Below are 70937 nucleotides of genomic sequence, written 5' to 3'. Positions count from 1 at the left end.
CCCCTCCCTGCGACCCTGTGCCTGGGGGACTGGGACACTACTCCAGCTCCTGTGTGACCTGTGGGGACAGAAGTGGGGTCAGTCAGGTAGAGCATATTTGTAATCATCACACAAACACACACACACACTGGACCTGCTTGGTTTTCTGAGGACTCACCCACCCCCAGGAGACAGAGGGTCGCCCAGCAGAGGAGCCTGGAGCCCATGGCAGGGACAGAGCAGCAATGGGAGGTTCACCAGCTCAGGGTCCTTGCGAGCATGAGCAGAGGAGGAGCAGTGTCACCTGTCCCCACAGGGCACTTCCCACGGTGACATCACTGCCTCTGCCAATGCCATGACTTCAGTTCAGTTTCAGTTCAGTCGCTCAGTCGTGTCCGACTCTTTGCGACCCCATGAATCACAGCACGCCAGGCCTCCCTGTCCATCACCAACTCCCGGAGTTCACTCAAACTCATGTCCATCAAGTCGGTGATGCTATCCAGCCATCTCATTCTCTGTCGTCCCCGTCTCCTCCCACCCCCAATCCCTCCTAGCATCAGACTCTTTTCCAGTGAGTCAACTCTTTGCATGAGGTGGCCAAAGTATTGGAGTTTCAGCTTTAGCATCAGTCCTTCCAATGAACACCCAGGATTGATCTCCTTTAGAATGGACTGGTTGGATCTCCTTGCAGTCCAAGGGACTCTCAAGAGTCTTCTCCAGCACCACAGTTCAAAAGCATCAATTCTTCGGCGATCAGCTTTCTTCACAGTCATGCGTGGATTTTAGGGCTGCCTTCCCTCAGGGCTCACATGTTATTGCATCTCTACCTTAATCTTCTCATCCTCCATCTCCCCTTGCCTGCAGGCACTTTCACTCAAAGGGTCAACAGCACCTTCAGTTGTGTCTGACTTTTTGCGACCCTATTCTCCCAGACTCCTCTGTCCATGGGATTTCCCAGGCACGAATACTGGAGTGGGCTGCCATTCCCTTCTCCAGGGTATCTTCTCTACACAGGGATCGAACTTGCGTCTCAAGTCTCCTGCATTGTCAGGTGGGTTCTTTACCATTAGTCCCACCTGGGAAGCCCCCAATGCCAGACACCAGGTGGTGAATTCTTTTTCTTACTTGCCCATCATGGTCTCCCATGAGTACCCCTATTTCTGACCCAGTCCAGCACCCCCGCCACAAGGTCCCATGGAGTCATACAGGCTCCATGGTATTCACTTCTTAGGCAAGGGTGGGCAATGGAGGGGTTGACTTGATTTGGCCCAAGAAGCCTGATGAAGTCACTGACATATTCAGAGAAACAAGGGATGAAATGATGCCCCGGGAAGAGACCTGGGCTGGAAGCTTCTATTCCCTTCTGCGGGTCAAAGACCAATTGTCCTGTCCCTGTCTTCCTCAATCTCCATGCACCTTCATGTCTCCACAGCCCTCAGCAGAGCCTCACATTCATCTAAGTCACCACTCATTAAAACACAGGTTCCTCAGAGCTTCTTTACAGAAGACCCAATTTCACTGACCTTTAAAACACTGGTGTGTAATATATCAATACAATAATAACTCTGTTTTTCTGGAAACCTAAGAGGCTATGTTGCAAAAGTAATGTAGTTCTCACTTTCACTGCTATCAGAGCATCTGCTTGTTCAAAAGTCATTTGTTCACAGGCTAATGGTCATTACAAACATCCTCTCTTTCAGGGGGAGGAGGGAGCAGGGCCAGCGGTGAGTGAGGGGTGGAGAGTAAGGCTGTAGAGTCCAGGAGGGGGACGCTCTGTAGCTCTGTGTCTTTACTGACCTGGATCCAGGAGGGTACTCAGAGGCGAGGTTACATCCCACTTGTCTCCACTGGTCTTGTCACACGGATCAGCTGTCCCAGTGCCCATGCAGCTCCATCATCACGGGAGCTCAAGGAGGAGACACACACGGAGGACAGAGCCCTGCTTCTGAGTAGTTGGAGACCACATTCAGGAGACAAAAGTTCATCATCTAGGACTCAAAAGTCAAAAGAAAGACATCCCACTTGTACTCACACTTCATCTAGGAAACAGGTGTACCTGGACGTGCCCGACCACACAGTGGGACCTTGAATGGGATCACAGGTAGGACTTAATCACTAGGAAAGGCAGGATCCCTCCGCAGGGCACAGGATGCGTTTTTGGTGTCTCTGAGAAGGGAAGGGACATGATCCAGGTGAGCGAGGAGCAGCATGACTGGAGAAGAGAGGACAGGGGAGCTGAGGCCAGAGAGATGAAGGGTGGAAACACCCTGCCCTCCAGGCCAAGATGGGCCAGATCTGGAACCTCATGAAAGCCAGGTTGATGAAGAAGTTTCAGAAAGACAGCAATGAAGTGCCCAGGGAGAGACAAGAGGGTCTAGATGGATTTGACTTCCCACAACCTTCCCTCCTGGAGGCCTCAGGCTCAGGTGATGACCCGGAGTCGGATCTAGAGAAGCATCTTCCTGGCTCCGAGGGAGGATGCAGAGAAAGACAGAGATGGATGGTGGACACATGTCCACAAGGTCTGGAGTGAGGTCTGGACCAGCACAGACCACACACCCAGGGTCACACTGCAGGCACATGGCAGCAGAGCCCTGAGGCTCCTGGTGCTAGGCGCCTACAAGGGCCTCCCCCGTCTTTCTGCACAGAGAGGAGGTGACCCTGCAGCGCTGTGGAGTAACTGCTGGCACAGAAGTACACAGATGTCTGGGAGTGGTTGGCGGACTGCAGCGTGAGGGGGAAGTTCTCTGTGCTTGATCTGGAGACGCTGTAGCCGTCAGGCACGTCTCCTTTGTAAGTGGTGTCAGTGGCGGAAGAATAATGGAGCAGCCTCAGCCCGTGTCCCGGGTCTTGTCGGTACCAGTACATACTGTCACGGTGCATATACTGAGTGCATCTCAGTGTCACGCTCTGCCCTGTCCTCACGACCTGGAATCTGGGGTCCTGAGTGACACCAGCATGGACCGCCCCTGTGGAGAAGGAGGACCGATGCTGCAGTCACAGCGGACAGGCTTAGTGCTGGCACCCCCCAGGGGACCCTGCCCCCAGGACTCACCTGCCTGCAGGAGACAGAAGACCACACAGCCCAGGAGGCAGGGGCTCATGGCGGGGGCGGGGCAGGCCGACGGCCCTCTGGCCTGAGTGTGGATGAGAGGGGAGAGGGGCTTTCCAGGGAGTCCTTCTAAGATGTCACTGTCCCTGCCAGGCCCCAGAGCCAACCTGTCACTCAGGGGGCCACGCCTGTTCCCCCAGAGGCTCAAATCAGAAATGAACCTGAGAGAACTGTTCACAACAGGGAGACCCATGCGGCTCAGTGGGCATAAGCCTTACAAGTTGTTGTAATATTTCTGCAAACAGTTGGCAACTTTATGTACTTTTTCTAGAGCTAATCCTTCATTCATACGTGTATTACTTTTACCTGCATATTTCTGTGATGGTGAATCTCAGGGGGGTCTTTTGGGCTTCCTGCTGCCCTTTATGACTCATGAATCCCAAATATGTCTTCAAGTGTCTAAGTAAGTGTTAGTTGCTCAGTCACGTCTGACTCTCTGTGACCCCATGGACTGTAGCCCACCAGGCCCCGCTGTTCATGGGATTCTCCACACAAGAATACTGCAATGGGTTGCCATTTTCTCCTCCAGGGGATATTCCAAACTCAGGGATCGAACCCAAGTCTCTTACATCTCCCGCATTGGCAGGCAGAATCTTTACCACTAGCACCACCTGGGAAATTGTCCCTTTCTACTTTCACTAATTAACCACAGTCCTGTTGGTGTCTTGCTACCTGCAATGATTCTTTTGGCATCTGGTTCCCCAACCGCAGGTCACACTTATCCACACTTGAGGAATCCTTTGGCTCTATTTCTTATCAATTCACCAACAGACGGGTCACCTGCCGGATGCATCTACATTCCCATCCTGTTCACTGGACACAGGGCTTGCAGTTTCTGAAGTGGGAGGGGGAGCAGCAAGCAGAACCGCCTCAAGCTTGGGACTCGCCTTTCTTTGTGGAGAGAAGGCAGTTGCCCAGCACCACAGATGACATGGGCTTCTCTCAGATTGTGAGAGTGGTAAGGAACCTGCCTGCCAATGCAGGAGACACAAGACACGCAGTTTTGCTCCCTGGGTTGGGAAAATCTCCTGGAGGAGGACATGGCTACCCACTCCACTATTCTTGCCTGGCTACAGTCCGTGGGGTCACAGTGAGTTAAACACGACTGAAGCGACTGAGCACGCACACACACACACACACAAGTGGATGACATATTGGCACAAAGGAACTTATACGTGGGAGGGATGCAGGGAGAGGTGGCAGACTCCAGGTTAAATGAAAACTGCTCTGATTTTGCGTGAGACATCCATCCCATGGGAACGCTTCCTTGTGAAGCGGGGATTGCTTTAATTGAGTAACAAATATCATAGAGCTCCTCAAACTGTTATGTTGTTGTGCATCATTCCACACATAGCAGGGCCCCACACGAGCTACAGTGCTCTGCTCTCTGCAGATTCTCAATGGTAGTTGAAACCTGCTGCTGCTGCTGAGTCGCTTCAGTCGTGTCCGACTCTGTGCGACCCCATAGACGGAAGCCCACCAGGCTCCCCCGTCCCTGGGATTCTCCCGGCAAGAACACAGGAGTGGGTTGCCATTTCCTTCTCCAATGTGTGAAAGTGAAGTTGCTCAGTCATGTCTGACTCGTAGTGACCCCATGGATTGCAGCCTACCAGGCTCCTCCGTCCATGGGATTTTCTAGGCAAGAGTCCTGGAGTGGCTTGCCATTGCCAGGGACCCCAGAAATCATGTAGCTATTCCTGGTGAAATGACTGTGGACCTGTGGTGACCTCTGATATGCTGGTTTCTCCAGAGCACGACCACATGTCACAGGCCTGGGTGACGCATCATTACTGCAGGGGTCGGTTGGGGGCGTGGTGAGGAAAACAAGTGATCAGGTCAGACTCGAGTAGGATTCCTCACTCTATCAGTTAAGAAATATGAGATCTGGGCAGGTCACTTCCCCTTAGATAAATTAGCAGATAAAATAAGACTTATCTTACAATATATTTGTGAGCATTAAAAAATTACAGGAAAGAATGTCTAGGAAAGGCTGTCCACTCTACCAGTGCCTGGGTCTCATTGGCTGGCAATCCACGCCCTACCACCACTTCCTGAGCTGGGGCAGGAGTGTTTTTGTACCAGAGGCAGCTGATCATGCAGGGCTGTGTCTTGGCTGCTGGCACAGAGATACACAGCTGAGTCTGTCAGCTCCAAGGAGCTCAGGTTCATCTGAGAGCGAGAATCACTGAACTGTTCCCCTGAGAATCGATCTGGCTTGTTTCCTTTCGTACGCACTTTCCTATCATAATACTGAACAAGGAACTGTGGGCCCTGGCCCAGGGTCTGTTGGTACCAGGATACATAGCGGTGTCCAGATTCTGGGGAGCATCTCAGAGTCACTTGCTGCTTTCTTGATTTAATCAGGTATTTGGGGGTCTGGGTGACTTCAGAATCCACCAGGCCTGTTGTGGAGGAGACAGAAGGAAGTTGAGGGCAGAGCACAGGGGAAGCCTCCAGCTGCAGCCCTCATCGCCAGGCTCTATCTCAGGGAATCAAAGACATCTCAGAAGCTCCAAGACTGTGTCCAGGACTCACCTGCTCCCAGGAGACAGAGAGTCACACAGCAGAGGAGCCTGGAGTCCATGGCAGCATCAGGAACCCAAGACTGCTGCTGGCTGGGGGCTGGGCTCCTGGGGTGAGTGGTGTAAAGTGCTGACCCTCCTGCTTCTCTGATTGGGGCATTTCCCTATGACGTCACTGCTCTGTGTCTCTGCAGGCTGCCCTTGTCCACTGGACCCCTTGAGTGAACCCAGGGCTGCCTCCTTTATGCCCTTCAATGCCCTGCACATCCCCTCAGCAAGGATGGGTGTGAGGTGAGTTTCATCCCCTGGTCCCATGTGTCCACAACTCTCTTGTCCTGCTCTGTCTGACCCTGCCTGACACTCATCACCCAGCCCTCACCAGATACCCAACCTCTCACCCTCCCCTTGCCATGCTGCTCCAGAACACAGCCCCCTGGGCACATCCTGAAGCTCCAGGTAGGTACCCACTCCCCTAGGCAGTGAGGAATCTGTGCTGGCTCCATGTGTCCCAGGACCACTCAGGGAACTCAAACCAGCTCCCAGATGCAGGCAAGTAGCCAAGTTTCCCTTAAGCTGCCCTGCCCAGGGTGACTCTCAAGCCCTCCCAAAACACCATGCTTACCATGGAAACACAGTGCCTCCAAGTGGCCAAAGGTCAAGGGTCTCATGGATTAGCAGCATTTGTTTAAAGCAAGGGTACAAAAATCCCACACCTTGAACACACACACACACACACACACACCTGTTCTACTGTCTTCCTAACCTGGCTGATTAGGGTTGGTTTTCAAATTCACTCGTAGCCTCTGGAGGTAGAATACTGCATGATCTGACTGTATTACTAAGAAGGAAATAATTGCTGCACCAGTAAAATGATGGTAGTTAGCTAAAGATGGAAATATATGATCATAAAATAAACGCTCAGAGGATCTCAAGTGAATTCTCCTGCAAACATGTCTTCATAACTACTTCTGATTAATCAGAGGCATATATATTGAGATTTCCTATTTAAATTAAGCATTATCAAATTCCATGTAACACTTTTTATAAAGAAGTTTTATAAATGTGGACCCAATTATTTCTGCACTTATAAAATTATGATATAATGGGGGCAATGCAGGATGTATTTTGACTTTCAGAAGGTTTTGATGAGGGCGCCAGGTGGTGCCAACCTGGCCTAGGTTGAGTGAGATTCTAAGGATGTTGTGGTGTAGGGGGTGCGTGGCGAGAACACACCAAGGCAATCTGTCCTCCTTCAGATGGACTCATGTGAGTCTTTGGATGATTTATAATTAACTAAAGTTTGTTTCTTTTTCATGACTCCATGCATCTTGCTCAAAGCAGAGCACATGGAGAGGCCACTTTAGAAGCCTCCCTGTGACATGGGAAGGGACCTGACCCAGGTGAGGGAGGAGCTTGTGGCTGTGGTAGAGAGGGCCAGGGAGCTGATGCAGGGAGGTGGGGAGAGGAATGTCCTGCCCACCTGGGAAAGGTGGACAAGAGCAGAGACCCGGTGAGAGCCAGCCTGCGGGAGAACCTTCCAGAAAGACAGCAATGAGCTGCCTGAGGTGAGACAAGAGTGACTAGATGTATCTGATTTACCAATAACCTTCCTCCTGGGTCTCAGGCTCAGGTGATGACTAGGGGTCAGAGCTGGGGAAGCATCTTCCTGGTTCACAGGGAGGATGCAGGGGAAAGACAGAGACGGACGGTGGACACAAGTTCCCAAGGCCCGGGAGTGAGGTTCGGGCCAGCCTCCTGCGCACACGCAGGGTCACACCGCAGGTGCGTGTCTGCAAAGCCCTGAGGCTCCTGGTGCGAGGAGCCTGCACGTGGACCCCTCCCTGCCTTTTTGCACAGAGAGGAGGTGGCCGTGCAGCACTGTGGAGTAACTGGTGGGTCAGAAATACACAGATGTCTGGAAGCGGTTGGCAGACTCCAGCGCGAGAGGGAAGTTCTCTCTGCTTGGTCTGGAGACGCTGTATGGGTCGGGCACATCCCCCTTCTCCGTGGTGGGAGGGCCAGCTGAGTAATGGATCAGCCTCAGGCCGTGTCCCGGGTCTTGTCAGTACCAGTACATGTGGTCATGACCCAGATCCTGAGTACATTTCAGTGTCGCGCTCTGCCCTGTCCTCACGACCTGGAATCGGGGTCCTGAGTGACCCCAGCATGGCCCGCCCCTGTGAAGAAGGAGGACCGATGCTGCAGTCACAGCGGACAGGCTTAGTGCTGGCACCCCCAGGGAACCCTGCCCCCCAGGACTCACCTGCCTGCAGGAGACAGAAGACCACACAGCCCAGGAGGCAGGGGCTCATGGCGGGGGGGGGGGGGGGGCAGGTAGAGGGCCCTCTGGTGTAGTGTGGATGAGAGGGGAGAGGGGCTCTCCAGGGAGTCCTTCTGAGATGTCACTGTCCCTGCCAGGCCCCAGAGCCAACCTGTCACTCAGGGGGCCACGCCCCTTCCCCCGGAGACTCAAATCAGAAATGAACCTGAGAGAACTGTTCACAACAGGGAGACCCATCCAGATCAATGGACACAAGCCTCACACATTGCTGTAACTTTTCTGTATGTTAAAGATTTTTTCCATAAATGTTTAAGTGATTAAATGATTTGTATGTTCTAGTCCAAAGATAAGTCTTCATTAACATGCATATTACTTGTATTTATCTACATATTTCTGCAGTTTTGAACCCTGAAACCCTTCTGGCGTTCTCCTACCCTTTATAATATGTGTCCCAATAGCACTTCAAGGCTTCATTTCCGCAACATTGACCACAGCCCTGAGAATGTCCCCCCACCCACCGTGTTTCTCCAGGTTTCTGCTCCCAGCCTCATTGCAGGCTCATCAACATTTGAGGAACTTTTTGGTCTATTTCTAAGCAATTCACTGACAGACGGTCCACCAGTCAAATGCATGTACAGCTCCTTCATGTTCACACGAACCCGTTTCCCGTGTTGAGCGAAAGGGAGGAAGCAGAGCCCCCTCAGGCCTGTGACCCCCAACATCCTGTGAACCAGGATGACGTTTTGGCACAAAGGAATTCAGATGTAGGAGGGACATCGAGGGAGGTGCAGATGCCAAGGTAATGAAAAATGCTCTGTTTTTAGTTGAGACATTTCTCCCATGGGAATACCTCCTTGTGAAGTGTGGCTGCCATTCACTGAGTAGCAATTCATACCATAGAGCCCCAAATTGTATCGTGTTGCACATAACACAACATGTATATGTAATTTGCTTGTACAGAGATTTCCATGAGCAAAGGGACCACAGGTATAGAGAAGAGCCTTGAGCTGGAATGCTAGCTGTAACACTTTAATGAGCGTATAAACATACCAAGGGGTAAATGTCTGGGAAAGTCTATCACTCTGCCAGAGACTGGGCTTGGCAGGCTGGCAGCTGACACTCTGGGCACCACTTCCTGAGCTGGGGCAGGAGTGTTTTTGTCCCAGAGGCACCTGATCATGCAGGGCTGTGTCTTGGCTGCTGGCACAGAGATACACAGCGGAGTCCGTCAGCTCCAAGGAGCTCAAGTTCAGCTCAGAGCGAGCGTCACTGAACTGTTTTCCTGAGAATCGATCTGGCATGTTTCCTTTCTCATTCACTCCCCCATCATAATACTGAACAAGGAACTGGGGGCCCTGGCCCGGGGCCTGTTGGTACCAGGATACATAGAGGTGTCCAGATTCTGGGGAGCATCTCAGAGTCACTTGCTGCTTTCTTGATTTGATAAAGTATTTGGGGGTCTGGGTGACTCCAGAATCCACCAGGCCTGTTGGGAAGGAGACAGAAGGAAGCTGAGGGCAGAGCACAGGGAAGCCTCCTGCTGCAGCCCTCATCACCAAGCTTCTATCTCAGGGAGGCAAAGACATCTCAGAAGCTCCCAGACTGTATCTAGGACTCACCTGCTCCCAGGAGGCAGAGAGTCACAGAGCAGAGGAGCCTGGAGCCCATGGCAGCATCAGGAACCCAGGACTGCTGCTGGCTGGGGGCGGGGCTCCTGGGGTGAGTGGTGTAAAGTGCTGACCCTCCTGCTTCCCTGATTGGAGCATTTGCCTGTGACGTCACTGCTCTATGTCTCTACAGGCTGTTTCTTGATCCACTGGACTCCTTGCCAGGATCCATGGTGGGCTCCTCTATGCCCTTCCTTGTCCCCATCAGCCCTCAGCAAATGGTGGGTGTGAGGTTAGCACTGACCCCATGTCCCCATTTGCCCATCACATGGCTTTTTCTTCTCTTCCTGTCCCTGCCTGACACTCATCACCCAGCCCTCACCAGCCACACTAATCCCCTCTCCCTCCCCTTCCCATGCTGCTCCTGGACACATCCTGGACACATCCTGAAGCTCCAGGCACGTCCCCACTCCCCTGGGCAGTGAGGAGTCTGTGCTGCGTCCATGTGTCTGGACCACTCAGGGAACTCAAACCTGCTTTCTGATGCAGGCATGTAGCCAAGGTTCCCCAAAGTTGCCCTCTCCAGGGTGACTGTCAACCCCTCCCAGCACACCCTGCTTACAATGGGCCCACAGTGCCTCCTAGTGGACAAAGATCTCATGGCTGTGTGCCTTTCACCTAAAACAAGAATACAAATTCCCCACACTCCACACTTCCAACCCCTACACACACACACACACACACACACACACACACACACACACACCCCTCATCTGCTGCCTTCCCAGCCTGGCTGAATCAGGGTTGATCTTCAAGTCTAGTCTTAGCTTGCAGAGGTGAAACACGGTATGATCAGACACTTACACTAAGAAGGAAATAATTGCTGCACCACTACAATGACAGTAGTCAGCTAAACTGCAGTAATGCTGGCAACAGAAATCAGCGCTCTCACGATCTCAGATGAAGCCAGCCTGGACACCTGGATTCCAGACCTCCTTCTGGTTTATCAGATCCATATATTGCCAGATTTCATATTTAAATTAAGCATTACCAAAATCTAGCCAGTGCATTTTATGAAGAGGCTTTATGTGTTTTAACCTATTTATTTCCTATGAACTTGTAAAATCTTGATATAATAAGATACCATGGAGGAAATATTTTGACTTTGAGAAGATTTCTCTGAGGGAAATGGTGGAAACCTGGTCCAGGTTAATTGAGATGATAAGAAAGAGGGGCAAGAAGGGAGAACACACACACCCAGTCTGTCTCTCCTCCAGGGAATGGACTCCCAAGGGAATTTGGCTGTTTTCCAATTAACTGAGGTTGTTTTCTCTTTGATAACTCCAAGAGCTTGCTGAAACAGGACCGCTTAGTCATGGTTTCAATGTTCCTTGTGTCATAGAAGGGACTTGACCCAGATGAGGGGAGAGCAGTGTGTCTGGAACAGAGAGGGCAGGGGAGCTGAGGCCAAGGCAGTAAAGGAGGAAAGACCCGCCCCTCTGGTGGGGAAGAGCAGGGAGCACTTGAGAGCTTGGCTGGGGGAGAAATTTCCAGACAGACAGCAATGAGGAGCTGGGAGAGACAAGAGGGTCTAGATATATCTGATTTACTAATATTCCTCCCTTCTGGACATCTTAAGCTGATGAGGAAGAGTCAGAGCTAGTGAGAACTGGATGCATTCCGAACTGCATCCAGGGAGGCTGCAGAGGAAAGATAGAAACTGATGGTGGACACGTGTCTCGGAGTCCCTGGGGTCAGTTCCAGGCCTGTCCAGGTCACACATTCAGGGTTACAGTGCTGGCACATGGTCCCCAGGGCTCTGAGGGTCCTGATGCTAGGAGCCTGCACGTGGGCCCCCCGTCTTTTTGCACAGAGAGCAGGTGGCCGTGCAGCGCCGTGGAGTAACTGCTGGCGCAGAAGTACACAGATGTCTGGGAGCGGTTGGCTGACACCAGTGTGAGAGGAAAGTTCTCTTTTCTTGATCTGGAGACGCTGTACCCATCGGGCACGTCTCCTTTCTCCGCTGTGGGAGGCCCATTTGAGTAATGGAGCAGCCTCAGCCCATGTCCCAGGTCTTGTCGGTACCAGGACATATAGTTATGATCCAGATCCTGAGTGCATTTCAGTGTTGCGCCCTGTCCTGTCCTCACGACCTGGAATCTGGGGTCCTGAGTGACACCAGCATGGACTGCCCCTGTGGAGAAGAACTGATGCTGCAATCCTAGGTGACTTCTGTAATGCTGGGATCCCGAAGTGACCCTGCTCCCAGGACTCACCTGCCTGCAGGAGACAAAAGACCACACAGCCCAGGAGACAGGGGTTCATGGTGGGGGTGGGGCAGGCAGAGGGCTCTCTGGTCTGTGTGTGGATGAGAGGGGAGAGGGGCTCTCCAGGGAGTCCTTCTGAGATGTCCGTGTCCCTGCCAGGCCCCAGAGCCAATCTGTCACTCAGGGGGCCACGCCCCTTCCCCCAGAGGCTCAAATCAGAAATGATCCTAAGTGAACAGTTCACATATGACCAACCTAGACAGCATATTAAAAAGCAGAGACATTACTTTGCCAGCAAAAGTCCATCTAGTCAAAGCTATGGTTTCTCCAGTAGTCATGTATGGATGTGAGAGTTGGCCTATACAAAGAATTGATGGTTTTGAACTGTGGTGTTCGAGAACACTCTTGAGAGTCAGATCCAGGCAGTCCATCCTAAAGGAAATCAATCCTGAATATTCACTGGAAGGGCAGATGCTGAAGCTGAAACTCCAATACTTTGGCCACCTGATGGGAAGAACTGACTCATCTGAAAAGACTCTGATGCTGAGCAGGATTGAAGGCAGAAGGAGAAGGGGACGGCAGAGGATGAGATGGTTAGATGGTATCACCATCTCAATGGATATGCTTTTGGGTAAACTCTGGGAGTGGTGATGGACAGGGAGGCCTGGAGTGCTACAGTCCAAGCGGTTGCAGAAGGTCAGACACGACTGACTGTCAATTTGACTTTGCCATGGATATTTAGCTTTATTTTTCTGGGTGCTCCTAAGGGGGAATTTTTGGAAAAGTTAGCATGCTAATAGGTATACTTTGATAGTAGATTAGATTAACATTTTATTTCATAATGCAGATGACCCTCCAAAATGCAGGTGGGCTTCATGAAACCAGGTGAAGAGAGGAATAGACGAAAACACTGATCCTCCCCGAAGTGAGAGAGAATTGTCAGCTAACGGCCTTCACACTGGACCGTCAGTTCTTCTGCTTTTGAATTTAAACATCAGTTCCCCTCAGTCTCCAGTAGCACCAGACCAGCTTACAGCTTTTGGACTTATCAGCCTTAAAAATTATGTGAGCCAATTGCTTTTACACTGTATGTGTATATGTATGTGTGTGTGTGTTATTTATTCTTTGTAGGGGACAGTTTTATGGGGGAAAAGACCACAAGTGATGAGGACAGACTTGAATCAAATTCCTTGCTCTGAAAGTAATAAATATAAGATGTGGGCAAGTCAGTTCCCCTCAGATGTATAAACAGGTAAAATAATACTTCCCTAGGATGACGTTTGGGAACATTAAAACACAGCAGAGGAAGAATGTCTGGTGGAGTCTATCAGATCTATGTAGGCCTGGAAGGGATGCAATCACCCTCACAGCCACTTCCTGAGCTGGGGTAGGAAGTTTTTGTACCAGAGGCACCTGATCATGCAGGGCTGTGTCTTGGCTGCTGGCACAGAGATACACGGCGGAGTCCGTCAGCTCCAAGGAGCTCAAATTCAGCTCAGAGCGAGAGTCACTGAACTGTTTTCCTGAGAATCGATCCGGGAGCTGGGCTTCTCCCCTCACTTCCTGGCGGTAATACTCAACGAGGAACTGGGGGCCCTGGCCTGGGGCCTGTTGGTACCAGTACACAGAGAGGTGTCCAGACTCAGGGGAGCATCTCAGGGTCCCCCGCTGTCCTCTTGCTTTAATCAGGTATCTTGGGGTTTGGGTGACTCCAGAATCCACAAGGCCTGTTGGGGAAGAAGACTGGGGCTGAGAAAGAATGCGGGAGAGAACCCGAAGGTGCCTTGGTTTCAGGCAAAGTCAGGCTTAGAACATGGATTCTATCCTGTGCCAAGGACCCACCTGCTGCCAGGAGACAAAGAGCCACACAGCAGACGGGGCTGCAGCCCATGGCAGGAGGGGCAGAGCTGGGCAGGCGTCTCCTTGCTCAGAGCTCTGCTTCTCTGAGAGCTGGAGTTCTGAGCCTCCTTCCTCTGACTGGAGGTGAGGCAGTGAAGTCACTGCTCTGATGTCATTGCCTCTGCTGGGTCCCAGGAATCTGATCTCTCATTCAGGTCAGCTGATCCAGGAACCCTGCTCTGTCCTGCAAAGTCTCTTAGACGACATGTGGGCTGGACTGCTGGTCCAGGCGAGGCTGCGTTTATGCCCGAGGCCCTTCCCCATGGCTCCTTCGCTTTTCTCTTCAGACAAGTGTTTCTCTGTTTCTCTTGCCTTCCCTCTCCCAGCTCCATACCCTTCACTTTTTCTGCAACCTCAGAGAATCCCTCAGCACTGCATAGTTGAACTTCATGGCTCCCACTGGCACAGCAAGCCTGCAAATTAGTGCCTATGCTACTAAGGCTTCTAGAGATAAAAACACCAAATAAAGCTTCTTCTGAACCCGCCTGGTCCCAGGCACCAGCTCTATCTACTTGCTCTGCCCCAGAAACTTCTGGAGTTTGGCTGTTCCACAGTGCCCCCATGTGGTCTATGCGTGGAAACCAAGATTGTCTGCCCAGATTTAATAGTCAGGCGATGTGTTTATATTAGAAAACATTTCACTGTTTGCCGATTGCACGGTGTTTTTGTTTGCTTTGTTCTTTTAAATGATACACATACAATTAGAAACACAAACACACACACCAGTCAGCCATAGCTGATTCATGATTTTGTATTATAAGAGAAAAGAAATGTGCTCATGCAGGAAATATTTAATACTTTGACTTTTAGAAGATTGTGATGAGGGAGATGCAACAAACTTGGGTTAGATTTTGTTGGTGATGTTGCTGTTCAGTTGCTAACTCGAGTCCGACTCTTTGAGACCCCACGCATTGCAGCGCACCAGGCTCCCCTGTTCTTCAGTATCTCCCGGAGTTTGCTCAAATTCACGTCTATTGAGTCGTGATGCTATCTATCTATCCACCTCTTTCTCGGCCACCCCCTTCTGCTTTTGCTCTCAGTCTTTCCCAGCATCAGGGTCTAGGCTATTTAGATGCTAAACACAGGCAGTGGTGGAGAATACATACACACACAGCTTGTCTCTCCTTCTCCTGAGGGACTACCAAAGAATTTACGATGATTAATAATTAACAGAGGTTGCATTCTCTTTGAGGACCCCAGAGAGCCCGCTCAAACACCCCCACTTAGGGGTCATTACAAGGTTCCCTGGGTGATGGGCAAGGACATGACCCAGCTGAGGGAGGAGCAGCAAGGCTGAAGTAGAGAAGGGTGGGAACAAGGGCCAGGAAGGTGGAGAAGAAAGACCCACATCTGGGGAAGTTGGACAAGCGCAGAGACCACCCAAGGGCCAGCCTGGGGAGAACCTCCCATAGCGACAGGAACGTGGTGCCCGGGGAGACAAGAGGGTCTAGATGTATCTGATTTCCCAACAACCTTCCCTCCTGGAGGCCTCATGTTCAGACTGATGACTAGGAGTCAGAGCTGGGTAGCATCTTTATGCTCACGTGGCAGCTAGAGTGACAAGACAGAGAATGAGGGTGGACACATGTCCATGAGGCCCTGTTGTCAGGTCTGTGCCAGCCAAGATCAAAAACCGCTGGCTATACTGCCAGCATGTGTCTGTGGGCTCCGAGTCTCTGGGTTCTAGGAGCCTGCAGGGGCTCTCCAAGTTCCAGAATGCAGGGCCCTCATCTGCATTTTTGCACAGAGAGAAGGTGGCTGTGCAGAGCTGTGGAGTAACTACTGGTGTAGAAGTACACAGGTGTCTGGGAGCGGTTGACAAAATCCAGCGTGAGAGGGAAGTTCTCTGTGTTTGATCTGGAGATGTCGTATCTGTCGGGCACATCTCCTTTCTCTGCGGTGGGAGGGCCATCTGAATAATGGATCAGCCTCAGCCCATGTCCCAGGTCTTGTCCCAGTACATATAGATATGACCCAGAGTGAAGTCACTCAGTAGTGTCCAACTCTTTGTGACCCCATGGACTGTAGCCTACCATGCTCCTCCATTCATGGGATTTTCCAGGCAAGAGTACTGGAGTGGGTTGCCATTTCCTTCTCCAGAGGATATTCCTGACCCAGGGATTTAACCCAGGTCTCTTGCATTGTAGGCAGATGCTTTACTATCTGAGCCACCCAGGAAGTCCTGAGTACATTTCAGTGTCGTGCTCTGCTCTGTCCTCACGGCCTGGAATCTGGGGTCCTGAGTGACCCCAGCATGGCCCGCCCCTGTGGAGAAGGAGGACGGATGCTGCAGTCACAGCGGACAGGCTTAGTGCTGGCACCCCCAGGGGACCCTGCCCCCCAGGACTCCTCTGCCTGCAGGAGACAAAAGACCACACAGCCCAGGAGGCAGGGGCTCATGGCGGGGGCGGGACAGGCGGAGGGCCCTCTGGTGTGAGTGTGGATGAGAGGGGAGAGGGGCTCTCCAGGGAGTCCTTCTGAGATGTCACTGTCCCTGCCAGGCCCCAGAGCCAACCTGTCACTCAGAGGGCCATGCCTCTCCCCCAGAGGTTCAAATCACGAATGAACCACAGTGAGTAGTTCACAACAGGGAGACCCATGCGGCTCAGTGGGCATAAGCCTTACAAGTTGTTGTTATATTTCTGTAAACATTTGGCAACTTTATGTACTTTTTCTAGAGGTAATCCTTCATTCATACGTGTATTACTTTTACCTGCATATTTCTGTGACGGTGAATCTCAGGGGGGTCATTTGGGCTTCCTGCTGCCCTTTATGACGCATGAATCCCAAATATGTCTTCAGGTGTCTAAGTATTAGTGATAGTTGCTCAGTCACGTCTGACTCTCTGTGACCCCATGGACTGTAGCCCTCCAGGCCCCGCTGTTCTTGGGATTCTCCACGCGAGAATACTGCAATGGGCTGCCATTCCCTCCTCCAGGGGATCCTCCAGACCCAGGGGTGGAACCCAAGTCTCTTACGTCTCTGCATTGGCAGAAAGGAATTTTACCACTAGCGTCACCTGGGAAAGTGTTTCTGCTTCGCTAATTAACCACAGTCCTGTTGGTATCTTTCTACCTGCGATGATTCTTTTGGCATCTGCTTCCCCAACCGCAGGTCACACTTATCCACACTTGAGGAATCCTTTGGCTCTATTTCTTATCAATTCACCAACAGACGGGTCACCTGCCAGATGCATCTACATTCCCATCCTGTTCACTGGACACAGGGCTTGCAGTTTCTGAAGTGGGAGGGGGAGCAGCAAGCAGAACCGCCTCAAGCTTGGGACGCGCCTTTCTTTGTGGAGAGAAGGCAGTTGCCCAGCACCACAGATGACATGGGCTTCTCTCAGATTGTGAGAGTGGTAAGGAACCTGCCTGCCAATGCAGGAGACACAGGACACACAGTTTTGCTCCCTGGGTTGGGAAAATCTCCTGGAGGAGGACATGGCTACCCACTCCACTATTCTTGCCTGGAGAAGCCCATGGACAGAGGAACCTGACTGGCTACAGTCCGTGGGGTCACAGTGAGTTAAACACGACTGAAGCGACTGAGCACTCACACACACACACACACACACACACACACACACAAGTGGATGACATATTGGCACAAAGGAACTTATACGTGGGAGGGATGCAGGGAGAGGTGGCAGACTCCAGGTTAAATGAAAAGTGCTCTGATTTTGTGTGAGACATCCATCCCATGGGAACGCTTCCTTGTGAAGCGGGGATTGCCTTAATTGAGTAACAAATATCATAGAGCTCCTCAAACTGTTATGTTGTTGTGCATCATTCCACACATAGCAGGGCCCCACACGAGCTACAGTGCTCTGCTCTCTGCAGATTCTCAATGGTAGTTGAAACCAGGGACCCCAAAAATCATGTAGCTATTCCTGGTGAAATAGCTACAGGTCACTGTGGACCTGTGGTGACCTCTGATATGCTGGTTTCTCCAGAGCACGACCACAGGTCACAGGCCTGGGTGACGCATCATTACTGCAGGGGTCGGTTGGGGGCGTGGTGAGGAAAACAAGTGATCAGGTCAGACTCGAGTAGGATTCCTCACTCTAACAGTTGAGAAATATGAGATCTGGGCAGGTCACTTCCCCTTAGATAAATTAGCAGATAAAATAAGACTTATCCTGCAAAATCTTTGTGAGCATTAAAAAACTACAGGAAAGAACGTCTGGGAAATGCTGTCCACTCTACCAGTGCCTAGGTCTCGTTGGCTGGCAGTCGATGCCCGGCAACCACTTCCTGAGCTGGGGAAGGAGTGTTTTTGTACCAGAGGCACCTGATCATGCAGGGCTGTGTCTTGGCTGCTGGCACAGAGATACACGGCTGAGTCTGTCAGCTCCAAGGAGCTCAGGTTCATCTGAGAGCGAGAATCACTGAACTGTTCCCCTGAGAATCGATCTGGCATGTTTCCTTTCTCATTCACTTCCCTGTTGAAATACTGAACGAGGAACTGGGGGCCCTGGCCCCGGGCCTGTTGGTACCAGGATACATAGCGGTGTCCAGACTCAGGGGAACATCTCAGAGTCGCTTGCTGTTTCCTTGATTTGATCAGGTACTTGGGGGTCTGCGTGACTCCAGAATCCACCAGGCCTATCAGGAAGGAGACAGAAAGAAGCTGAGGGCAGAGCACAAGGGAAGCCTCCTGCTGCAACCCTCATCACCAAGCTTCTATCTCAAGGAGGCAAAGACATCTCAGAAACTCCCACACTGTGTCCAGGCCTCACCTGCTCCCAGAAGGCAGAGAATCACACAGCAGAGGAGCCTGGAGCCCATGGCAGCATCAGGAACCCAAGACTGCTGCTGGCTGGGGGCGGGGCTCCTGGGGTGAGTGGTGTAAAGTGCTGACCCTCCTGATTCCCTGATTGGGGCATTTCCCTAAGATGTCACTGCTCTGTGTCTCTGCAGGCTGCCCTTGTCCACTGGACCCCTTGGGTGAACCCCGGGCTGCCTCCTCTATGCCCTTCAATGCCCTGAACAGCCCCTCAGCAAGGATGGGTGTGAGGTGAGTTTCATCCCCTGGTCCCATGTGTCCACAACTCTCTTGTCCTGCTCTTTCTGACCCTGCCTGACACTCATCACCCAACCCTCACCAGATACCCCAACCTCTCACCATCCCCTTGCCATGCTGCTCCAGAAGACAGCCCCCTGGGCACATCCTGAAGTTCCACGTAGGTACCCACTCCCCTAGGCTGTGAGGAGTCTGTGCTGGCTCCATGTGTCCCAGGACCACTCAGGGAACTCAAACCTGCTCCCAGATGCAGGCATGTAGCCAAGGTTCCCTTAAGCTGCCCTCCCCAGGGTGACTCTCAGTTCAGTTCAATTCAGTCGCTCAGTCGTGTCCGACTCTCCGCGACCCCATGAATCACAGCACGCCAGGCCTCTCTGTCCATCACCAACTCCCGGAGTACACTCAAACTCATGTCCACAGAGTCAGTGATGCCATCCAGCCATCTCATTCTCCGTTGTCCCCTTCTCCTCCCGCCCTCAACCTTTCCCAGCATCAGAATCTTTTCCAGTGAGTCAACTCGTCGCGTGAGGTGGCCAAAGTATTGCAGTTTCAGCTTTAGCATCAGTCCCTCCAATGAACATCCAGGATTGATCTCCTTTAGAATGGACTAGTTGGATCTCCTTGCAGTTTAAGGGACTCTCAAGAGTCTTCTCCAACACCACAGTTCAAAAGCATCAATTCTTAGGTGATCAGCGTTCTTCACAGTCCAACTCTCACATCCATACATGACCACGGGAAAAACCATAGCCTTGACTAGACGGACCTTGGTTGCCAAAGTAATGTCTCTGCTTTTTAATATACTATCAAGGTTGGTCATAACTTTCCTTCCAAGGAGCAAGCGTCTTTTAATTTCATGGCTGCAATCAGCATCTGCAGTGATTTTGGAGCCCAAAAAAATTAAGTCTGACACTGTTTCCACTGTTTTTCCATCTATTTCCCATGAAGTGATGGGACCAGATGCCATGATCTTTGTTTTCTGAATGTTGAGCTTCAAGCCAACCTTTTCACTCTCCTCTTTCACTTTCATCAAGAGGCTTTTGAGTTCCTCTTCACTTTCTGCCATAAGGGTAGTGTCATCTGCATATCTGAGGTTATTGATATTTCTCCCAGCAATCTTGATTCCAGCTTGTGCTTCTTCCAGCCCAGCGTTCCTCATGATGTACTCTGCATATAAGTTAAATAAGCAAGGTGACAATATACAACCTTGACGTACACCTTTTCCTATTTGGAACCAGTCTGTTGTTCCATGTTCAGTTCTAACTGTTGCTTCCTGACCTGCATACAGGTTTCTCAAGAGGCAGGTCAGGTGGTCTGGGATTCCCATCTCTTTCAGAATGTTCCACAGTTTATTGTGATCGACATAGTCAAAGGATTTGGCATAGTCAATGAAGCAGAAATAGATGTTTTTCTGAAACTCTCTTGCTTTCTCCATGATCCAGCGGATGTTGGCAATTTGATCTCTGGTGCCTCTGCCTTTTCTAAAACCTGCTTGAACATCTGGGAGTTCACAGTTTACATACTGCTGAAGCCTGGCTTGGAGAATTTTGATCATGACTTTACTAGCGTGTGAGATGAGTGCAATTGTGCGGTAGTTTGAGCATTCTTTGGCATTGCCTTTCTTTGGGATTGGAATGAAGACTGACCTCTTCCAGTCCTGTGACCACTGCTGAGTTTTCCACATTTGCTGGCATATTGAGTGCAGCACTTTCACAGCATCATTTCTCAGGATTTGAAATAGCTCAATTGGAATTCCATCACTTCCACTAGCTTTGTTCATAGTGATGCTTTCTAAGGCCCACTTGACTTCACATTCCAAGATGTCTGGCTCTAGGTCAGTGATCACGTTATCGTGATTATCTTGGTCGTGAAGATCTTTTTTGTACAGTTCTTCTGTGTATTCCTGCCACCTCTTCCTAATATCTTCTGCTTCTGTTAGGTCCATACCATTTCTGTCCTTTATCGAGCCCATTTTTGCATGAAATGTTCCCTTGGAATCTCTAATTTTCTTGAAGAGGTCTCTTGTTTTTCCTATTCTATTGTTTTCCTCTATTTCTTTGCATTGATCACTGAGGAAGTCTTTCTTATCTCTCCTTGCTATTCTTTGGAACTCTGTATTCAGATGCTTATATCTTTCCTTTTCTCCTTTGCTTTTCGCCTCTCTTCTTTTCACAGCTATTTGTAAGGCCTCCTCAGACAGCCATTTCGCTCTTTTGCATTTCTTTTCCATGGGGATGGTCTTGGTCCTTGTCTCCTGTACAATGTCACGAACCTCCATCCATAGTTCATCAGGCACTCTATCTATCAGATCTAGTCCCTTAAATCTATTCCTCACTTCCACTGTATAATCATAAGGGATTTGATTTAGGTCATATCTGAATGGTCTAGTGGTTTTCCCTACTTTCTTCAATTTAAGCCTGAATTTCGCAATAAGGAGTTCATGATCTGAGCCACAGTCAGCTCCTGGTCTTGTTTTTGCTAACTGTATAGAGCTTCTCCATCTTTGGCTGCAAAGAATATAATCAATCTGATTTCGGTGTTGACCATCTGGTGATGTCCATGTGTAGAGTCTTCTCTTGTGTTATTGGAAGAGGGTGTTTGCTATGACCAGTGCATTCTCTTGACAAAACTCTATTAGCCTTTGCCCTGCTTCATTTTGTACTCCAAGGCCAAATTTGCCTGTTACTCCAGGTGTTTCTTGACTTCCTACTTTTGCATTCCAGTCCCCTATAATGAAAAGGACATCTTTTTTGGGTGTTAGTTCTAAAAGGTCTTGTAGGTCTTCATAGAACCAATTAACTTCGGCTTCTTCAGCATTACTGGTTGGGGCATAGGCCTGGATTACTGTAATATTGAATGGTGTGCCTTGGAAACGAACAGAAATCATTCTGTCCTTTTTAAGATTGCATCCATGTATTGCATTTCGGACTCTTTTGTTGACCATGATGGCTACTCCATTTCTTCTAAGGGATTCCTGCCCACAGTAGTAGATATAATGGTCATCCAAGTTAAATTCACCCATTAAGCCCTCCCAAAACACCATGCTTACCATGGAAACACAGTGCCTCCAAGTGGCCAAAGGTCAAGGGTCTCATGGATTAGCAGCGTCTGTTTAAAGCAAGGGTACAAAAATCCCACACCCTGAACACACACACACACACACACACACACACACACCTATTCTACTGTCTTCCTAACCTGGCTGATTAGGGTTGGTTTTCAAATCCACTCTTAGCCTCTGGAGGTAGAATACTGCATGATCTGACTGTATTACTAAGAAGGAAATAATTGCTGTACCAGTACAATGATGGTAGTTAGCTAAAAATGGAAATATATGATCATAAAATAAATGCTCAGAGGATCTCAAGTGAATCCTCCTGCAAACATGTCTTCATAACTACTTCTGATTAATTAGAGGCATACATATTGAGATTTCCTATTTAAATTAAGCATTATCAAATTCCATGTAATACTTTTTATAAATGTGGACCCAATTATTTCTGCATTTATAAAATCATGATACAATGGGGGTGATGCAGGATATATTTTAATTGTGAGAAGATTTTGAAGAGGGAGCCAGGTGGTGCCAACCTGGCCTAGGTTAGGTGAGAAGCTTAGGATGTCAGAAGGTGGGTGGTGCGTGTCAAGAACACACAAAGGCAGTATGTCCTCCCTCAGATGGACTCACATGAGTTTTGGGATGATAGGTGATTAACTAAAGCTTGTTTCTCTTCGATGACTCCATGCATCTTGCTCAAAGCAGAGCACATGGAGAGGCCACTTTAGAAGCCTCCCTGTGACATGGGAAGGGACCTGACCCAGGTGAGGGAGGAGCTTGTGGCTGTGGTAGAGAGGGCCAGGGAGCTGATGCAGGGAGGTGAGGAGAGGAATGTTCTGCCCACCTGGGAAGGGTGGACAAGAGCAGAGACCCGGTGAGAGCCAGCCTGCGGAAGAACCTTCCAGAAAGACAGCAATGAGCTGCCTGAGGTGAGACAAGAGTGACTAGATGATCTAATTTACCAACAACCTTCCTCCTGGGTCTCAGGCTCAGGTGATGACTAGGGGTCAGAGCTGGGGAAGCATCTTCCTGGTTCACAGGGAGGATGCAGGGGAAAGACAGAGACGGACGGTGGACACAAGTTCCCAAGGCCTGGGAGTGAGGTTCGGGCCAGCCTCCTGCGCACATGCAGTGTCTCACCGCAGGCGCGTGTCTGCAAAGCCCTGAGGCTCCTGGTGCGAGGAGCCTGCACGTGGACCCCTGCCTTTTTGCACAGACAGGAGGTGGCTGTGCAGCACCATGGAGTAACTGCTGGGTCAGAAATACACAGATGACTGGGAGAGGTTGGCGGACTCCAGTGCCAGAGGGAAGTTCTCTGTGCTTGGTCTGGAGACGCTGTATCCGTCGGGCACATCCCCCTTCTCCGGGGTGGGAGGGCCAGCTGAGTAATGGATCAGTCTCAGGCCGTGTCCCAGGACTTGTCGGTACCAGTACATATAGCTAAAGCTCAGATCCTGAGTACATTTCAGTGTCGCGTTCTGCCCTGTCCTCACGACCTGGAATCTGGGGTCCTGAGTGACCCCAGCATGGCCCGCCCCTGTGAAGAAGGAGGACCGATGCTGCAGTCACAGCGGACAGGCTTAGTGCTGGCACCCCCAGGGGACCCTGCCCCCCAGGACTCCTCTGCCTGCAGGAGACAAAAGACCACACAGCCTAGGAAGCAGGGGCTCATGGTGGGGACTGGCCAGGTGGAGGGCCCTCTGGTCTGAGTCTGGATGAAAGGGGAGAGGAGCTCTCCAGGGAGTCCTGAGATGTCACTGTCCCTGCCAGGCCCCAGAGCCAACCTGTCACTCAGGGGACCACGCCCCTTCCCCCAGAGACTCAAATCAGAAATGAACCTGAGAGAACTGTTCACAACAGGGAGACCCATCCAGATCAATGGACATAAGCCTCACACATTGCTGTAAGCTTTCTGTAAATATTAAAGATTTTTTCCGTAAATGTTTAAGTGATTAAATGATTTGTATGTTCTAGTCCAAAGATAAGTCTTCATTAATACCTGTATATTACTTGTATTTGTCTACATATTTCTGCAGATTTGAATCTTGGGAAAATCCTTCTGGCATCCTCCTGCCCTTTATGATATGTGTCCCAACAGCATTTCAAGGCTCTATTTCTGCAAAATTGACCACAATCCTGAGAATGTCCCCCCACCTACAATGTTTCTCCTGGTTTCTGCTCCAAACCTCATCGCAGGCTCATCAACATTTGAGGAATTGTTTGGTCTGTTTCTAATCAATTCACTGACAGACGGTCCACCAGTCAAATGCAGGTACAGCTTCTTCACGTTCACACGAACCCATTTCCCGTGTTGGGCGAAAGGGAGGAAGCAGAGCCCCCTCAGGCCTGTGACCCCCGTCATCCTGTGAACCAGGATGATGTTTTGGGACAATGGAATTCAGAAGTAGGAGGGACGTCGAGGGCGGTGCAGATGCCAGGGTAATGAAAAATGCTCTGTTTTTATTTGAGACATTGCTCCCATGGGAATAACTCCTTGTGAAGTGTGGCTGCCATTCATTGAGTAGCAATTCATATCACAGAGCTTTAAATTGAATCATGTTGCACCTAACACAACACATATATATAATTTGCTTGTACAGAGAATTTCCATGAGCAAAGGGACCACAGGTATAGAGGACAGATTTGAGCCGGAATGCTAGCTATAACACTTATGAAGTATGAGATCTGGGCAATTCACGTCTCCTCAGATGTACAAACAGTTAAAATAATGCTTATTTTGATGACTTTAGTGAGCATTAACACATACCAAGGGGTAAATGTCTGGGAAAGTCGATCGCTCTACCAGAGACTGGTCTTGGCAGGCTGGCAGCCGACACACTCACCACCACTTCCTGAGCTGGGGCAGGAGTGTTTTCGTTCCAGAGGCAGCTGATCATGAGGGGCTGTGTCTTGGCTGCTGGCACAGAGATACATGGCGGAGTCCACCAGCTCCAAGGAAGTCAAGTTCAGCTCAGAGCGAGCATCACTGAACTGTTTTCCTGAGAATCGATCTGGCATGTTTCCTTTTGTAAGCACTTTCCCATCATAATACTGAACGAGGAACTGGGGGCCCTGGCCTGGGGCCTGTTGGTACCAGTTCACAGCGCGGTGTCCAGATTCAGGGGAGCATCTCAGAGTCACTTGCTGTTTTCTTGATTTGATCACGAACCTGGGGGTCTGGGTGACTCCAGAATCCACCAGGCCTGTTGGGGAAGAGACAGAAGAAAGCTGAGAGCAGAGCACAGGAGAAGTCTCCTGCTGCAGCCCTCATCGCCAGGCTTCTATCTCAGGGAGGAAAGACATCTCAGAAGCTCCCAGACTGTGTCCAGGCCTCACCTGCTCCCATTAGGCAGAGAGTCATACAGCAGAGGAGCCCGGATCCCATGGCGGCATCAGGAACCCAGGACTGCTGCTGGCTGGAGGTGGGGCTCCTGGGGTGAGTGGTGTAAAGTGCTGACCCTCCTGCTTCCCTGATTGGAGCATTTGCCTATGACGTCACTGCTCTGTGTCTCTGCAGGCTGTTTCCTGATCCACTGGACCCCTTGCCAGGACCCATGGTGGGCCCCTCTATGCCCTTCCCTGTCCCGCACAACCCCTCAGCAAAGGGTGGGTGTGAGGTTAGCACTGACCCCATGTCCCCATTTGCCCATCACATGGCTTTTTCTCTTCCTATCCCTGCCTGACACTCATCACCCAGCCCTCACCAGACGCAATAATCCCTTCACCCTCCCCTTCCCATGCTGCTCCAGGAGACAAACCCCTGGACACATCCTGAAGCTCCAGGCACGTCCCTACCCCCTTGGGCAGTGAGGAGTCTGTGCTGAGTCCATGTGTCTGGACCACTCAGGGAACTCAAACCTGCTTTCTGATGCAGGCATGTAGCCAAGGTTCCCCAAAGTTGCCCTCTCCAGGGTGACTGTCAACCCCTCCCAGCACACCCTGCTTACAATGGGCCCACAGTGCCTCCTAGTGGACAAAGGTCTCATGGGTGTGTGCCTTTCACCTAAAACAAGAATACAAATTCCCCACACTCCACACTTCCAACCCCTACACACACACACACACACACACCCCTCATCTGCTGCCTTCCCAGCCTGGCTGAATTAGGGTTGATCTTCAAGTCTAGTCTTAGCCTGTGGAGGTAAAACACTGTATGATCAGACATTTCCACTAAGAAGGAAATAATTGCTGCACCACTACAATGAGAGTAGTTAGCTAAACTGCAGTAATACGGACAACAGAAATCAGCGCTCTCACGATCTCTGATGAAGCCAGCCTGGACACCTGGATTCCAGACCTCCTTCTGGTTTATCAGATCCATATATTGCCAGATTTCATATTTAAATTAAGCATTACCAAAATCTAGCCAGTGCATTTTATGAAGAGGCTTTATGTGTTTTAACCTATTTATTTCCTATGAACTTGTAAAATCTTGATATAATAAGATACCATGGAGGAAATATTTTGACTTTGAGAAGATTTCTCTGAGGGAAATGGTGGAAACCTGGTCCAGGTTAACTGAGATGATAAGAAAGAGGGGCAGGAAGGGAGAACACACAAACCCAGTCTGTCTCTCCTCCCGGGAATGGACTCCCAAGGGATTTTGGATGGTTTCTAATTAACTGAGTTTGTTTTCTCTTTCATGACCCCAAGAGCTTGCTCAAACATGACAGCTTATGTGTGGTTACAAAATTCCCTGTGTCATGGGAAGAGACATGAGCCAGATGAGGGGAGAGAAGTGTGTCTGGAGTAGAGAGGGCAGGGGAGCTGAGGCTAAGACAGTAAAGGAGGAAAGACCTGCCCCTCAGGTGTGCAAGAGCAGGGAGCACTTGAGAGCCTGGCTGCAGGAGAAACTTCCAGATAGACAGCAATGAGGTGCTGGGAGAGAAAAGAGGGTCTATGTATAGCTGATTTACTAATATTCCTCCCTTCTGGAGGTCTTAAGCTGATGAGGAAGAGTCAGAACTATAGAACTGGATGCATTTCTCTGGGCTTTCTATTTTGTTCCATTGATCTATATTTCTGTCTATATGCCAGTACCATACTGTCTTGATGACTGTGGCTTTGTAGTAGAGCCTGAAGTCCGGCAGGTTAATTCCCCCAGTTCCATTCTTCTTCCTCAAGATTGCTTTGGCTATTCGAGGTTTTTTGTATTTCCATACAAATTGTGAGATTATTTGTTCTAGTTCTGTGAAAAATATCGTTGGTAGCTTGATAGGGATTGCATTGAATGTATAAATTACTTTGGGTGGTATACTCATTTTTACAATATTTATTCTTCCAATCCACGAACATGGTATATTTCTCCATCTATTAGTGTCCTCTTTGATTACTTTCACCAGTGTTTTATAGTTTTCTATGTACAAGTCCTTTGTTTCCTTAGGTAGATATATTCCTAAGTATTTAATTCTTTTCATTGCAACAGTGAATGGAATAGTTTCGTTAATTTCTCTTTCTATTTTCTCATTATTAGTGTATAGGAATGCAAGGGATTTCTGTGTGTTGATTTTATATCCTGCAACTTTACTGTAATCATTGATTAGCTCTAGCAGTTTTCTGGTAGAGTCTTTAGGGTTTTCTGTGTAGAGGATCATGTCTTCAGCGAACAGTGAAAGTTTTACTTCTTCTTTTCCAATTTGTATTCCTTTTATGTCTTTTTCTGCTCTGATTGCTGTAGCCAAAACTTCCAGAACTATGTTGAATAGTAGTGGTGAGAGTGGGCACCCTGTCTTGTTCCTGACTTTAGGGGAAATGCTTTCAGCTTTTCACCATTGAGGATAATGTTTGCTGTGGGTTTGTCATATATAGCTTTTATTATGTTGAGATATGTCCCTTCTATTCCCACTTTCTGGAGGGTTTTTATCATAAATGGATGTTGAATTTTGTTGAAGGCTTTCTCTGCATCTATTGAGATAATCATATGATTTTTATTTTTCAGTTTGTTAATGTGGGAAAGGGTGAAGGTGGGATGATTTGGGAGCATGGCATTGTAGCATGTATAATATCATACATGAAATGAATCACCAGTCCAGGTTCGACGCATGATACAGGATGCTTGGGGCTGGTGCACGGGGATGACCTGGAGGGAGGATATGGGGAGGAGGGAGGTGGGAGGGGGGTTCAAGAAGGGGAACACATGTACACCCAGGGCGGATTTGTGTCAATGTATGGCAAAAACAACCAATATATTAATGTAAAGTAATTCAGTCAGTTCAGTTCAGTTCAGTCGCTCAGTTGTGTCCGACTCTCCGCGACCCCATGAATCACAGCACACCAGGCCTCCCTGTCCACCACCAACTCCCGGAGTTCACTCAAACTCATGTCCACAGAGTCGGTGATGCCATCCAGCCATCTCATTCTCCGTCGTCCCCTTCTCCTCCCGCCCCCAACCTTTCCTAGCATCAGAGTCTTTTCCAGTGAGTCAACTCGTCGCATGAGGTGGCCAAAGTATTGCAGTTTCAGCTTTAGCATCAGTCCTTCCAATGAACACCCAGGACTGATCTCCTTTAGAATGGACTGGTTGGATCTCCTTGCAGTCCAAGGGACTCTCAAGAGTCTTCTCCAACAGCACAGTTCAAAAGCATCGATTCTTCGGCGATCAGCGTTCTTCACAGTCCAACTCTCACATCCATACATGACCACGGGAAAAACCATAGCCTTGACTAGACAGACCTTGGTTGGCAAAGTAATGTCTCTGCTTTTTAATATACTATCAAGGTTGGTCATAACTTTCCTTCCAAGGAGCAAGCGTCTTTTAATTTCATGGCTGCAATCAGCATCTGCAGTGATTTTGGAGCCCCAAAAAATAAAGTCTGACACTGTTTCCACTGTTTTTCCGTCTATTTCCCATGAAGTGATGGGACCAGATGGCATGATCTTCGTTTTCTGAATGTAAAGTAATTAGCCTCCAATAAAAAAAAAGTGAGAAACACAAAAAGAGCTGACGCGTTCTGAGCTGCATCCAGGTGAGTGCAGAGGAAAGATGGAGACTGACGGTGGACATGAGCGTCCATGCCCCGCGGTCAGATCCAGGCCTTCCTGTCTCACACATCCCGGGTCACAGTGCTGGCACGTGGTCCCAAGGGCATGAGGTTCCCGGTGCGAGGAGCCTGCACATGGGCCCCCTGTCTTTCTGCACAGAGAGCAGGTGGCCGTGCAGCGCCGTGGAGTAACTGCTGCCACAGAAGTACACAGATGTCTGGGAGCTGTTCGCAGACTCCAGCATGAGAGGGAAGTTCTCTGTGCTTGGTCTGGAGACGCTGTATCCGTCGGGCACATCTCCTTTGTCTGTGGTGGGAGCAGCAGCTGAGTAATGGATCAGCCTCAGGCCATGTCCCGGGTCTTGTCGGTACCAGTACATGCGGTCATGACCCAGATCCTGAGTGCATTTCAGTGTCGCGCTCTGCCCTGTCCTCACAACCTGGAATCTGGGGTCCTGAGTGACACCAGCATGGACCGCCCCTGTGGAGAAGGAGGACCGATGCTGCAGTCACAGCGGACAGGCTTAGTGCTGGGACCCCCAAGGGGACCCTGCCCCCAGGACTCACCTGCCTGCAGGAGACAAAAGACCACACAGCCCAGGAGGCAGGGGCTCATGGCGGGGGCGGGACAGGCGGAGGGCCCTCTGGTCTGAATATGGATGAGAGGGGAGAGGGGCTCTCCAGGGAGTCCTTCTGAGATGTCACTGTCCCTGCCAGGCCCCAGAGCCAACCTGTCACTCAGGGGGCCACGCCCCTTCCCCCAGAGGCTCAAATCAGAAATGAACCCGAATGCACAGTTCACATATGACTGACCTAGACAGCATATTAAAAAGCAAAGACATTACTTTGCCAACAAAGGTCTGTCTTGAAAGCTATGGTTTTTCCAGTAGTCATATATGGATTTGAGAGTTGGAGTATAAAGAAAGCTGAGCACTGAAGAATTGATGTTTTTGAACTGTGGTGTTGGAAAAGACACTTGAAAGTCCCTTGGACTGCAAGGAGATCCAAACAGTCCATCCTAAAGAAATCAGTCCTGAATATTCACTGGAAGGACTGATGCTGAAGCTGAAACTTCAATATTTTTGCCACCTGGTGTGAAGAACTGATTCATTTGGAAAGACTCAGATGCTGGGCAAGATTGTAGTCAGGAGGAAAAGGGGACAAAAGAGGATGAGATGGCTGGATGGCATCACCAACTCGATGGACATGAGTTTTAGTATACTCCGGGAGTTGGTGATGGACAGGAAAGCCTGAAGTGCTGCAGTCCATGGGGTTGCAAAGCGTCAGACAGGACTGTGCAACTGAGCTGAACTGAACAGTTCACAACAGTGAGACCTATCCAGCTCAACGCACAGAAGCCTTACAATTTGTTGTAAACTTTCCGTAAAACTGTTCACAACTTTATCTACACTTTATTTCAGGCATAGATGTTCATGAATACACTCAGTTTACTGATCTGTAGTTTATTATTTCTGCAGTTTTGAATCTCGGGGAAAATCCTCAGGCCTTCCTGCTTCCCTTTATGACTCACGTGTCCCAAATAATCCCTCATGCTTCCACCTTGTTTAATTAACAGCAGTCCAGTTCATGTCCTTCCACCCACAATGCCTCTGGAATCTGGTTCCCCAACCTTAGAGCAGACTCATCAACACTTGAGGAATCCTTGGGCTCTATTTCTTATTAATTCATGACTGACAGCGTGCCTGTCAAATGCAGGCTCAGCGCCCCACATTCACCGGAGCACGTGCTTCTGGTGTCTGAGGGGTGGGGAGCAGCAAGGAGAACCACCTCAGGCCTGTGACCCACCTTGTTTGAGGAGGGAAGCTGGTTGACCAGCACCACGGATGACATGTTGGCACAAAGCAGTACAGTCGTGGGAGGGATGTCGGGAGAGATGGCTGACCCAGGGGTAAAGGAAAAATGCTCCGATTTTAAGTGAGACATCCATTGTTTGGGAGTACGTCCTTGTGAAGAGCGGCAGCCATTCAGTAACCGATATCCTAGAGCCCTAGACTGTATCACCTTGCACAAACCTCACATTTAGAAGGACTAGCTGCCATGCTCTGCTGCTGTGATTTTCAAATTCTTAATAATTTCTGATGCACCTGGTTGTGAGTGGGTGACTGTGGTGACCTTCTGATGTGCTGGTTTCCATGGACACGATCGCACGTCTGGGGTCTGGGGGACGAACCATTTCTGGGCCCTCAGAGACAAAAACACAGAAACTAAAGTCAGAATCAGTGAATGAGCCCGATTTTGTAGCCACAAAAACAAGCCTTGAATCGGGGCCTGGCAAGTCCATGGGATCCACACCTGTGCTCAGAATGTCTCTGTTCCAAGAGACATTGGGACCCACAGTACAGGAGACTAGTGACCAGGCCAGGCCGCTACAGAAAGGCGGACTTTTCAATTCAACTCCTGTGACTTGGACGCTGGGGTCAAATCAAAGGCAAGCCTTCTCCTGACATGAAATGATCTTTCACCAAAATCGCTGCTGCTGGTTGCCTGCTCAGTCCCAGCACCCAGTGTGGGCCTTGCTGTGTGTGTGTCACATAGGACCTCAAAGTAATTTCCTAGGAGATGAGGACTTCCTGTCAAAATAGCATCATAAAATAATTTCAGACAATGTGTGCATGAGAAAAGAAATTTATGAAAGTGAATAAATAAATTTTTTTTTTAAAAAAGCCTGTACCAGCAGGGAAGACCTTTGGATGGTCGTTTTCTAAACCATCCATCTCCAGATAGGATCGCCCCTGACATGGATATGGTGCTCACATGCTTTCAAGAACTTCTTTAACCATAAGACTTTCCAGGAGCAATGTCTTAAATATTTAACTCTGGGCTAAAGAGGACTTTAAAACAAAATGACAGCAACAGAAATCATACTGCTGGTTGTCAGGGAAGGAGACAGGCCTGGGAATGGGGCCTGAGAGAATTTTTGCTGATGAAATGGTCTCAGTCTTTGTGGGCGAACGGTCCGCGGGCACATACATTTGGGTTGATCAAAACCATTCATTGCTTCACTGTACAGCGTGTAATGTTATGCACACAGCGGACCCCTGGAACCACACTTTTTTGAACTTCATGGGTCCAGCTTTGTGTGGAATTTTTAATAGATAGTAACTACAGACCTTTGTTCATCTAGTAAAGCAGATGCCTGCAATGGGAGAGACCTGGGTTAGATCCCTGTGTCGGGAAGATCCGCTGGAGGAGGGAAAGGCTACGTACTCCAGTATTCTGGCCTGGAGAACTCCATGGACAGTATAGGGGTCACAAAGAGTCGAACACAACGGAGTGCCTTTCACTTTCACTTTTCACAGTACTACACAATTGTGGCTGGTTGAATCTGCGGTTGTGGAATCATAGAGAGGGTTGACTGAATTTTAAACAAACTTTTACAGCAGGGTTAGGGCTGGTTCAGGGCCCCCAAACTTCACATTTTTCAAATGTTAACTATAATTCATATGCCAATAAAGTTGATATAAAAACGCTTGAGGGTAAGTTACATTCACTGTTTATCTCATGGATTGAACCAGCAATCATAATTACTTTCTTTCCTATGAGATCTGAAGTCCTCAAGTATAGGGTTTGAAGTCAATATGTGTCCTTATCTACTTTCATACCCAGGAAGCACTAGAGGAGGCAGTCAGAGATTAGCACAGGGAGTCAAGAAATCCAGAGTCCTGTTACCTGCCAGGGACTTCATGCTTATTAAATTCCTGTGCAACTCTGGAAGATGGTGTCCTGACTAATACAGTATGTCAACTTGACTCTGCCGTGGATATTTAGCTTTATTTTTCTAGGTGCTCCTAAGAGGGGTATTTTTGGAAAAGGTAACATGTGAATAGGAATATTTTAATAATAGATTAGATTAACATTTAAATTAGTAAAGCAGATGACCCTCCATAACGTAGGTGGGCTTCATGAAACCAGGGGAAGAGGGGAATAGACGAAAACACTGATCCTCCCCGAAGTAAGAGAGAATTGTCAGCTAACGGCCTTCACACTGGGCCATTAGTTCTTCTGCTTTTGAACTTGAACATCAGTTCCCCCTCAGTCTCTAGTAGCACCAGACACGCTTGCAGCTTTTGGACTTACCAGCCTTAACAGCTATGTGAGCCAATTGCTTTTACACTCTATGTGTATATGTATGTGTGTGTGTGTGTGTGTGTGTGTTATTTATTCCTGGTGGGGGACAGTTTTATGGGGGCAAAGACCACAGGTGATGAGGACAGACTTGAATCAAATTCCTTGCTCTGAAAGTAATAAATATAAGATCTGGGCAAGTCAGTTCCCCTCAGATGTATAAACAGGTAAAATAATACTACCTAGGGTGATGTTTGGGAACATTAAAACACAGCAGAGGAAGAATGTCTGGGAGAGTTTATCGAATCTATGTAGGCCTGACAGGCAGGCAGTCACCCTCACAGCCACTTCCTGAGCTGGGGTAGGAAGTTTTTGTACCAGAGGCACCGGATCATGCAAGGCTGTGTCTTGGCTGCTGGCACAGAGATACACGGCGGAGTCCGTCAGCTCCAAGGAACTCAAGTTCAGCTCAGAGTGAGAGTCACTGAACTGTTTTCCTGAGAATCGATCCGGGAGCTGGGCTTCTCCCCTCACTTCCTGGCTGTAATACTCAACGAGGAACTGGGGGCCCTGGCCTGGGGCCTGTTGGTACCAGTACACAGAGAGGTGTCCAGACTCAGGGGAGCATCTCAGGGTCCCCTGCTGTCCTCTTGCTTTAATCAGGTATCTTGGGGTTTGGGTGACTCCAGAATCCACAAGGCCTGTTGGGGAAGAAGACTGGGGCTGAGAAAAAATGCGGGAGAGAACCCGAAGGTGCCTTGGTTTCAGGCAAAGTCAGGCTAGGAACACGGATTCTCTCCTGTGCCAAGGACCCACCTGCTGCCAGGAGACAAAGAGCCACACAACACACAGGGCTGCAGCCCATGGCAGGAGGGGCAGAGCTGGGCAGGCGTCTCCTTGCTCAGAGCTCTGCTTCTCTGAGAGCTGGGGTTCTGAGCCTCCTTCCTCTGATTGGAGGTGAGGCAGTGACGTCACTGCTCTGATGTCATTGCCTCTGCTGGGTCCCAGGAATCTGACCTCTCGTTCAGGTCAGCTGATCCAGGAGCCCTGCTCTGTCCTGCAAAGTCTCTTAGAAGACATGTGGGCTGGACTGCTGGTCCAGGCGAGGCTGCGTTTATGCCCGAGGCCCTTCCCCATGGCTCCTCCGCTTTTCTCTTCAGGCAAGTGTTTCTCTTTCTGTTTCTCTTTCCTGCCCTTTCCCAGCTCCATACCCTTCACTTTTTCTGCAACCTCAGAGAATCCCTCAGCACTGCATAGTTGAACTTCATGGCTCCCACTGGCACAGCAAGCCTGCAAATTAGTGCCTATGCTACTAAGGCTTCCAGAGATAAAAACACCAAATAGAGCTTTCTCTTAACATTCCTTGTCCCAGGCACTTGCTCTGTCTGCTTGCTCTGCCCAGAAACTTCTGGAGTTTGGCAGTTCCACAGCGCCCCCATGTGATCTATGAATGGAAACCAAGATTGTCTGCCCAGATTTAATAGTCATGGGATGTGTTCATATTAGAAAACATTTCACTGTTTGCCGATTGAACTGTGTTTTTGTTTGTTTTGTTTTTCTAAAGGATACAGATACAATTAGAAACACAAACAAACACACCAGTCAGCCATAGCTGATTTATGATTTTGTATTATAAGAGAAAAGAAATGTGCTCATGCAGAAAATATTTAATACTTTGACTTTTAGAAGATTGTGATGAGGGAGATGCTACAAACTTGGGTTAGTTTTTGTTGGTGATGTTGCTGTTCAGTTGCTAACTCAAGTCCGACTCTTTGAGACCCCACGCATTGCAGCGCACCAGGCTCCCCTGTTCTTCAGTATCTCCCGGAGTTTGCTCAAATTCACGTCTATTGAGTCGTGATGCTATCTATCTATCCACCTCTTTCTCGGCCACCCCCTTCTGCTTTTGCTCTCAGTCTTTCCCAGCATCAGGGTCTAAGCTATTTAGATGCTAAACACAGGCAGTGGTGGAGAATACATACACACACAGCTTGTCTCTCCTTCTCCTGAGGGACTACCAAAGAATTTACGATGATTAATAATTAACAGAGGTTGCATTCTCTTTGAGGACCCCAGAGAGCCCGCTCAAACACCCCCACTTAGGGGTCATTACAAGGTTCCCTGGGTGATGGGCAAGGACATGATCCAGCTGAGGGAGGAGCAGCAAGGCTGAAGTAGAGAAGGGTGGGAACAAGGGCCAGGAAGGTGGAGAGGAAAGACCCACATCTGGGGAAGTTGGACAAGCGCAGAGACCACCCAAGGGCCAGCCTGGGGAGAACCTTCCATAGCGACAGGAACGTGGTGCCCGGGGAGACAAGAGGGTCTAGATGTATCTGATTTCCCAACAACCTTCCCTCCTGGAGGCCTCCTGTTCAGACTGATGACTAGGAGTCAGAGCTGGGTAGCATCTTTATGCTCACGTGGCAGCTAGAGTGACAAGACAGAGAATGAGGGTGGACACATGTCCATGAGGCCCTGTTGTCAGGTCTGTGCCAGCCTAGATCAAAAACCGCTGGCTATACTGCCAGCATGTGTCTGTGGGCTCCAAGTCTCCAGGTGCTAGGAGCTTGCAAGGGGCTCCCCAAGTTCCAGGCTGCAGGGCCCTCATCTGCCTTTTTGCACAGAGAGAAGGTGGCTGTGCAGCGCTGTGGAGTAACTGCTGCCACAGAAGTACACAGATGTCTGGGAGCGGTTGGCAGACTTCACCGTGAGAGGGAAGTTCTCTGTGTTTGATCTGGAGACGCTGTACCCGTCGGGTACATCTCCTTTCTCTGTGGTGGGAGCAGCAACTGAGTAATGGATCAGCCTCAGCCCGTGTCCCGGGTCTTGTCGGTACCAGTACATGAAGTCGTGACTCAGATCCTGAGTACATTTCAGTGTCACGCTCTGCCCTGTCCTCACGACCTGGAATCTGGGGTCCTGAGTGACACCAGCATGGACCGCCCCTGTGGAGAAGGAGGACCGATGCTGCAGTCACAGCGGACAGGCTTAGTGCTGGCACCCCCAAGGGGACCCTGCCCCCAGGACTCACCTGCCTGCAGGAGACAAAAGACCACACAGCCCAGGAGGCAGGGGCTCATGGCGGGGGCGGGGCAGGCAGAGGGCCCTCTGGTCTGAATATGGATGAGAGGGGAGAGGGGCTCTCCAGGGAGTCCTTCTGAGATGTCACTGTCCCTGCCAGGCCCCAGAGCCAACCTGTCACTCAGGGGGCCATGCCCCTTCCCCCAGAGACTCAAATCAGAAATGAACCTAAGTGAACATTTCACAGCAGAAACAACCCATCCAACTCAATGGATATGAGCCTTATGAACGGTTGTATCCTTTCTGTAAACAGTTTACAACTTAAGTGTGTTGTATTCCAGAGATAATTCTTCATTACAATGTATGTTTATTTATCTACATACTTCTGTAGAATAATGAACTGGCTCAAATTTGGGAAAGGAGTGCATCAAGGCTGTATATTGTCACCTGCTTATTGAACTTTTATGCAGAGGACATCATGTGAAATGCCGCTCTGCATGAAGCTCAAACTGGAATCAAGCTTGCTGGAAGAAATGTCAGTAACCTCACATAGGCAGATGACACCACCCTATTCAGAAAGCAAAGAGAAACTAAAGAGCCTCTTGATGAAGGTGAAAGAGGAGAATGAAAAACCTGGCTTAAAAGTCAATATTCAAAAAACTAATAATATGGCATCCAGGCCCATCACTTCTTGGCAAATAGATGGAGAAACAATAGAAATTGTGACAGACCTTATTTTCTTGGGCTCCAACATCACTGCGGATGGTGACTGCAACCATGAAATTAAAAGATGCTTGCTTCTTGGAAGAAAACCTATGATCAAACTAGACAGCATATTAAAAAGCAGAGACATTACTTTGCCAACAAATGTCTGTCTAGTCAAAACCATGGTTTTTCTGGTAGTCATGTATGAACATGGATGTGGGACCATAAAGAAGGCTGAATGCTGAAGAATTGATGGTTTCAAACTGTGCTGCTGGAGAAGACTCTTGAGCGTCCCTTGTACTGCAAGGAGATCCGATAGTCCAGTCTGAAGGAAAGCAGTCCTGATTATTCATTGGAAGGACTGATGCTGAAGCTGAAACTCCAATACTTTGGCCACTTGATGCAAAGAACTGACTCACTGGAAAAGACCCCGATGCTGGGAAAGATTGAAGGCAGAAGGAGAAGTGGATGACAGAGGTTGAGATGGTTCGACGGCATCACTAACTCGATGGATATGAGTTTGAGCAAGGTAAGGGAAATAGTGAAGGGCAGCAAAGCTTGTCAGGCTGAAGTCCATGGGGTTGCAAAGAGTTGGACAGGACTTTCCAACTGAGCAACAACATATTTCTGTAGATTTGAAACTAAAAAAAAAAAAAAAATCCTTCTGGCTTCATGCTGCCCTTTATGACTCACGCATCACAAATACTCCCCCAAGTGCTTGTATCTATTTTTCTAATTGACCACAGTCCTGTTCATTTCCTTCTGTTCAGTTCAGTTCAGTCGCTTAGTCGTGTCCGACTCTTTGCGACCCCATAAATCACAGCACGCCAGGCCTCCCTGTCCATCACCAACTCCCGGAGTTCACTCAAACTCATGTCCATCGAGTCGGTGATGCCATCCAGCCATCTCATTCTCTGCCGTCCCCATCTCCTCCCACCCCCGATCCCTCCCAGCATCACTCTTTTCCAGTGAGTCAACTAGTTGCATGAGGTGGCCAAAGTATTGGAGTTTCAGCTTTAGCATAAGTCCTTCAGATGAACATCTAGGATTGATCTCTTTTAGAATGGACTGGTTGGATTTCCTTGCATTCCAAGGGACTCTCAAGAGTCTTCTCCAGCACCACAGTTCAAAAGCATCAATTCTTCGGCGCTCAGCCCTCTTCACAGTCCAACTCTCACATCCATACATGACCACGGGAAAAACCATTGCCTTGACTAGACGGACCTTGGTTGGCAAAGTAATGTCTCTGCTCTTTAATATGCTATCTAGGCTGGTCATAACTTTCCTTCCAAGGAGTAAGCGTCTTTTAATTTCATGGCTGCAATCAGCATCCGAAGTGATTTTGGAGCCCAAAAAAATAAAGTCTGACACTGTTTCCACTGTTTCCCCATCTATTTCCCATGAAGTGATGGGACCAGATGCCATGATCTTCGTTTTCTGAATGTTGAGCTTCAAGCCAACCTTTTCACTCTCCTCTTTCACTTTCATCAAAAGGCTTTTGAGTTCCTCTTCACTTTCTGCCATAAGGGTGGTGTCATCTGCATATCTGAGGTTATTGATATTTCTCCCAGCAATCTTGATTCCAGCTTGTGCTTCTTCCAGCCCAGCGTTCCTCATGATGTACTCTACATATAAGTTAAATAAGCAGGGTGACAATATACAACCTTGACGTACTCCTTTTCCTATTTGGAACCAGTTTGTTGTTCCATGTCCAGTTCTGACTGTTGCTTCCTGACCTGCATACAGGTTTCTCAAGAGGCAGGTCAGATGGTCTGGGATTCCCATCTCTCTCAGAATGTTCCACAGTTTATTGTGATCGACACAGTCAAAGGCTTTGGCATAGTCAATGAAGCAGAAATAGATGTTTTTCTGGAACACTCTTGCTTTCTCCATGATCCAGCGGATGTTGGCAATTTGATCTCTGGTGCCTCTGCCTTTTCACAACAATAAATTCTCAATAATATTCACAGTGTGGACTCTGCAAATCATGTATTTCGTCTTGAGTGCATGACTGTGGTGACCTCCTTATGTGCTGGTTTTCACTAAGTAAGACCACATGTCTTGGGTTGTTTTAATAGGTGTGTGCAAACGTGCTAAGTCCCCTTAGTTGTGTCCGACTCTTTATGACCCCATGGACTGTAGCTTGCCAGACTCCTTTGTCCATGGGGATTCTCAAGGCAAGAATACTGGAGTGGGTTGCCCTGCCCTTCTCCAGGAGATCTTCCTGACCCAGGGATGGAACCCTTGTCTCTTATGTCTCCTGCATTGCAATGGATTCTTTACCAGCAGTGCCACCTGGAAACCTGGTGGTTTAATAGGTAGAGAACTTAAATATTCACTATAAATATGACTGAGAAAAACAAAGCTATAGGAATAGATATCGTATTGTTGATGATGAAGGATGGTGAGAGACATAGGAAAGTGATATGAAGAAACTTTCTGGTGATGGAAATGTTCACTATCCTAGTGGTGTGGATATTACATGAGCACATAATGTATATATTGATCTAAACCATTAACCTATCAATTATATAATGTGTAATGTTTATTATATATAGACCTGACCTTTGAACAACAGACTGGAACTGTGTGGATCTACTTTTTAATAAATTCATACTACAGTACTACATGATCCGTGGCTGGTTGAATCTGCAGATATAGAACCTCAAATACAGATGTCAAATGTGAAGTTATACACAGATCTCCAACTGCAGGGTTGGGGGGTTACTCAGTGTGACTAAACAGCACATTGTTCAAGAGTCAACTACAATCCATGCATCAATAAACTTGATTTTAACATGCCTAAGGAGGGATGTATGTTACATGCTCTGGCTAATTTTGTGCACTAAATCATCAGGCAGAAATATTTTCACTCCTGTGATTTCTAAAGGCCTCAGCTGGAGGCAAAATGTGTCCATCTCTATTTGCACCTAAGAAACAGTGGAAGAGGCTGTCAGAGATTTGCACCTAAGAAATGGTGGAAGAGGCTGTCAGAGATTAGCAAAGGGAATCAAGAAATCCAGAGTCCTGTTATATGCCAGGGACTTCATGCTAACTAAATTCTTAAGCAAGCTTGGAAGATGTTGGGATAACTAATTTAATGTATCACCTTGACTAGGCCACAGATATTTAGTTAAACATTGTTCTGAATGTCCCTGTGAGGATGTCTTGGTGAGCGATAAATATGTGAAAAGTTATCAATAGATTTTAAAAGCAGATTAGATGAACATCTTTATTAGTAAGGCAGATGAACTTCCATGAGGTAGTGGGTCTCATCCAATCAGATGAAGATATGAACAGAACAAAAACCCTAAACCTCTCCTAGGTAGGAGAGAATTATCCAGCTGATGGCCTTCACTAGACTGTCACTTCTTCCTGCCTAACAGCCTTTGAACTTAAACATCAGCTCTCCTTAGGTCTGTAATACCATAAGTCCAGCTTGTAGAACTTAGACTTACCACTATTATCAACTATGTGAGTCAACTCCTTTAAATGATATATATCCCATAGAAGCAATGTGTATATATATATATAACACAAATATATATATTTGTTCTATGGGAGAATCATTCAGTGGGGGCGAGGACCACAGTTACTGGACAGACATGAGTCTGATTCCTTGTTCTGATAGTTATGAAATATGAGATCTGGGCAAGCCACTCCCCCTCAGATGTGTAAAGAGTTAAAATAATACTTATTGTGCATAATCTTTAGGAGCATTAAAACTTATCAAGAAATGAATGTCTGGGAAAGGCTGTCTGCTCTACCAGGACTTGGGCCTGGCTGGCTGGCAGCTGACATGCTCACCACCACTTCCTGAGCTGGGGCAGGAGTGTTTTTGTTCCAGAGGCACTTGATCATGCAGGGCTGTGTCTTGGCTGCTGGCACAGAGATACACGGCTGAGCCCATCTGCTCCAAGGAGCTCAAGTTCAGCTCAGAGCGAGCGTCACTGAACGGTTGACCTGAGAACTGATCTGACATGTTTCCTCTTTGATACACTTTCCCATCAAAATACTGAAGGAGGAGCTGGGGGCCCTGGGTCACGGCCTGTTTGTACCAGTGCACGGAGCGGTGTCCAGATTCAGGGGAGCATCTCAGCGTCACTTGCTGTTTTCTTGATTTGGTCAGGAATTTGGGGGTCTGGATGACATCAGAATCCACCAGGCCTGTTGGGAGGAGACAGAAGGAAGCTGAGGGCAGAGCACAGGGGAGGCCTCCTGCTGCAGCTCTGTCTGGCAGTCTTTGTGTTTTGGGGATGGCAAATGCAAAGGCATCTCAGAAGTTCCCAGACTGTGTCCAGGACTCACCTGCTCCCAGGAGGCAGACAGTCACACAGCAGAGGAGCCTGGAGCCCATGGCAGCATCAGGAACCCAGGACTGCTGCTGGCTGGGGGTGGGACTCCTGGGGTGAGTGGTGTAAAGTGCTGACCCTCCTGCTTCCCTGATTGAGCATTTGCCTGTGACGTCACTGTTCTGTGTCGCCGTTGTCCACTGGACCCCTTACCAATATGCAGGGCTGACACCTCTATGCCATTCTCTGTCCTGACAGCCCCTCAGCAAGACTGGGTGTGAAGCGACTCGTCCCCTGGTCCCATATGCACACAACATGCCTTGTTCTCTTCTGCCTGACCCTGCCTGACACTCATCATCCAGACCTCACCAGCCACCCCAGCCCCTTCACTTCTACCTCCCATGCTGAGGCAGGATACAACCCCCTATGGTCATCCCGTGGTTTCAGGCACGTCCCCAGTTCCCTGGGCGGTGAGGAATCTGTGCTGGGTTCATGTCCCCGGATCACTCAGGGAACTCAGACCTGCTCCCAGATGCAGGCATGATATACACAAGGTTCTCCTAAGCTGCCCTCCCCAGGGTGACTCTCATACCCTCCCAGCACACCCTGCTTATCGTGGAACAGTGCTCCAAGTGGCCAAAGGTCAAGGGTCTCATGGATTTGCAGCATTTGTTTAAAAGAAAGAAAGCTTAGTTGCTCAGTCTTGTCCTACTCTTTGCAACTGCATGGACTGTAGCCTACCTGGTTCCGTTGTCGATGGGACTATCCAGGCAAGAGTACTGGAGTGGATTGCCATTTCCTTCACCAGAGGATCTTCCCGACCCAGGGATAGAACCCAGGTCTCCCTCATTGGAGGCAGCTGCTTCACCATCTGAGACATGAGGAAAGTCCTATCTGTTAAATCAAGGGTACAAAAATTCCAGCATCCTGAGCACACACACACACACACACACACACACACACACACACACGTTCTACTGCCTTCCTAGCCTGGCTGATGGGTTGATCTTCAAATTCACTCAGCTTCTTGAGGCAGAAGACTGTATGATCCTAATTTTTTGCTAAGAAAGAAATAATTGCGGGTCCATGACAATGGGGTCGCGGAGAGTCGGACACGACTGAGCGACTGAACTGAACTGAACTGAACTGACAATGGTAGTAGTTAGCTAAGATGGAAATATATGATCATAACATAAATACTCTGAGGATCTCAAGTGAATCTGCCTACAAACATGTATTCCGTAACTACTTCTGATTAATCAGATGCATATATTTCCAGATTCTGTATTTAAATTAAGCATGATCAAATTCTAGATAAAACTTTTCATAAAGAAGTTTTAGAAATATGAACTCATTTATTTCTGCCCGTATAAAATCATGATATAATGGGGGCGATGTAGGATATATTTTGACTGTGAGAAGATTTTGAAGAGGGAGCCAGGTGGTGCCAACCTGGCCTAGGTTAGGTGAGAAGCTAAGGATGTCAGGAGGTGGGGGGTGCGTGTCGAGAACACACAAAGGCCATCTGTCCTCCTTCAGATGGACTCAAGTGAGCTTTGGGATGATAGGTGATTAACTAAAGTTTATTTCTTTTTCATGACTCCATACATCTTGCTGAAAACAGACTACAAGGAGAGGCCACTTCAGAAGCCTCCCTGTGACATGGGAAGGGACCTGACCCAGGTGAGGGAGGAACTTGTGGCTGTGGTAGAGAGGGCCAGGGAGCTGATGCAGGGAGGTGGGGAGAGGAATGTCCTTCCCACCTGGGAAGGGTGGACAAGAGCAGAGACCCGGTGAGAACCAGGATGCGGGAGAACCTTCCAGAAAGACAGAGACGGACGGTGGACACAAGTTCCCAAGGCCCAGGAGTGAGGTTCGGGCCAGCCACTTGCGCACATGCAGGGTCACACCGCAGGCGCGTGTCTGCAAAGCCCTGAGGCTCCTGGTGCGAGGAGCCTGCACGTGGACCCCTGCCTTTTTGCACAGACAGGAGGTGGCCGTGCAGCGCTGTGGAGTAACTGCTGGCGCAGAAATACACAGATGACTGGGAGTGGATGGCAGACTCCAGCATGAGAGCGAAGTTCTCTGTGCTTAGTCTGGAGACGCTGTATCCGTCAGGCACATCCCCCTTCTCTGTGGTGGGAGGGCCAGCTGAGTAATGGATCAGCCTCAGCCCGTGTCCCAGGACTTGTCAGTACCAGTACATATAGCTAAAGCTCAGATCCTGAGTACATTTCAGTGTCGCGCTCTGCCCTGTCCTCACAACCTGGAATCTGGGGTCCTGAGTGACATCAGCATGGCCCGCCCCTGTGGAGAAGGAGGACCAATGCTGCAGTCACAGCGGACAGGCTTAGTGCTGGCACCCCCAGGGGACCCTGCCCCCAGGACTCACCTGCCTGCAGGAGACAGAAGACCACACAGCCCAGGAGGCAGGGGCTCATGGCGGGGGCGGGGCAGGCAGAGGGCCCTCTGGTGTGAGTGTGGATGAGAGGGGAGAGGGGCTCTCCAGGCAGTCCTTCTGAGATGTCACTGTCCCTGCCAGGCCCTGGAACCAACCTGTCACTCAGGGGCCACGCCCCTTTCCCCAGAGGCTCAAATCAAAGATGAACCTGAGAGAGTCAATTCCTAGGCCAACTGATAAGAAGTACAGGGTCCCCGAGGAGAAAGGGTTCTAGAGTTCTCTAGAAGGCAAAAGGGCTCTGGGGCTTTCAAGGAGAAAAGAACAAACATTTTTTCTACAGTCCCTTGTTTAGTCAATATAGCAATGTATCTTGCTCATGGACATGTTTCTCCTTAACAAGAACCTTCTAACTAATCTTGTTATCTTAAGATGTATATTTGGAAGTGGGTTTGGTGAGACCTTTCTATTGTCAGTTCTAATCTTGTTAGACAGCCTTGTCTAACTCAATGAAACTAAGCCATGCCATGTGGGGCCACCCAAGAGGGACGGGTCATGGTGGAGAGGTCTGACAGAATGTGGTCCACTGGAGAAGGGAATGGCAAACCATTTCAGTATACTTGCCTTGAGAACCCCATGAACAGTATCAAAAGGCAAAATGATAGGATACTGAATGAGGAATTCCCCAGGTCGGTAGGTGCCCAGTATGCTACTGGAGCTCAGTGGAGAAATATCTCCAGAAAGAATGAAGGGATGGAGCCAAAGTGAAACAAATACCCAGGTGTGGATGTGACTGGTGATAGAAGCAAGGACAGATGCTGTAAAGAGCAATATTGCATAAGAACCTGGAATGTTAGGTCCATGAATCAAGGCAAATTGGAAGTGGTCAAACAGGAGATGGCAAGAGTGAACATCGACATTCTAGGAATAAGTGAACTAAAATGGACTGGAATGGGTGAATTTAACTCAGATGACCATTACATCTACTACTGTGGGCAGGAATCCCTTAGAAGAAATGGTGTAGCCATCATGGTCAACAAAAAGTCCGAAATGCAGTACGTGGATGCAATTTTAAAAACGACAGAATGATTTCTGTTTGTTTCCAAGGCAAACCATTCAATATTACAGTAATCCAGGCCTATGCCCCAACCAGTAATGCTGAAGAAGCCGAAGTTGAATGGTTCTATGAAGTCCTACAAGACCTTTTAGAACTAACACCCAAAAAAGATGTCCTTTTCATTATAGGGGACTGGAATGCAAAAGTAGGAAGTCAAGAAACACCTGGAGTAACTGGCAAATTTGGCCTTGGAGCATGGAATGAAGCAGGGCAAAGGCTAATAGAGTTTTGCCAAGAGAACGCACTGGTCATAGCAAACACCCTCTTCCAACAACACAAGAGAAGACTCTACACATGGACATCACCAGATGGTCAACACCGAAATCAGATTGATTATATTCTTTGCAGCCAAAGATGGAGAAACTCTATACAGTCAGCAAAAACAAGACCAGAGCTGACTGTGGCTCAGATCATGAACTACGTATTGCCAAATTCAGACTTAAATTGAAGAAAGTAGGGAAAACCACTAGACCATTCAGATATGACCCAAATCAAATCCCTTATGATTATACAGTGGAAGTAAGAAATAGATTTAAGGGTCTAGATGTGATAGATAGAGTGCCTGATGAACTCTGGATGGAGGTTCGTGACATTGTACAGGAGACAGGGACCAAGACCATCCCCATGGAAAAGAAATGCAGAAAAGCAAAATGGCTGTCTGAGGAGGCCTTACAAATAGCTGTGAAAATAAGAGAAGCAAAAAGTAAAGGAGAAAAGGAAAGATATAAGCATCTGAATGCAGAGTTCCAAAGAATAGCAAGGAGAGATAAGAAAGTCTTCTTCAGCGATCAAAGCAAAGAAATAGAGGAAAACAACAGAATAGGAAAAACAAGAGATCTTTTCAAGAAAATTAGAGATTCCAAGGGAACATTTCATGCAAAGATGGGCTTGATAAAGGACAGGAATGGTATAGACCTAACAGAAGCAGAAGATATTAAGAAGAGGTGGCAAGAATACACAGAATAACTGTACAAAAAAGATCTTCATGACGAAGATAATCACGATGGCGTGATCACTCACCTGGAGCCAGACATCTTGGAATGTGAAGTCAAGTGGGCCTTAGAGAGCATCACTATGAACAAAGCTAGTGGAGGTGATGGAATTCCAATTGAGCTATTTCAAATCCTGAGAAATGATGCTGTGAAAGTGCTGCACTCAATATGCCAGCAAATTTGGACAACTCAGCAGTGGCTACAGGACTGGAAAAGGTCAGTCTTCATTCCAATCCCAAAGAAAGGCAATGCCAAAGAATGCTCAAACTACCGCACAATTGCACTCATCTCACACGCTAGTAAAGTCATGCTCAAAATTCTCCAAGCCAGGCTTCAGCAGTATGTGAACCATGAACTTCCAGGTGTTCAAGCAGGTTTTAGAAAAGGCAGAGGCACCAGAGATCAAATTGCCAACATCCGCTGGATCATGGAGAAAGCAAGAGAGTTCCAGGAAAACATCTATTTCTGCTTCATTGACTATGCCAAAGCCTTTGACTGTGTCGATCACAATAAACTGTGGAACATTCTGAAAGAGATGGGAATCCCAGACCACCTGACCTGTCTCTTGAGAAACCTGTATGCAGGTCAGGAAGCAACAGTTAGAACTGGACATGGAACAACAAACTGGTTCCAAATAGGATAAGGAGTACGTCAAGGTTGTATATTGTCACCCTGCTTATTTAACTTATATGCAGAGTGCATTATGAGGAACACTGGGCTGGAAGAAGCACAAGCTGGAATCAAGATTGCTGGGAGAAATATCAATAACCTCAGATATGCAGAAGACACCACCCTTATGGCAGAAAGTGAAGAGGAACTCAAAGGCCTCTTGATGAAAGTGAAAGAGGAGAGTGAAAAGGTTGGCTTGAAGCTCAACATTCAGAAAACAAAGATCATGGCATCTGGTCCCATCACTTCATGGGAAATAGATGGGGAAACAGTGGAAACAGTGTCAGACTTTATTTTTTTGGGCTCCAAAATCACTGAGGATGCTGATTGCAGCCAGGAAATTAAAAGACGCTTACTCCTTGGAAGGAAAGTTATGACCAACCTAGATAGCATATTAAAAAGCAGAGACATTACTTTGGCAACCAAGGTCCGTCTAGTCAAGGCTATGGTTTTTCCCGTGGTCATGTATGGATGTGAGTGTTGGACTGTGAAGAAAGCTGATCGCCGAAGAATTGATGCTTTTGAACTGTGGTGCTGGAGAAGACTCTTGAGAGTCTCTGGGACTGCAAGGAGATCCAACCAGTCCATTCTAAAGGAGATCAATCCTGGGTGTTCATTGGAAGGACTGATGCTAAAGCTGAAACTGCAATACTTTGGCCACCTCATGCGTCAAGTTGACTCACTGGAAAAGAGTTGATGCTAGGAAGAATTGGGGGTGGGAGGAGACGGGGACGACAGAGAATGAGATGGCTGGATGACATCACCGACTCAATGGACATGAGTTTGAGTGAACTCCGGGAGTTGGTGATGGACAGGGAGGCCTGACATGCTGTGATTCATGGGGTCACAAAGAGTCGGACACGACTGAGTGACTGAACTGAACTGAACTGAACTGAATCTTGTTAATATAAGATGTATGTTGTGAGTGGGTCTGATAAAATATATAAGACCTTGATAAGACTAGCAAGTGGGGGTACTCTCCCTCCCCCTTCCAATGTCTATGTCAGAAGATTTCCTTGTCCCTTTTTGTACTTTAATAAAACTCAGCTACACAAAATCTCTTGAATGATCAAGACTGGTACCAAAGCTAAATCATGAATCCTACACCTTTCAATGTAAGCTATCAAACCTGAGTGAACAGAGAAACCCATTCAGCTCACCTGACATAAGCATAACAAGTTGATGTAATCTTTCTGTGAAACTGATCAAATCTTTTGTATGTTCTAGTCCAGAGATAATGTTTCATTAACACATGTGTTACTTTTATTTATCTGCATATTTCTGTAGTTTTAAGTCTTGGGGAAATCCTTCTGGCTTCCTGTTGCCCCTTATGACTCATGTGTCCTAACAGGACTTCAAGGCCCATTTGCACTTTAATTTAATGCAGTGCTGATAATATCCCCCCACCTACCATGTTTCTCCAGGTATCTGATCCTAACCTTATCACAAGCTCATCAACATTTGAGGAATTGTTTGGTTTGTTTCTTACCAATTCACTGACTATTGGTCCACCAGCCAAAGGCAGGTACAGCTCCTTCAAGTTTACAGGAGCCCCAGCTTCCCATGTCGGGGGAGGGAGCAAGCAGATACCCTCAGGTCTGTGACCCACCTTTCTGGGTGGAGAGAAGCTGGTTGCCCAGCACAGGATGACTTATTGGCACAAAGGAATGCAGACTTTGGAGGGAGATGGAGGGAGTTGCAAACTCCAGAGTAAACGAAAAATGCTCTGTTTTTATTTGAGAGATTCCTCCCATGGGAATACCTCTTTGTGAAGCGTGGCTGCCATCCATTGAATAACAATTCATATCATAGAGCCCCAAATTCTATCTTGTTACACACAACCCACATGCATATCTAATTTTTTCTGTAGGGAGACAGTCTCGTTGGGGCAAGGGACCATAGGTGTTGAGAACAGACTTGAGTCAGAGTCCTTGCTATAACAATTATGAAGTATGAAATCTGGGCAATTCATGTTCACTCAGATGTATAAACAGTTAAAATATATTTACCTTGCATGATCTTTGTGAGCATTAAAACATATCAAAAAATGCACATCTGGAGAAAACTGTCTACTCCACCAGGGCCTGGGCCTGTCAGGTAGACTGTTGACATGCTCACCACCACTTCCTGAGCTGGGGCAGGAGTGTTTTTGTCCCAGAGGCACCTGATCATGCAGGGCTGTGTCTTGGCTGCTGGCACAGAGATACACGGCGGAGTCCGTCAGCTCCAAGGAGCTCAAGTTCAGCTCAGAGTGCGAGTCACTGAACTGTTTTCCTGAGAATCGATCTGGCATGTTTCCTTTCTCATTCACTTCCCTGTTGAAATACTGAACGAGGAACTGGGGGCCCTGGCCCAGGGCCTGTTGATACCAGTTCACAGCGCGGTGTCCAGATTCAGGGGAGCATCTCAGCGTCACTTGCTGCTTTCTTGATTTGATCAGGTATTTGGGGGTCTGGGTGACTCCAGAATCTACCAGGTCTGTTGTGGAGGAGACAGAAGGAAGCTGAGGGCAGAGCACAGGGGAAGCCTCCTGCTGCAGCCCTCATCACCAGGCTTCTATCTCAGGGAGGCAGAGACATCTCAGAAGCTCCCAGACTGTGTCCAGGCCTCACCTGCTCCCAGGAGGCAGACAGTCACACAGCAGAGGAGCCTGGAGCCCATGGCAGCATCAGGAACCCAGGACTGCTGCTGGCTGGGGCGGGGCTCCTGGGGAGAGTGGTGTATAGTGCTGACCTTCCTGCTTCCCTGATTGGAGCATTTCCCTATGACATCACTGCTCTGTGTCTCTGCAGGTTGACCTGTTCACTGTACTCCTTGCCAGGACCAAATGTGAGCCTTCTATGCCATTCTTTGCCCTTCGGTCCCTGAGCAAGGGGTGGGTGTGAAGGGTGCACCATCCCCATGTCCCAGTATGCCCACAACATAACTTGTTGTCCTCTGCCTGTCTCTGCCTGACACTCAGGCAGGCAATCACCTGGCTGTCAATCATCAGTCAATCAGCTGACCATCACCAGCCCTCACCAGCCACCCCAACCCCTTCACGTCCACTTCCCTTGCCGCTCCAGGAGACCATCTCCTAGGCACATCCTGAGGATCCAGGCACATTCCCACTTTCCTGGGCAGTGAGGAGTCTGTACTGCTTCCATGTGTCCTGGAACCTCAGAAACTCAGGGAAATCAAACCTGCTTTCTCATTCAGGCATGTAGCTGCTGCTAAGTCGCTTCAGTCGTGTCCGACTCTGTGCAACCCCATAGATGGCAGCCCACCAGGCTCCTCTGTCCCTGGGATTCTCCAGGCAAGAACGCTGGAGTGGGTTGCCATTTCCTTCTCCAATGAATGAAAGTGAAAAGTGAAAGTGAAGTTGCTCAGTCGTGTCCAACTCTTTGCAACCCCATGGACTGCAGCCTACCAGGCTCCTCCGCCCATGGGATTTTCCAGGCAAGAGTACTGGAGTGGGTTGCCATTGCTAAGGTTCCTTAAAGCTACCCTCCCCAGGGTGACTTTTCACCGTTCCCAGTACCCCATGCTTACCGTGGGCCCACAGTGCCTCCTAGTGGCCAACAGTCCACAGTCCTGTGGATTTGTGCCTTCTGTCTGTAGCAAGAATGCAAATACCCCAAAACCTGAACACACACACACACAACACACACTTGTTCTACTGTCTTCTCAACCTGGCTGACTTAAGATTGATCTTCAAATTCCCTCTCAGCCTCTGGAGGTAAAAGACTGTAGAAACCAACATTTCCATTAAGAAGAAAATAATTGCATTGACTGTAGCATGCTAGGGTGGAATCACACAGACCGTCAATACAGACACTCTGATGAGCTCAGGTGAATACAGCCTGGGACACTGCATTCCGTACATCCCTCTGATTAATCAGATCCACATATTTCAAGATTTTCTATGTAAATTAAGTATTACCAATTCTAGGTAATGGATTCATATACAGAGATTATATATATATTAACTCATTTATTTTTAAAGTTATAAAAGTTTGGAAAAAAAACCAACTGTCCACTATATTTAACGTCGATGTAGCTGGGCGTGATATGAGACTACACACTCAGTGTCACACTGCAGGCATGTGGCCCTGGGTTCCAAAGTTCTGGGTGTGAGAAGCCTGCAAGGGGCTCTCCTACTTCCAGGCTGCAGGGCTTCCCTTATCTTTTTGCACAGAGAGGAGGTGGCCATGCAGCGCTGTGTGGTAACCGATGGCGCAGAAGTACACAGATGTCTGGGAGCGGTGGGCAGACTCCAGCGTGAGAGGGAAGTTCTCTGTGCTTGGTCTGGAGACGCTGTAGCCCTCGGGCATGTCTCCCTTCTCCGTGGCAGGAGGGATAGCTGAGTAATGGATCAGCCTCAGCCCGTGTCCCAGGACTTGTCGGTACCAGTACATATAGCTAAAGCTCAGATCCTGAGTACATTTCAGTGTCGCGCTCTGCCCTGTCCTCACGACCTGGAATCTGGGGTCCTGAGTGACACCAGCATGGACCGCCCCTGTGGAGAAGAAGGACCGATGCTGCAGTCACAGCGGACAGGCTTAGTGCTGGCACCCTGAAGGGGACCCTGCCCCTAGGACTCACCTGCCTGCAGGAGACAGAAGACCACACAGCCCAAGAGGCAGGGGCTCATGGTGGGGGTAGGGCAGGCAGAGGGCCCTCTGGTGTGAGTGTGGATGAGAGGGGAGAGGGGATCTCCAGGCAGTCCTTCTGAGATGTCATTGTCCCTGCCAGGCCCCAGAGCCAACCTGTCACTCAGGAAGCCACGCCCCTCCTCACAGAGACTCAAGTCAGAAATGAACCCAATAAACTGTGGAACATTCTGAAAGAGATGGGAATCCCAGACCACCTGACCTGCCTCTTGAGAAACCTGTATGCAGGTCAGGAAGCAACAGTTAGAACTGGACATGGAATAACAGACTGGTTGCAAATAGGAAGAGGTGTACGTCAAGGTTGTATATTGTCACCTTGCTTATTTAACTTATATGCAGAGTACATCATGAGGAACGCTGGGCTGGAAGAAGCACAAGCTGGAATCAAGATTGCTGGGAGAAATATCAATAACCTCAGATATGCAGATGACACTACCCTTATGGCAGAAAGTGAAGAGGAACTCAAAAGCCTCTTGATGAAAGTGAAAGAGGAGAGTGAAAAGGTTGGTTTGAAGCTCAACATTCAGAAAACGAAGATCATGGCATCTGGTCCCATCACTTCATGGGAAATAGATGGAAAAACAGTGGAAACAGTGTCAGACTTTCTTTTTTGGGGCTCCAAAATCACTGCAGATGCTGATTGCAGCCATGAAATTAAAAGACGCTTGCTCCTTGGAAGGAAAGTTATGACCAACCTAGATAGTATATTAAAAAGCAGAGACATTACTTTGCCAACCAAGGTCCGTCTAGTCAAGGCAATGGTTTTTCCCGTGGTCATGTATGGATGTGAGAGTTGGACTGTGAAGAAAGCTGATCGCCGAAGAATCGATGCTTTTGAACTGTGGTGTTGGAGAAGACTCTTGAGAGTCCCTTATACTGCAAGGAGATTCAACCAGTCCATTCTAAAGGAGATCAGTCCTGGATGTTCATTGGAGGGACTGATGCTAAAGCTGAAACTCCAATACTTTGGCCACCTCATGCGAAGAGTTGACTCACTGGAAAAGACTCTGATGCTGGGAAAGGTTGGGGGCGGGAGGAGAAGGGGACGACGGAGAATGAGATGGCTGGATGGCATCACCGACTCTGTGGACATGAGTTTGAGTGTACTCCGGGAGTTGGTGATGGACAGGGAGGCCTGGCATGCTGTGATTCATGGGGTCGCGGAGAGTCGGACACGACTGAGCGACTGAACTGAACTGAACTGAACTGAGCAGTTCACAACATGGACAACCATCCAGATCAACGGACATAAGCCTCACACATTGCTGTAACCTTTCTGTAAATGTTAAAGATTTTTTCCATAAATGCTAAACTGATTAAGTGATTTGTATGTTCTAGTCCAGAGATAAGTCTTCATTAACATGTATACTACTTGTATTTATCTACATATTTCTGCACTTTTGAATCCTGGGGAAACCCTTATGGCTTCCTGCTTCCCTTTATGATATGTGTCAATAGCACTTCAAGTGGAGAAGGCAATGGCACCCCACTCCAGTGTTCTTGCCTGGAAAATCCCAGGGACGGGGAAACCTGGTGGGCTGCCGTCTATGTGGTCGGACAGAGTCGGACACGACTGAAGCGACTTAGCAGCAGCAGCACTTCAAGGCTCCATTTCCGCAACATTGACCACAGCCCTGAGAATGTCCCCCACCCACCGTTTTTCTCCTGGTTTCTGCTCCCAGCCTCATTGCAGGCTCATCAACATTTGAGGAACTGTTTGGTCTATTTCTAATCAATTCACTGACAGACGGTCCACCAGTCAAACGCAGGTACAGCTCCTTCATGTTCACATGAACCCGGGTTTCCTGTGCTGGGGGGGAAGGGAGCAAGCAGAGGCCCCTCTGGCCGGTGACCCACCTTTCTGGGTGGAGAGAAGTTGGGTCCTGTGCATCCTGGCATAGGATGACGTTTTGGCACAAAGGAATACAGATATAGGAGGGGCGTAGAAGGAGGTGCAGACGCCAGGGTAAACAAAAAATGCTCAGTTTTTATTTGAGACATTCCTCCCATGGGAATACCTCCTTGTGAAGTGTGGATGCCATTCATTGAGTAACAGTTCATATCACAGAGCCCCAAACTGTATCTTGTTACACAAAATACAATGCGTATATGTAATTTGCTCTGTACACACACAGTTCCATGAGCGAAGGGACCACGGGTGTTGAGAACACACTTGAGCCCAAATGCTAGCTGTAACACTTATGAAGTATGAGATCTGAGCAATTCACATCCCCTCAGATGTACAAACAGTTAAAATAATGCTTATCAGGATGACCTTAGTGAGCATTAAAACATATCAAGAAGTGGATGTCTGGGAAAGTGTATGATTGTACCAGAGACTGGTCTTGGCGGGCTGACAGCTGACACACGGGCACCACTTCCTGAGCTGGGGCAGGGGTGTTTTTGTTCCAGAGGCACCTGATCACGCAGGGCTGTGTCTTGGCTGCTGGCACAGAGATACACGGCAGAGTCCACCAGCTCCAAGGAAGTCAAGTTCAGCTCAGAGCGAGCGTCACTGAACTGTTTTCCTGAGAATCGATCTGGCATGTTTCCTTTCTCATTCACTCCCCCATCATAATACTGAACGAGGAACTGGGGGGCCTGGCCCGGGGCCTGTTGATACCAATACACAAAACGGTGTCCAGACTCAGGGGAGCATCTCAGCGTCACTTGCTGTTTTCTTAATTTGATCACGTACTTGGGGGTCTGGGTGACTCCAGAATCCACCAGGCCTGTTGGGAAGGAAACAGAAGGAAGCTGAGAGCAGAGCACAGGGGAAGCCTCCGGCTGCAGCCCTCATTGCCAGGCTTGTATCTCAGGGAGGCAAAGACATCTCAGAAGCTCCCAGACTGTGTCCAGGCCTCACCTGCTCCCAGGAGGCAGACAGTCACACAGCAGAGGAGCCTGGAGCCCATGGCAGGATCAGGAACCCAGGACTGCTGCTGGCTGGGGCGGGGCTCCTGGGGTGAGTGGTGTAAAGTGCTGACCCTTCTGCTTCCCTGATTGGAGCATTTGCCTATGACATCACTGCTCTGTGTCTCTGCAGGCTGCTCTTGTCCACTGGACCCCTTGGGTAACCCAGGGCTGGCTCCGCTATGCCCCTCCCTGTCCTGCCCTCCCCTCAGCAAAGGGCGGGTGTGAAGAGTGCACTCTCCCCATGTCTCCATACGTCCACAGTATGGCTTGTTCTCCTCTCTGCTCCTTCCTGACACTCATCACCGAGCCCTCAGCAGCCACCTGAACCCCTCACCCTCCCCTTCCCATGCATGGCCCCCCTGAGTACATCCTGAAGCTCCAGGTACAGCCCCACTTCCCTGGCACTGAGGAGTCTGTGCTGCCTCCATGTGTCCCAGGATCACTCAGGGAACTCAAGCCTGTTCCCTGACACAGACATGTAGTCAAGGTTCCCTAAAGCTGCCCCCTCGTAGGTGACTCTCAACCCCTCCCATGGCAGCCTGGTTATAGGGGCCACAGTGCCTCCTAGTTGCCAGTGGGCCACAGTCTCATGGACTTGCAGCCTCGGTCTAAAGCAAGGGTACAAAACCCCCACCTGAATACACACACACACACACACACACACAGACAGACACACACACACACATTCTAGTGTTATACTGCCTTCCCATCCCGGCTGAATTAGGGTTGATTTTCAAATCTATTCTTAGCCTCTAGAAGTTGAAGACTCAATGATCTGACATTTTTACTAAGAAGAAAAGAATTGCTGCGCCACTGCAGTGATGGTAGTTAGCTAAGTTGGAAATGTATGACAGTAAAATAAACACTCTGAGGATCTCACGTGAATCTGCCTGGAAACCTGTATTCCATACCTACGTCTGATTAATCAGATGCATGTATTTCCAGATTTCCTGTATAAATTAAGCATTTCCAAATTCTAGTTAATACATTTTATAAAGAGGTTTTATATATACAAACTCAGATATTTCTTCACTGATAAAATCTTGATATAAAGGGGGCGATGGAAGACATATTTTGACTTTGAGAAGATTTTGATGAGAGAGCCTGGCAGAGGTTAGGTGAGTTCCTGAGGAAGTCAGGGTCACGAGGATGAACACAGAAAGCCAGTCTCTCCTTCAGATGGACTCACATGAGTTTCGGATAACTGATTATTAACTGAAGTTGATTTCTCTTTGATGACCCCAGACAACTTGCTCAAAGCAGACCACGTGGAGAGGGCACTTGAAAAGCTTCCCTGTGACTTGGGAAGGGACATGACCCAGATGAGGGAGGAGCAGCATGCGTGTGCAGAGAGGGCAGGGAGGTGAGGAGGGGAGCGTCCTGCCCACGCAAGGAAGGTGGGCAAGAGCGGAGACCACGTGAGAGCCGGTTGGGGAGAGCCTTCCAGAGAGAGAGCATTGAAGTGAGACAGGGGATCTATTTGTATCTAATTTACCAGCCACACACCCTCCTAGAGTTCTCGGGCTCAGGCAATGACTAGCAGTCGGAGCTGGAGAAGCATCTTCTTGGTTCACAGGGAGGATGCACAGAAAACACACATCTGAATGGTGGACACAAGTCTCAGAGTCCCTGAGTGAGGTTTGGATCAACCTAGTCCACACACCCAGGGGCACGCTGAAGGTACGTGGCTAACCAAGCCCTGAGGCTCCCGGTGCTAGGAACCTGCAAGAGGATCTCTGACTTCCGGGCTGCAGGGCCTCACCTGTCTTTTTGCACAGAGAGGAGGTGGCCATGCAGCGCTGCGGAGTAACTGCTGGTGCAGAAGTACACAGATGTCTGGGAGTGGTGGGCAGACTCCAGCGTGAGAGGGAAGTTCTCTGCTTGATCTGGAGACACTGTAGCCCTCGGGCACGTCTCCTTGCTCCGTGGTGGGAGGCCCAGCTGAGTAATGGATCAGCCTCAGCCTGTGTCCCGGTCTTGTCGCAACCAGTACATATAGTTATGACCCAGATCCTGAGTGCATTTCAGTGTCGCGCTTTGCCCTGTCCTCACGACCTGGAATCTGGGGTCCTGAGTGACACCAGCATGGCCTGCCCCTGTGGAGAAGGAGGACCGATGCTGCAGTCACAGCGGACAGGCTTAGTGCTGGCACCCCAAAGGGGACCCTGCCCCCAGGACTCACCTGCCTGCAGGAGACAGAAGACCACATAGCCCAGGAGGCAGGGCCTCATGGCCGAGCTGGAGCAGGTGGAGGTCCCTCTGGTGTGAGTGTGGATGAGAGGGGAGAGGGGCTCTCCAGGGAGTCCTTCTGAGATGTCACTGTCCCTGCCAGGCCCCAGAGCCAACCTGTCACTCAGGGGGCCACGTCTCTTCCCCTAGAGGCTCAAATCAAATTTGATTCTAAATATGTAGCTTAGAACAGGGAAATGGCTTGGACAGAATTTTTGGACATGGTTTGAACAGACGTAAGTCTTACAAAGTGTTGTAACCTTTCCTTAGAGTAGTTTGCACCTTCATGTATATTTTACTCCAGAGATAATTCCTTAATTTGTATATTAGCTTATTTGTCTACATATTTCTTTAGTTTTTTATCTCAGAGGAAATCCTTGGGGCTTCCTGTTGTGCTTTTTGACCCATGCATCCCAAATACTCCCTCAAGTGTTGTTTCCACTTTGCTCAATTGACCACAGCCCTGCTCCTGTCCTCTCACCTACAATGATTCTTTGGTGTCTGGTTCCTCAACTACAGGGCAGACTCATCACTATTTGAGAAATCGTTTGGCTCTCTTTCTTCTCAGTTCACTAACAGACAGGATACCTGCCAAATGCAGGTACAGAGCCTTCATGTTCGCCAAAGTATGTGCTTCCCGAGTCAGAGGGCGCAGGGAGGAGAAGCAGCAAGTAGAACCACTGCAGCCCTAAGACAGAACTTTCTTTGTGGCCAGAAGCTGGTTGCTCAAGGCAGATTACATTTTTGAACAAAGGAACATATATATGAGAGGGATTTGGGGTGAAGTGCCGGACTCCAGGATAAATGAAAAATGCTCTGACTTTATGTGAGACATCCACTCCATGGGAATACTTCCTTGTGAAGCATAGCTGCCTTTAGTAAATTGATATCCTAGAACCCTAGACTGTATCTTGTTGCATAAACCGCACACTCAAAAGGACCCTGTATTTAGAGCGATACTCTGCTATTGGGATCTTCAAATTCTTAATAGTCTTTGAACCATGGACTCTGCAAATTATGTACCAGATCCTGGTTACATGATTTTAGACCTGCTGTGACCTCCTGATGGTCGGTTTCCCTTTCGCATGACCACACGAAACTAAAATGAGAAATAAAGAAGGAACCTCATGTCATAACCACAATGACTAGCCTTGAATCTGGGCCTGGCAAGCCCACGAGTGGTTCCACACATGTGCTCAGAACTTCTCTGGTCCAGGAGACAGAAAGACACAGTAAAAGGGGGTCATACCCAGGCCAGGCCAGAAGAAAGGGGTCTTTCCAGCTCAAGGCCTGTGGCCTGAATCCTTGGGATCAAGTCATAGGAACCCTTCTCCGACATGGAGTTATCTATCATTCACTGAAGTAACTACTGCTGGTGGTCTGGCCCGCCCAGCACCCAGTGTGTGAATCCGAAGCCTTGCTATGTTGTTTTTCATAGAATATTAGCAAAAATCATTATAAAATGATTTCATAAAAAGGGTTCATGAGGAAAAAAAAAGCCTATGAAATTGAGTAAATAAATTTTACTAAAACAGCTTGGACCAGCTGGTAAGACCTTTGATGGTCATTTTATCAAACCGTCCATCCCCAGTTAGAATTGTCCGTCACGCGGAAATGGTGTCTCACATGTTTTCAAGCCCTTTGTTAATTATAACACTTTCCAGGAGCAGTTACTTGTCTTCCATATTTAGCTCCAGGCTCAATAGGAATTGTTTTGATGGGTATAGACGTTAAGTTTTCACTAAAAAGATGCATGAGCAAAACAAATCTACAGCAACGGAAATCACACTGTTGGTAGTCAGGGAAGGAGAGAGTCCTGGGAGGACTCGGTCCAGGGCTTGAGGGAATTTCTGGTGGTAAAATCTTCTCTGTCTTAATGGGACAGATGTTTCATCAGAGTATATGTATACATTGATCAAACAGTAGATATATTCATTACACAGTGTGAATATACACCTGACCCTTGAACGACACAAATTCGAACTGAGTGGGTCCACTTGTAGGTGGATATTTTAATAAATCGGTACTAAGGTACTGAACTGTGAAGAAAGCTGATTGCCGAAGAATTGATGCTTTTGAACTGTGGTGTTGGAGAAGACTCTTGAGAGTCCCTTGGACTGCAAGGAGATCCAACCAGTCCATTCTAAAGGAGATCGATCCTGGGTGTTCATTGGAAGGACTGATGCTAAAGCTGAAACTCCAATACTTTGGCCACCTCATGTGAAGAGTTGACTCACTGGAAAAGACTCTGATGCTGGGAAAGGTTGGGGGCGGGAGGAGAAGGGAATGACAGAGAATGAGATGGCTGGATGGCATCACCGACTCTGTGGACATGAGTTTGAGTGAACTCCGGGAGTTGGTGATGGACAGGGAGACCTGGCGTGCTGTGATTCATGGGGTTGCGGAGAGTTGGACACGACTGAGCGACTGAACTGAACTGAACTGAAGGTACTGAACAGCTGTGATTGGTTGAATCCATGGATGTGGAATCTCAGATACACCGTTGAATGTGCAAGTAAAAGTCGTTCAGTCGTGTCTGACTCTTTGCAATCCCATGGACTATACAGTTCATGGAATTCTCCAGGCCAGAATACTGGAGTGGGTAGCCTTTCCCACATCCAGGGGATCTTCCCATCCCAGGTCTTCCACATTGCAGGCAGATTCTTTACCAGCTGAGCCACAAGGGAAGCCCAAGAACACTGGAGTGGGTAGCCTATCCCTTCTCCAGCGGATCTTCCTGACCCAGAAATTGAACCGGGGTCTCCTACATTACAGGCAAATTCCTTACCAATTGAGCTGTCAGGGAAGCCCACAGACTATAAGCTTGTAGGAGGCTCAGTTCAGTTCAGTTCAGTTGCTCAGTCATGTCCAACTCTTTGCGACTCCGTGAACTGCAGCACACCAGGCATCCCTGTCCATCACCAACTCCCAGAGTTCACCCAAACCCATGTCCATTGAGTTGGTGATGCCATCTGACCATCTCATCCTCTGTCATCCCCTTCTCTTCCTGCCCTCAATCTTTTCCAGCATCAGGGTCTTTTCAAATGAGTCAGCTCTTCATTTGGCATTAGGTGGCCAGAGTATTGGAGTTTCAGCTTCAACATCAGTCCTTCCAAAGAACACCCAGGACTGATCTCCTTTAGGGTGGACTGGTTGGATCTCCTTGCAGTCCAAGGGACTCTCAAGAGTCTTCTCCAACACCACAGTTCAAAAGCATCAATTCTTCAGTGCTCAGCTTTCTTTATAGTCCAACTCTCACACCAATACTTGACTACTGGAAAAACCATAGCCTTGTCTAGACGGAGCTTTGTTGACAAAGTAATGTCTCTGCTTTTCAATATGCTGTCTAGTTTGGTCATAACTTTCCTTCCAAGGAGTAAGAGTCTTTTAATTTCATGACTTCTCAGGGACCCTACATTGTTTAGAAGTAAACTACAGTTCAAATATCAATAAAATAGATTTAAAAATATCTGAGGTGGGATATATGTTACATGCTCTTTTTAATTTCATGTAATGAATCATTAGGCATAATCTTCCTTTCCCTATAACTTCTGATGTTCTCAATTAAAGAGTTTCAAGGTAAAATGTGTCCATCTCTACCTTTGCACCTAGGAAACGATAGAAGAGGATGTCAGAGGTTAGCAAAGGGAATCAAGTAATCCAGAGTCCTGTTATATGCCAGGGACTTCACCCTTATTAAATACTTATGCAACCCAGGAAGATGGTGTGATGGCTAATTGAATGTGTCACCTTGACTGTGGTACAGACATTTAATTAAACTTTATTCTGGGTGTTAATTGAGGGTGTTTTTGGAAGAGGTTAACATATAAATAGGTATATTTTAACATTAGATTAGATTAACATTTTAATGAGCAAACAGATGACCTTCCATTCCATAGTTTTAGTGGGCCTCATTCAACCAGTGAAGACAAGAATAGAACAAAAAGACTGATCCTCTCCCAGGTAAGAGAGAACCATTCAGCTGATGACCTTCAAACAGGACCATCAGTTCCCGGGCCTTTGAATTTACACATCAGCTTTCCCTGAAACTCTAGTATCTCCAGTCCAGCCTGCAGATTTGGACTTGTCAGCTGTAACAGTATGTGAGCAAATTCCTTTAAACAATGGGGAGCAGGGAACATAGGTGTTGAGGACAGACTTGATTCTGATTCCTTGTCTGACAGTTAGGAAATGTGAGACCTGGGCAAGTCACCTCCCATTAGATGTATAAAGAGTTAAAATTATCTTGCATGATCTCTGTGAGCATTAAAATGTACCAAGGAAAGAATGTCTGGGAAAGTCTATTAGTTCTACCTGGGCCTGGGTCTTGCTAGCTGGCAGCTGACACCCTGGCAACCACTTCCTGAGCTGGGGTAGGAGTGTTTTTGTTCCAGGGGCATCTGATCATGCAGGGCTGTGTCTTGGCTGCTGGCACAGAGATACAGGGCGGAGTCCATCAGCTCCAAGGAGCTCAAGTTCAGCTCAGAGCGAGAGTCACTGAACTGTTTTCCTGAGAATCGATCCAGGAGGTGTGCTTCTCCCCTCACTTTCTGGTTGTAATACTGAACGAGGAACTGGGGACCCTGGCCCAGGGCCTGTTGGTACCAGTACACGGAGAAGTGTCCAGAGTCAGGGGAACATCTCAGAGTCGCTTGCTGTTTTCTTGATTTGATCAGGTATTTGGGGGTCTGGGTGACTTCAGAATCCACCAGGCCTGTTGGGAAGGAAATGGAAGGAAGCTGAGGGCAGAGCACAGGGGAAGCCTCCTGTTGCAGCCCTCATCGCCAGGCTTCTATCTCAAGGAGGCAGAGACATCTCAGAAGCTCCCAGACTGTGTCCAGGCCTCACCTGCTCCCAGGAGGCAGACAGTCACACAGCAGAGGAGCCTGGAGCCCATGACAGCATCAGGAACCCAGGACTGCTGCTGGCTGGGGGCAGGGCTCCTGGGGTAAGTGGTGCAAAGTGCTGACCCTCCTGCTTCTCCGATTGGCGCATTTCCCCATGATGTCACTGTTCTGTGCCTCTGCAGGCTGCTCTTGTCCCCTGGACTCGTTGGGAGGACACAGGGCTGGCTCCTCTATGCCCTTCCCTGTCCTGCACAGCCCCTCAGCAAAGGGTGGGTGTGAGGTGAGCACTGTCCCCATGTCCCTATATGCCCATAACATGGCTTTTTCTTTTCTTCCTGTTGCTGCCTGACATTCATCACCAGCCGTCACCCCACACTAATCCCTTCACCTTTAGCTTCACATGTTGCTCCAGGAGACGACCCCCTGGGCACATCCTGAGGTTCCAGGCATGTCCCCACTCCCCTGGGCAGTGAGGATTCTGTGCTGGCTCCACATGACCCTGGACCACTTAGGGAACGCAAACCTGCTCCCTGATGCAGGCATGTAGCCAAGGTTCCCCTAAGTTTCCCTTTCCAGGGTGATTCTCAACCCCTCCCAGCACATCCCGCTTACCATGAGCCCACAGAGCCTCCTAGTGGCCAATGGTCCACAGTCTAACGGATCTGTGCCTTCTGTCTAAATCAAGAATAGAAATTTAGATGCTTCATGGCTTTGGTAGTGACCACCTCTCTGTGCAGGTGTGAGCCTAGCCAGCGCCTTCCCCAAGAGACCAAGGTCAGCCCCTGCTCCTTGGTGACCATGTGTGACTGAAAGGCCGTGATCAAGAATGCCGATATGTCGGAGGAGATGCAACGGGACTTGGTGGAGTGTGCTACTGAGGCACTGGAGAAGTCTAATGCAGAGAAGACATCGCAGCCCACATCAAGAGGGAGTTTGACAAGAAGTACAACCCCATCTGGCACTGCATCGTGGGGAGGAACTTCTGTATTTATGTGACATATGAAACCAAAGACTTCATCTGCTTCTACCTGGGACAAGTGGCCAATCTCCTATTCAAATCTGGTTAAAAGCATGGACTGTGCCACACACCTGGTGATCCATCCAAAAACCAGGACTGCAGCCTAACGTCCAAATACCAGAGACTGAAGTCTTCAGCCCTGCCTAAGGGAACACCTCCATCTTTGAACCTTTATTGGGTTTTGCACAGGGCATTCTCTGTACTGGTTTGTTGTGGTTATAAAGCAATTAGCAAAATGGCTTACATTTGCATTTATTTTCTATTCCATACCTCTCTGCCCATGTTTTTTTTTTTCTCTTCAAAATCCATTCCTTTAAAGAAAGAAGTCTTTTGGAGAAGGGTGCGTTAATTACCGTTTGTTCAAGTAGAAGATGGCCTCTTTAGTTGATCTTGGATAGGGTGGTGGGGGTGATTCCTTAAGTTTTCTGCGGGATGTAACAGACTAGCCTATTCAGCACTCTTGCGTTTCATTCTTGCCCATCCTGCTCCCGTCATTCATGGAAGAATACTACTCAGAAGTGCATGTTGAGAGATGCATGGCAAAGAAACTACTGGACTAACTTTTACTCCTAATCTGATAAGTACACTCCTTAAGCACTCCTTTTATGATAACTGCTATAGACTGTTCTGGGCCTTAGGCCTCAAAGAGATGATGAATGTGTCGTGGAACTCCTTGAAGCTTTCTATGGCTGTAAAATGGAAATAAGCTGGCGAGAAATTTGGGCTAATGAAAAATTTGTTGGGCTCTAGACATTTTGCCTCCCCCGCCTTGGCCAAAGTATACTCTAAAGATCAAAGGTGGTCTTAAAGGGGAAAAGCTTTTGAGCAGTGGCCCTCCTTGTGATTCTAATAAAGTCTGCAGGAATTTAAACTTACAAGCCTGCTGTGCTGTGCTTTAACCAGCTGTGTTCACATATGAGTTGGAGCTTTCATTAAAAGACACAATTAAAAAAGAAAAAGAATAGATATTCCCCACAACCCCACCTGCAGCCCCTCTACACACAGACATGCACACAGACACACAAATACACACCCCTGATCTACTGCCTTCCCAGCCTGACAGAATTGTGGTTGATCCTCAAATCCACTCTTATCCTCTGGAGGTAAAAGACTGTATGTCTGACATTTTTACTAAGAAGGAAGTAACTATTGAACCTCTACAAAGACAGTACATGAAAATACATGACCATATAATAAATACTCTGAAGCTCTCAAGTGAATCCACCAGGAAACATGTATTCCATAACTACTTATGATTAATCAGATGCATATGTTTCCATATTTCCTACTGAAATTGAGCTTATTACCAAATTCCAGGTAATGCATCTTATAAAGACGTTTTGTATATATAGACTCATTTATTTCTGCACTTATAAAATCTTGATATAATGAGGCAGTGGAAGATATATTTTGACTCTGAGAAGATTTTGATAAGGGAGGTGGGCCAACCTGGCCTAGGTTAGGTATGATGCTAAGAAAGTCGGGGGGCCGGGGGGAGAACACACACAGTCTGTCCTCCTTCAATGGACTCACATGAAGTTTTGGATGATTGATAATTAACTGAAGTTGGTTTCTCTTTGATGACTCCAGACAGCTTGCTCAAAGCAGACCACGCAGACAGGCCACTTTAAAAAATACCTTGTGATTTGGGAAGGGATGTGACCACAGCTCAGTTGGTAAAGAATTTTCTTGCAATGCAGAAGACCCTGGTTCGATTTCTGGGTCGGGAAGATCCGCTGGAGAAGGGGTAGGCTACCCACTCCAGTATTCTTGGGCTTCCCTTGTGACTTAGCTAGTAAAGAATCCGCCTGCAATGTGGAAGACCTAGGTTTGATGCCTGGGTTGGGAAGATCCCCTAGAGAAGAGAAAGGCTGCCCACTCCAGTGTTCTGGCCTGGAGAATTCCAGGGACTATACAGTCCATGGGGTCACAAAGAGAACATGACTGAGCGACTTTCACTTTCATGACCCAGATGAGGGAGGAACAGTGTGGCTGCGGTAGAAAGGGCCAGGAAGCTGATGCCAGGGAGGTGGGGAGAGGAATGATTTACCCACCCAGAAAGGTGGGCAAGAGGAGAGAGCATGTGAGAGCCAGGCTGGGGGAGAAACTTCCAGAGAGACAGCGATGAGCTACCTGAGGTGAGACAGGAGGGCCTATTTTTATCCAATTTACCAACAACCTTCCCTCTTCGAGGTCTCAGGCTCAGGTGATGACTAGGAGTCAGAGCTGGGGAAACTCCTGGTTCACGGGGAGGATACAGAGAAAAGACAGCAATGGATGGTGGACACATGTCTGCAAGGCCTGGAGTGAGGTCTGGACCAGCACAGACCACACACTCAGGGTCATGCTGCAGGCACGTGGCAGCAGAGCCCTGAGGCTCCCGGTGCTAGGAGCCTACAAGTAAGGGGCTGCCTTGCCTTTTTGCACAGAGAGGAGGTGGCAGTGCAGCGCCGTGGAGTAACTGCTGGCACAGAAGTACACAGATGTCTGGGAGCGGTTGGCGGACTGCAGCGTGAGAGGGAAGTTCTCTGTGCTGGGTCTGGAGACGCTGTAGCCCTCAGGCACATCCCCCTTCTCCGTGGTGGGAGGGCCAGCTGAGTAATGGATCAGCCTCAGCCCGTGTCCCGGGTCTTGTCGGTACCAGTACATATAATCGTGGTTCATATCCTGAGTGCATTTCAGTGTCACGCTCTGCCCTGTCCTCACAACCTGGAATCTGTGGTCCTGAGTGACCCCAGCACGGACCGCCCCTGTGGAGAAGGAGGACCAATGCTGCAGTCACAGCGGACAGGCTTAGTGCTGGCACCCCCAAGGGGACCCTGCCCCCCAGGACTCACCTGCCTGCAGGAGACAAAAGACCACACAGCCCAGGAGGCAGGGGCTCATGGCAGGGGTGGGGCAGGCGGAGGGCCCTCTGGTGTGAGTGTGGATGAGAGGGGAGAGGGGCTCTCCAGGCAGTCCTTCTGAGATGTCACCGTCCCTGCCAGGCCCCAGAGCCAACCTGTCACTCAGGGGCCACGCCCCTTCCCCCAGAGGCTCAAGGCTCAAATCAGAAATGAACCTGAGAGAACTGTTCACAACAGGAAGACCCATCCAGCTCAATAGGCATAAGCCTTACAAGTTGATGTAACCTATAAACTGTTTGCAACTTTATGTATACTTCCAGAAATAATTCTTCATTAAACTTATATTTGTCTTATCTATCCACATATTTATGTAGCCTTTTTAAAGTTATTTTTAACTGGAGTATAATTGCTTTATAAAGCGTGTTGGTTTTTGCTGTACACCAGGTGACTCAGCCATTACTATGCATATATCCCCTCCCTCTTGAACTTCCCTCCCTCTGACCCTCTAGATCCTCAGAGAGAAAAGAGCGGAGCTCCCTGTGCAGTACAGCAGCTTCCCACTAGCTTTCTACTTTACATATGCAATGTGATTTCTTAGTTTTGATTCTTGGGGAAAAGTCCTGATAGCCTTCTGCTGCCCTTTATGACTCTTGCATCTACCTATGCCTTCAAGTGTCAGTTTCTACTTTCTTTGCTGCTGCTGCTGCTAAGTTGCTTCAGTCGTGTCCAACTCTATGCGACCCCATAGATGTCAGCCCACCAGGCTCTGCCGTCCCTGGGATTCTCCAGGCAAGAACACTGGAGTGGGTTACCATTTCCTTCTCCAATGCATGAAAGTGAAAAGTGAAAGTGAAGTCGCTCAGTCGTGTCCGACTCTTAGCGACCCCATGGACCGCAGCCCACCAGGCTCCTCCGCCCATGGGATTTTCCAGGCAAGAGTGCTGCAGTGGGTTGCCATTGCCTTCTCTACTTTGTTTAGTTGACCGCAATTGTATATATTCTTCCACCTGATTCCTCTGGTATCTGATTCCCCAACCTTGGGGCAGGCTCATCAACATTTGAGGAATCCTTTGAGTGTTTTTCTTAGCAATTCGCTGATAGACTGGGCATTTGCTGAATGTGGCTACAGCTCCTTCATGTTCACCAGAGCACATGCTTCCCATGTCTGAATGGGGGGAGCAGCACGCCTGTAACCCATCTTTCTTTGAGAAGAGTAGATGGTTGCTCAGCACCGTGAATGACATGGGAGCACAAAGGAATACAGATGCAGAAGGGACTGGGAGGAGGTGGCACACTCGGAGCAAATGAAAACTGCTCCCTTTTTATTTGAGACAGCCATTCCATGGAATTAACTCCCTAAGTAGCATACACGAAAGTGAAAGTGTTAGTCACTCAGTCGTGTCCAACTCTGCAACCTTATGCACTAGATCTAGCCCACCGGGCTCCTCTGTCCATGGGATTTTCCAGGCAAGAATACTAGAGTGGATTGCCATTTCCTTCTCCAAGGGATCTTCCTGACCCAGGGATTGAACCTGGGTCTCCTGCATTGCAGGCAGACTCTTTACCATCTGAGCCATCAGGGAAACCCTTATGTAGCATGCCTGATTTTAATTAACAGATATCAGAGAACCCCAAACTATCCTGTTACACATAACCCCCCACTTTGAAGGACCCTGTACTTGATGCAATGCTCTGCTGTTGTGATCTTCAAACACTCAACAACAGCTGAAACATGGGCCCTGCAAATTATGCAGCTGGTCCTAGGTTACATGGTTTTGGACCTGTGATGACCTCCTGATGTGCTGGTTTTCCTTGATCCCAACCATATGTCTGGGGTCTGGGTAATGCTGCATTCCTGGGACCTGGGAGAGAAAGGCACAGAAACTAAAGTCAGAAGCAGCAAAGGAGTCTGAATTTATAACCACAGCAGCAAGACTTGAACTGGGGTCAGGCAAGCCCATGAGTGGTTCCACATCTACGCTCAGAACTTCTTTCTTCCAGAAGACAGCAGGGCACACAGCACAGGAGACTCTTGCCCAGGCCACGCCAGAAGAGAAAGAGTGGTTTTCCAGCTCAAGGCCTGTGTCTTGGATACTTATGGTCAAAGCAAAGGGGACCCATGTCTCAACATGGAATGGTCTCTTACCAAAATTCCTAGTGCCCACGGTCTTGCCAGGGGAGAACACACTGAGTGAGCATGAAAACTAGCTATGTGTGTGTCTCATGGAATCTCAACATCAGTTCCTGGGAAGTGATAAGTTCTTGTCAAAATATCATTATCAAGTGATTTCAGGGAATGGGTTCATGAGAACAAATTTATGAAAGTGAGTAAATAAATTTTACAAAAATAGTTTGTCGCAGCTGGCATGACCTTTTAATTGTCGCTTTACCAAGCCATCCATCTCCAGATAGGATAGTCCCTGACATGGATGTGGTGCTCACATGGTTTCAAGCACTTCTTTAACCATAAGACTTTCCAGGAGCATGTAACTTTCTTCAATATTTTACGCTTGCCTAAAAGGGAATTGTTTTATGGGTATAGAGCTTATATTTTCAGTGAAAAGATGCCTGAGTAAAACACATCTCTGGCAACAGATATCATATTATTGGTAGTCAGCGAAGGAGAGAGGCATGGGAAAGGGGCCTGAAGAAACTTTCTGGTGATGGAAATGTTCTTTATTGTAATAGGTTGGATGTTGCATGGCACATGCATATATCAGTCCATTATACAGTGTGTAATGTTTATGGTATTTACAGATGAACTTTGAACAACACTGGTTTGAACTGAGTGGATCCATTTATGTGTGGATGTTTTAATAAATACTTACTAACCTTACAAATAGCTGTGAAAAGAAGAGAGGCGAAAAGCAAAGGAGAAAAGGAAAGATATAAGCATCTGAATGCAGAGTTCCAAAGAATAGCAAGGAGAGATAAGAAAGACTTCCTCAGTGATCAATGCAAAGAAATAGAGGAAAACAACAGAACAGGAAAAACAAGAGACCTCTTCAAGAAAATTAGAGATTCCAAGGGAACATTTCATGCAAAGATGGGCTCGATAAAGGACAGAAATGGTATGGACCTAACAGAAGCAGAAGATATTAGGAAGAGGTGGCAGGAATACACAGAAGAACTGTACAAAAAAGATCTTCACGACCAAGATAGTCACGATAACGTGATCACTGACCTAGAGCCAGACATCTTGGAATGTGAAGTCAAGTGGGCCTTAGAAAGCATCACTATGAACAAAGCTAGTGGTGGTGATGGAATTCCAGTTGAGCTATTTTCAAATCTTGAAAGATGATGCTGTGAAAGTGCTGCACTCAATATGCCAGCAGATTTGGAAAACTCAGCAGTGGCCACAGGACTGGAAGAGGTCAGTCTTCATTCCAATCCCAAAGAAAGGCAATGCCAAAGAATGCTCAAACTACCGCACAATTGCACTCATCTCACACACTAGTAAAGTCATGCTCAAAATTCTCCAAGCCAGGCTTCAGCAGTATGTTAACTGTGAACTCCCAGATGTTCAAGCAGGTTTTAGAAAAGGCAGAGGCAGCAGAGATCAAATTGCCAACATCCGCTGGATCATGGAGAAAGCAAGAGAGTTCCAGAAAAACATCTATTTCTGCTTCATTGACTATGCCAAAGCCTTTGACTGTGTGGATCACAATAAACTGTGGAACATTCTGAAAGAGATGGGAATACCAGACCACCTGACCTGCCTCTTGAGAAACCTGTATGCAGGTCAGGAAGCAACAGTTAGAACTGGACATGGAACAACAGACTGGTTCCAAATAGGAAAAGGTGTACGTCAAGGTTGTATATTGTCACCTTGCTTATTTAACTTATATGCAGAGTACATCATGAGGAACGCTGGGCTGGAAGATGCACAGGCTGGAATCAAGATTGCTGGGAGAAATATCAATAACCTCAGATATGCAGATGACACTACCCTTATGGCAGAAAGTGAAGAGGAACTCAAAAGCCTCTTGATGAAAGTGAAAGAGGAGAGTGAAAAGGTTGGCTTGAAGCTCAACATTCAGAAAACAAAGATCATGGCATCTGGTCCCATCACTTCATGGGAAATAGATGGAAAAACAGTGGAAACAGTGTCAGACTTTTTTTTTGGGCTCCAAAATCACTGCAGATGCCGATTGCAGCCATGAAATTAAAAGACGCTTGCTCCTTGGAAGGAAAGTTATGACCAATCTTGATAGTATATTAAAAAGCAGAGACATTACTTTGCCAACCAAGGTCCGTCTAGTCAAGGCAATGGTTTTTCCCGTGGTCATGTATGGATGTGAGAGTTGGACTTGAAGAAAGCTGATCGCCGAAGAATCGATGCTTTTGAACTGTGATGTTGGAGAAGACTCTTGAGAGTCCCTTATACTGCAAGGAGATCCAACCAGTCCATTCTAGAGGAGATCAATCCTGGATGTTCATTGGAGGCACTGATGCTAAAGCTGAAACTGCAATACTTTGGCCACCTCATGCGACGAGTTGACTCACTGGAAAAGACTCTGATGCTGGGAAAGGTTGGGGGCGGGAGGAGAAGGGGATGACGGAGAATGAGATGGCTGGATGGCATCACCGACTCTGTGGACATGGGTTTGAGTGTCCTCCGGGAGTTGGTGATGGACAGGGAGGCCTGGCGTGCTGTGATTCATGGGGTCGCGGAGAGTCAGACACGACTGAGCGACTGAACTGAACTGAACTGAACTGAAGGGAAATTAAAAGACTCTTGCTCCTTGGAAGAAAAACAGTGACAAGCCTAGACAGTATATTAAAAAGCTGAGACATCACTTTGCCAACCAAGGTCCGTCTAGTCAAAGCTATGGTTTTTCCATTACTCATGTATGATGTGAGAGTTGGACCATAAAGAAAGCTGAGTGCCGAAGAATTGATGCTTTTGAACTGTGGTGTTGGAGAAGACTCTGGAGAGTCCCTTGGACTGCAAGGAGATCAAACCAGTCAATCCGAAAGGAAGTCAATCCTAAATATTCATTGGAAGGACTGAAGCTGAAACTCCAATACTTTGGCACCAGATGTGAAGAACTGACTCATTGGAAAAGACCCCGATGCTGGCAAAGATTGAGGACAGGAGAAGGGGACAACAGAGGATAAGATGGTTGGATGGCATCACTGACTCAATGGACATGAGTTTGAGCAAACTCCAGGAATTGGTGATGGACAGGGAAGCCTGGCGTGCTTCAGTCCATGGGGTCTCAGAAGTCGGACATGACTGAGTGACTGCACTGAACTGATGGTACTGCCCAATTTGACTGGTTGAATCTCTAGACCTGGAATCCCACATACAGACAGTTGAATGTGAAGCTATACACAAAGTTTTGATTATGGCATTGTGGATGTTTCAGGGATCCTAAAGCCTACATGGGTTAAAGGCCATAGGTTGTATATTGTCACCCTGCTTATTTAACTTCTATGCAGAGTACATCATGAGGAATGCTGGGCTGGAAGAAGCACAAGCTGGAATCAGGATTGCCGGAGATATATCAATAACCTCAGATATGCAGATGACACCACCCTTATGGCAGAAAGTGAAGAGGAACTCAAAAGCCTCTTGAGGAAAGTGAAAGAAGAGAGTGAAAAGGTTGGCTTGAAGCTCAACTTTCAGAAAACAAAGATCATGACATCTGGTCCCATCACTTCATGGGAAATAGATGGGGAAACAGTGGAAACAGTGTCAGACTTTATTTTTTTTTTGGGCTCCAAAATCACTGCGGATGCTGATTGAAGCCATGAAATTAAAAGACGCTTACTCCTTAGAAGGAAAGTTATGACCAACCTTGATAGTATATTAAAAAGCAAAGACATTACTTGGCCAACAAAGGTCCGTCTAGTCAAGGCTATGGTTTTTCCCATGGTCATGTATGGATGTGAGAGTTGGACTGTGAAGAAAGCTGATCGTCGAAGAATTGATGCTTTTGAACTGTGGTGCTGGAGAAGACTCTTGAGAGTCCCTTGGACTGCAAGGAGACCCAACCAGTCCATTCTAATGGAGATCATTCCTGGGTGTTCATTGGAAGGACTTATGCTAAAGCTGAAACTCCAATACTCTGGCCACCTCATGCGAAGAGTTGACTCACTGGAAAAGACTCTGATGCTGGGAGGGATTGGGGGCGGGAGGAGAAGGGGACGACAGAGAATGAGATGGCTGGATGGCATCACCGACTCGATGGACATGAGTTTGAGTGAACTCTGGGAGTTGGTGATGGACAGGGAGGCCTGGCGTGCTGTGATTCATGGGGTCGCAAAGAGTCAGACACGACTGAGTGGCTGAACTGAACTGAATAGGGCTTCCCAGGTGGCACAGTGGTAAAGAATCCACCTGCCATTGCAGGAGATGTGGATTTGATCCCTGGGTCAGGAAGATTTTCTGGAGAGGGAAATGGCAACCCACTGCA

General features: G+C 48.4%; 2 protein-coding genes, 1 long non-coding RNA gene, 1 pseudogene and 1 gene segment (V, D, J or C); 1 reads left to right on the top strand and 4 right to left on the bottom strand.

The window, feature by feature from the left end:
- LOC148778412 (uncharacterized) overlaps window positions 1-2544 on the bottom strand; it is a 2623-nt gene extending 79 nt beyond the window's left edge. Inside the window, exons 1-4 of one of the 2 annotated variants that reach the window (XR_016036522.1) lie at window positions 2379-2544; window positions 2012-2145; window positions 162-1924; window positions 1-58 (exon numbers count right to left, since the gene is read on the bottom strand). The exon at window positions 1-58 is cut by the window's left edge and continues 79 nt beyond it. This is a non-coding gene — a long non-coding RNA (uncharacterized LOC148778412). Of the gene's footprint in view, window positions 59-161; window positions 1925-2011 lie in introns of both variants that reach the window. The other variant, XR_016036521.1, reaches the window with a different exon arrangement.
- Window positions 2545-28804: 26260 nt separating this feature from the next.
- LOC148778411 (T cell receptor beta variable 6-9-like) lies at window positions 28805-29459 on the bottom strand. The segment is given in 2 exon segments: window positions 28805-29208; window positions 29295-29459. Coding segments are annotated over 2 exon segments (453 nt in total).
- Window positions 29460-47997: 18538 nt separating this feature from the next.
- On the bottom strand, window positions 47998-52550 carry LOC129552727 (uncharacterized). The gene is made up of 6 exons (XM_088831918.1): window positions 52517-52550; window positions 52405-52469; window positions 50592-50595; window positions 50218-50505; window positions 48620-48805; window positions 47998-48485 (listed from the first exon to the last, which is right to left on the bottom strand). Exons 1-6 carry the CDS (start codon window positions 52548-52550, stop codon window positions 48013-48015), a joined length of 1050 nt encoding a protein of 349 aa, XP_088688044.1. The 3' UTR covers window positions 47998-48012.
- An 86-nt stretch (window positions 52551-52636) lies between these two features.
- Window positions 52637-53826, bottom strand: LOC148778410 (uncharacterized). Its single transcript, XM_088832743.1, has 2 exons — window positions 53526-53826; window positions 52637-53391 (listed from the first exon to the last, which is right to left on the bottom strand). The coding sequence occupies exons 1-2, from the start codon at window positions 53824-53826 to the stop codon at window positions 52946-52948; spliced, it is 747 nt and encodes a 248-aa protein (XP_088688869.1). The 3' UTR covers window positions 52637-52945.
- A 6823-nt stretch (window positions 53827-60649) lies between these two features.
- Window positions 60650-62492, top strand: LOC148778409 (dynein light chain 1, cytoplasmic pseudogene; annotated as a pseudogene). Its single transcript, XR_016036514.1, has 2 exons — window positions 60650-60752; window positions 61389-62492. The product of XR_016036514.1 is annotated as a dynein light chain 1, cytoplasmic pseudogene (transcript).
- Window positions 62493-70937: the final 8445 nt, after the last annotated feature.

The sequence above is a fragment of the Moschus berezovskii genome, chromosome 3, assembly GCF_049115385.1.
Source record: "Moschus berezovskii isolate FMDL1 chromosome 3, NW_MosBer_1.0, whole genome shotgun sequence".
In the NCBI taxonomy this organism is placed as follows: domain Eukaryota; kingdom Metazoa; phylum Chordata; class Mammalia; order Artiodactyla; family Moschidae; genus Moschus; species Moschus berezovskii.
The sequence above is the reverse complement of the archived record's forward strand: the minus strand, read 5'-3'. Positions and strand labels throughout refer to the sequence as shown.

Coding starts and splice junctions, on each gene's coding strand:
- LOC129552727 (XM_088831918.1), bottom strand. CDS start 52,550: ATGCACAGGACCCAACTTCTCTCCACCCAGAAAG. Junction 48,806..50,217: donor TGTGTACTTCTGCGCCATCG/GTTACCACACAG, acceptor TACAGTGAACAG/GTCAACCTGCAGAGACACAG. Junction 48,486..48,619: donor TGTCTGCCTCCTGGGAGCAG/GTGAGGCCTGGA, acceptor CCTCCACAACAG/ACCTGGTAGATTCTGGAGTC.
- LOC148778410 (XM_088832743.1), bottom strand. CDS start 53,826: ATGGAGACATGGGGAGAGTGCACTCTTCACACCCGCCCTTTGCTGAGG. Junction 53,392..53,525: donor TGTCTGCCTCCTGGGAGCAG/GTGAGGCCTGGA, acceptor CCTTCCCAACAG/GCCTGGTGGATTCTGGAGTC.